The sequence below is a fragment of the Lactuca virosa genome, chromosome 7 (assembly GCF_052849685.1).
Source record: "Lactuca virosa cultivar CGN04683 chromosome 7, Lactuca_virosa_CGN04683_v6, whole genome shotgun sequence".
Taxonomy (NCBI): domain Eukaryota; kingdom Viridiplantae; phylum Streptophyta; class Magnoliopsida; order Asterales; family Asteraceae; genus Lactuca; species Lactuca virosa.
In genome coordinates, this window is record NC_136432.1 from 26,020,572 (window position 1) to 26,092,660 (window position 72,089).

Sequence of the window (72,089 nt, forward strand, 5' to 3'; positions counted from 1 at the left end):
AATCATAATATATTAATTCAATAAAGTTTATGCTCAATACAACATTTGAATCATTATATTTTTTTAATCATTTAATTTGAATCATAAAAAATATAATAACTAAGGATCATAAAATATTTGAATCAAAATATTTTTAGATCGACTAAACTGCACAAATGGTCCTTGTGGTTTGTTGAAAATTGCCAGTTTGGTCCAAAAAAAGTTTGGACTAGCACCAGAGGTCCAAACTTTTCATTTTGTTGCTTGTTTGGTCCAATTTGTTATGATTTTTTTCAAAATGACGGATTTGCCCTTATTAATATGATTTTCTCTTTTTTCTTAATTGTTTTCCTGATTTAAAAAAAATAAAAAATAAAATTAAATCTCTCTCTCTCTCTCTCGTCATCACCTAGAACATTACCCAAGAACATTACAATGGGAAATACCCTAAAAATCTGAATTATCAAAAGATAATAATACAGAAATTTTATTTGGATCTTGAATCGATCTAGATGGATAAACACCCATAAAGCAATAAGAAAAAAAATCCATGAAATCGATCTAGATGCAGATTCAGAAACCGAACCAAACAACAACAAACTCGAATCAGAAGCAGTTCCAACGAGCACCCGCTGTCAAAAACCCCCGTAATTGTTGTTGTACTGTCCCGATACCCCTTCACAGCCCTCTCAGCAACTGTCATCACATTCGTCTCCTTCCCCTGTCGAAGAACTAGAATCACCAGTGATGTTTTCCCGGTTCCCCATTGACGTTACCTCCATATCCCCTTCCCTTCCTCCTTCTGCCAAGAAACACCACCACAAGCACCCTCTCCGGCTGTTACTACCCTTCTCAACCCCCACAACCCCGATTTAAGGCTTGAACCATCGGAAAAATCGACTCCTCCTTCGTGCTTCATAGCAAATCAGGAAAAGAAGAAAGAAAGAAGACTGTTGTTGCTTTCGGTACCTTTTCGTCTCCGATCAGATGGGAATCGAAGACCCATTCCTTTTCGTTTGACGGACAGACCAAACACAAACACCCCCAGTCTCTTCTTCCTTGTCTCTTTTCATTTAATCTGCAACTTAAACAATAAACATAATCCACCCAATACACACTTCAATTAGAAAAGCATAGAGTGATCTAGATCAAGACTAGATCAAGACCGAGAAAGATCCCCAAATTAGGAATGATGTTTCAATAAAAACCAGAAAAAGAAAACGAGAGGGAGAGGGAGGCGGTGATGACAGCCGATGGTGATTGAACTCACGACGACAACATCGATTGGTGGCAGCTTTGCCTCATTCTTTCTCTTCTTCGGTTGTGAACAACGAATGAAGAGAGTGAGAGGTGACACTGGTGATGGACGGGCTATGGTATTCGAAGGAGGAGGTGGGTTAAGATGGTGGTGGCAGGCAGCGTTCCCAACTGCATGTTGTGTGTCGTTCTGATGCTCGTCGACGAGAAAGGAGGTGAAGGGAGATGGGAATGGTGGAGGGAGGAAGCTGCAGCTTTGATCGATGATGGGGTGTTTGGATTGTTGAGTATTAAGTATGTGTGTGAGAGAGAGAAAGAGAGAGAGAGAGAGAGAGAGAGAGAGAGAGAGAGAGAAATATTCTTTTTTATTTTTCTTTTAATCAGAATAAATATTTAAATAAATAAATAAATAGAAAAAGAAAGTACAAAGGGTAAAATAGTCAATATGAAAAAGTTTATAGAAAACTGGACCAAACTCACAAGAAAATGAAAAGTTTGGACCTCTGGTGCTAGTCCAAACCTTTTTGGACCAAAGTGGCAATTTTCAGCTAACCACAGAGATCATTTGTGCAGTTTTGTCTTTTAGATCTAACAAATTAAGGATCATAAACATGTTGAAGCATAAGTTTTTTCAATCATAAATATTTTGGATCATCTTATTTTTTATCATATTATGTTCAACATTTTTTTAAAACTTTTAATCTTTTAAAATCAAGTTTGGTAACTAAATTTTAATTTTTTTTATTACAAAGTCACTAGTATAGTGTGTAGAAGTATTCCTTAAATTTTTATAATTTTTGTTGGACTTTTTTTCTCAGTTTTTTCATAAATGTTAAAAATTAACAATACTTTTTTTCAAAGTTTTATGGTTGTACTCAGTTTGTAGAGCATTAAATTTTATAAAACTTTGGTTTTTTCAAAAAATTTCAAAGAAAAAAAAAGTTATTACCGAAAAATTAACTGGGTGAATAAAAAAAAGTCATCTCGCGACACATGACAATGAGAGAAAAAGAGAGGCGGATAGAGAAGGTTGAACACACACATATTAGGGAATATGACTTATTAAGGTAATTAACTTTTCGGTTTGTTCACATCTTTGTAACTATCTTTTTTTTGTACATATCTAGGTAACAAACTTGTTGGAAGTGTTCACATATGACCATTATGACCTGCTGTAGCAGGTTACATCCTAGATGTGAATACTTTTAACAAGTTCGCTACCTAGATGTGTACAAAAAAAAATAGTTACCCAAATATGAACAAAACAAAAAGTAAGAGTAAATTACACGAATGGTCCCTGTGGTTTGGGGGAATTTGTGTTTTTGGTCCCTAACTTATTTTTTTAACTCGGATGGTCCCTACTGTTTATTTTTGTTGCGTGTTTGGTCCCTGTCTTACCTAAAAAGACTATTGTGCCCTTATTAATTTATTTTTTAATTAATTTTTTTATTTATGTATTTATTTTTTATATATTTAAAAAACTTAAGAGACCCCACATATATGTATCTCCTCACCGTAAGCCTGAAACCACATTTGAGAAATTTAATTAAAAAAATAAATTAATAAGGGCACAATAGTCTTTTTAGGTAAGACAGAGACCAAACACGCAACAAAAATAAACAATAGGGACCATCCGAGTTAAAAAAATAAGTTAGAGACCAAAAACACAAATTCCCCTAAACCACAGGGACCATTCGTGTAATTTACTCTTACTTTTCGTTTTGTTCATATTTAGGTAACTATTTTTTTTGTACACATCTAGGTAACGAACTTGTTAAAAGTGTTCACATCTAGGATGTAACATGCTACAACAGGTCATAATGGTCATATGTGAACACCTCCAACAAGTTTGTTACCTAGATGTGTACAAAAAAAATAGTTACAAAGATGTGAACAAACCGAAAAGTTAATTACCTTAATAAGTCATATTCTCCACATATTATAGCTTTTTTACTTTTATCTTTCTTTTATTTTTCTTCATTCTTACCCTTAAAACAATTAACAAAAACATGATATCATCTCGCGAGATTTTGACGATAAATAAACTTAAATCTTAGCATTTTATTTTTTTCAATTCTACGGCAGGTATTTGTTATCGTGGTTCCTACCAATTTTGGAGTTCTATGTGGTCCTAATCTCTCTCTCTCTCTCTCTCTCTCTCTCTATAATATATATATATATATATATATATATATATATATATATATATATATGAAAAATATTAGTATTTTAGAAATGATATTTATAATTCTAAAAACATAAATATATTTATTTATTAAATATTTTGTTCATTTATAAATATATTCTTCTTTTTCTATATGAATACTACGAAGAAAAAGTATGTTTAGGTTAAAAACATACAAAAAAAAATTATAACTTTTAGGGTTTTTATTGCAAATTTTGTTTGATGATAATATGAAAAAATAGAAAAATAATATTGCAGCATTTTATATATATATATATATATATATATATATATATATATATATATATATATATATATATATATATATATATATATATATATGGAAAAGGATACTGATAATGTATGGTCTATTAGCATGGTCTAGACCACTCTAGCATGCCATCCCTGCCTGGTGCGCTCCCGTTAGCCTCGCTGGAGACTCCCTTGCCAGCCTTGTTGGGGACTCCCCCGCCGGCCCAGCCTGTCGCTCCCTGACCTAGCTCTCCCTTGCCAGTCTTGCTGGCGACTCCCTTGCCAGCATTGTCGGGGACTCTCCTGTCGGCCCGGCCTGACGCTCCCTTACCATCCTTTCCTAGTGCGTGCCCGCCAGCCTTGCCTGGTGCGCGCTTGCCAGCCCCGCCCGGCGCCCCCGGGCGGCCTCGCCTAGCTCCTTGCTAGCTGGGCCTGAATTGGGCTGGCCCAAGGCCTGACCTAATTCCCCTTGACCTAATTGTCCCCTATATAATGAACAGTACCTCCTCCATGGAGGGGAATCCTTCCCTTTGGCTCAGCCGCCACCCTAGACTCCGGTCGGGTGGCTCAGCCGCCACCCCCCCCCCCCCCCCCCCGCCGTCAACCACCATACACCACCAGCACCAAGATGGTTCTCTATAGCTAAGGAGAACCATATGAGATCTACCAGATGATCTAACTTGACCGTCGGAGTCCGCTCCCGGGGCACAGTCCCTGGGGCGGCTCTAACGGGCTTGTCTGTTGTGACCTCGCAGATCCGTCTCCGGCGTAGAAGCACATCTCCAGAGCAGGTGGTCGGAGTCGATGTCGCATCATTTGGCGCCATCCCGGACTTGAACGAGTAGCCACCATCTCAGTTGGTCTTAAGCTCGTTCTTGCCCAGATTTGTTCAGATCTGACGAGTTTTCTTCTAAGGTTTGTTCAGATCTGTTCATTTCTACATTCTTTAGTTCAGATCCATTTGGATATTGGCAAAAGTCTATCCAGATCTGATTAGTTATGTTTCATATCTTTCAATCTGAGGCACTTTTTGTTCAGATCTGTAGATCGACTTCATCTTTAGCTCAAATCTCTAGATCTGAATGTTTTGTTCACTTAATCACCTCTCAAGTTTAAAAACACCAACTGAGACCCATTTTTACTGATATTTTCGGGGAGAGAAGAGGTTTTTAGGAGCTCTTCTCCATCTTTGTTTATAATTTGGTGTTTTACCCAAGCAACTTGAGAGTTGAAGAACTTTTTTTTCGTAATTATTTACCTTATTTTCAGTCTATGATATAAAAAATCACTTTCAGTTTATGATTTTCTTTTCAAAACTCTTTTGAAGTTGTCTACTTAGTGTTTTATCTAAAAGCTTAGAGATAGAGACACGAAATTTTTTCCAGATCTGTTCTTGCTCACATCTTGATAGTTTGTTGAGCAAGCTGAAGAAGAAAAGAAAGTTTATGAGAAAAAACCCTTTTAGATTCGTTTTTGTTTATGTTTTGGTGTCTTTCCATAAAGTTGAGTAGAAAAGAAATTTTTGTGAGTTTTTACCACATTTTAGTCCATATATTATCAGAAAATCGTTTTTAGTAAAGATTTTCTGTGAGCATCTTCACTCCCACTGCAACAACTATTTGTACACACAGCCATATGGCTTGTACATTTTATAAAAACCTTCAAAAAACAGAAGGGAGGAGAAGCTTTGATGGGTCTTAACCCACTTTCAGTCCATGTATTCTTCAGTAATGAGTTTATGTGTACAAGTTTGTTTAAGTTGTACATTCAAAAACTTCTAAGCTAACACTGATAAAAATTGCATTTCACATCAGTGTACCATTTTAGTTAATGGTTTTCAAAAAAATATATGCATATAAAAAGTAAATGTATATGCACAATATAAAATTTTTACAGCTCTCATTTACACAACTTGCTGTCACCATCTCGAAATATAATAAAAAAAAGAGGGGGGGGGGGGGGGAAGGGTGCATAGTGCACCAAACAAATGACAGAGCTGTCAACAGTCAAAAACAAAGCTGGATCCATCTGGTCCAATCTCCTATGTACAGAAAAATATAAAAGCGTTGGGACCCACCTGATCCACTTTTCCATACACAAAAAACAAAGAAGGTGGGCCCCACCATCCTATTTCTTTTCCCGAGTAAGGCTTCCCGTGCACCCTCCGATCGCCGGTCACGACCCCCTCCATCACCGTCGGATCATCACTGACACCAAGATCGTCAATCAACGTGTAACCACCAAGAAACCAGCGTATTAGAAACCACCGGGAGTTGAAATCAGGCTATAGCCTGTCATCCTTTACCAACAATCGTCGACGGCGGATACCTCGTCGAGTACCAACCAAACGAAGCAGCGCCAGGCGCCGACCCCTGGTTCCTCGATCCACCACCGTCGCCGACACAACTTCTAGAGCGCCAGGCGCCTCTTGTTTCGACGGAGCAGTTCCGACCGCAATCTCCATTTTCGTCAGCAACAATCGCCGACCCTCTGCCTTCTCAGCTAGTCACAGCCTACAGGAGCCAAAAGACCCTCTGTCAGTCACCACCTCTAATTGATTGACTGCCTTCGATTGTCACCCGATGCTTCCTTCCTCCTCCTAATGTCGCCGCTAGTCACCGATAGCCTCCCCTTCACTGACCCGTTGACTCCCAGCGAAAACAGCTTCAATCGCCACAATTGCCAAGTTGACAAAGCAGCACCCCTAACTCAGGTGTAACTCCCACCTCCAACGAAGCATCTCCATCTGCAGCTGCTATCAACCGGAGCTACAGCAGCGTCCGCCGCCTCCGGATTTCTTAACTCGCCACCAGCCAGGGCAGCAGCGTCGCTAGTCGATCACCCACTCTCACAGATCGTCATCTGAACTCGATGTTCCGATCTCCCTCTATAGCCGACATTATCTTCTAGTCGTAGGCCTTTCTCCTTCTTCGGAATAGTCGTGGGATGGATCGTGAAAGTGAAAGGGAGGGGCGGCTGCAACATGAAAGAAAAATGAACACTTTGGCACCCATGGAAACGTCCAAACGGACGTTGTAGCACAAAAGGAGAATCTGGGCCTACATCTCCAAAACCCTAATGGGCTGTATTGGTGTACTTGGGCTAAGACATTCGACTTGGGCCTCTCACATATTTTGGTGTTTGGGTCATTTAAAAAAAACAATTTGGGCTATTACCACCTAGGCTCCTTTTATGCGAGAATGGGCTTCAATAACCTTGGGTTTTTTATTTTAGGCTAGTCCATTTTATTGGGCTGTCTTAATAGCAATGAATGCCCTACCCCTGCAAAACAATAATAAGCAATTTAACATTAACATGCTCAACCCAACATAATACGCTTTCAGAATATGCATTGCGGTCCGTACCACTCAGTTCTTTAAAAAAAGGAGGGAGAAGAGTAGTATGCTACTACTACTCGCGACACATTCCGAAATAACCCTCAGCAACTGCGCTTCCCGGCTATCAGTAGTCGTGTTGACCAGCTTCAGGTAGTCTCGCTACTCAGATATCGCCATTCACGTTGATCAGCCGCGCCAATCTCGTTGCTCAGCTCTCAACAGCCGCGCCGCCTGGATCTTAGCGGTCGCGCAGCTCAAACCTCAGCAGCCATGCGACCCAGCTCAGCAGCCGTGCTATCCAATCTTTGTTAGTACTTGGGTCGCCTAACTCTTTCCAGCTGCTATGTATCTCAGCTTTCAGCGGCTATGCGCCCATCTTTCGCTTTATTCGCCTCCTCTAAGGAAAAGAAGGGGGGAGTAGGGTTGCTACGACACTATGTAGAAGTGATTTTTATTCCGAAGGCGCAGAGTTAAAGTACATGAAGAGCTGACGCTATGCATGACAGTGCACTCCCGAGGTGACATTAATATTCTGGATCGAAAGAACAGCCTCTTGGTTCAACCCTCAGTAGTCTTGTTGCCCAGCTCTTAGTGGTCATACTGCCCGGCTATCGCTAGCAGCTCGATGGTCAGTTCTCAGCGGCCTTGTTGACCAGCTCTCGACAGCAGTATCGCTACGCACCACTTGACAGCAGTTACACTATCCAACTCTAAGTAGCATCGCCGCATAGCCCTTGGCAGACGGCTAAGACAGCGAGTCACCAGTTTTCACTACAACTAATGATGCAACAAAGCATCAGGTTCCATTACACTTCAACCCGGACTGGTCACCAGGTCTAGACACAAAAGATTGCATGTTGTTGCGCCTAATCGTGAAAGGTTCAACATCCTTGTATTGCATGAGCATGGCTTCCCAGCCCGACTCCATTATAGCGGCAAGCTCCGCATGCGAGGTTCAGTACCATCGCCTTGAGTACCCTGGCTTCCCAGCCCGACTCCATTATAGCGGCAAGCTCCGCATGCGAGGTTCAATACCATCGCCTTGAGTCGCCTGGCTTCTCAGCCCGACTCCATTGTAGCGGCAAGCTCCGCTTGCAAGGTTCACAACCCTCGCCTTGAGTCGCCTGGCTTCTCAGCCCGACTCCATTATAGCGGCAAGCTCCGCATGCGAGGTTCAGTACCCTCGCCTTGAGTCACCTGGATTCCAAACCCATCTCCATTATAGCGGCGAGCTCCGCATGCGAGGTTCAATACCATCGTCTTGAGTCGCCTGGCTTCCCATCCCGGCTCCATTATAGCGGCGAGCTCCGCATGCAAAGTCTAGTACCTTTGCCTTGAGTCACCTGGCCCTAGCCCGACTTCACTACAGCAGCATACTCCACCAACGAGGCTCAACGGCTTGCGACCTTTGCATATATGATTCCACGCGATGCTCTCCCGCGTGATGTATCTATGATCGTTGGCAGCCAAGCCCGATCCATTCAACCCGATGCTCTCCCGCGTGATTTATCTATGATCGCTGGCAGCTAAGCCCGATCCATTACACGCGATGCTCTCCCGCGTGACGTATCTACGATCGCTGGCAGCCAAGCCCGATCCATTCCACGCGATGCTCTCCAGCGTGATGTATTTACGATCGCTGGCAATCAAGCCCGATCCATTCCATGCAATGCTCTCTCGCATGATTTATCTACGATCGTTGGTAGCTAAGCCCGATCTGTTCCACGCGACACTCTCTCGCGTAACATCTCCATGATCGCCGACTGCTAAGCCTAAGCTATTCTTCTAAGTCGCACAACTCATCATGGTTCTCTTGTGCTTGGACGATCGATGAAGCGTTGTCTACATTGCATCCTGCTATAGTGAGGTTACTCTCCAGCAAGAAGGTTATCCCGACAGTGGCCATGCTACCTACTACCTTTCAGCATCTCTGTTTCCTGGCTCTCGGAAACGGTCTTGCTGTGCAACCCTACCTGTAGCCTCGCCGCGTATCCCACGACATCTCTGTTTCCTGGCTCTCGGAAACGGTCTTGCTGCGCAACACATACCTCTGGCCTCACAGCTTATCCCTCGGCACCTCTGATGCCTGGCCCTCAGCAGCGTTCTTTATGCGCAACCTCTACCTCCGGCCTCATCGCGTATCCCTCAACGTCGTTGCTGCCTGACTCTCAACAACAGTATCGCTGCATATATCCTACCAATAGCCTCACTGCCTACCCTCAACAATTCTATTGTCTGGTTATCGACAATAGTCTCACTGCGTGACCCTCGCTAGCAACCTAATCGCACAGCTCTCGGAATCTCTGCCACGTATATAATGGTCGACAACCTTACGGTTTATTAGTATGACAACATAGTCTGATGCGGCTACCTATGCTACCCACATCAGACTGGGGAGGGAATCCAGCTAGGTGTAGCCCAAGCAAGAAATACCTTCAAGACGGTTATTAATGCGAACTATGTAGATGGATATCGGTGACATTCCATATGCACATGACTACCAGAACAATCATGTCGAATAACAGTCTTAGAGACTGAATGGCGAGCTTACGCTCCTTAGCTACCCCGGCCCGACACTTTATCGACATCAGTGCCACGTAACACTCTTTAGCAGCCTCGGTCCGCATGATCACATCAACAATTACGTTGCATCGCGTCGATCAGCTCGCACTCCTATCAAAAAAAGGAGTATCAAGTCAGTTCAAGTTGCATAAGTAATGCTTGGCTCTTCGCACAACCCCACGACTCTCGTGGGCGAGGTTCGGTCATTTCTATTTATTATTTATTGTATTGGTGCTTTATCTAGTTTGAACCGATTGGCAGCAACCCAATCACATCAGACTAGGGGGGACTCTCCCGTTGGTTTATATGACTTAGTCCAATCCAATGTCATTGGCCGCGTACCAATAACATCAGACTGGGGGACTTGATGATGTATGGTCTATTAGCATGGCCTAGACCACTCTAGCGTGCCAGCCCTGCCTGGTGCGCTCCCGCTAGCATCGTTGGGGACTCCCTTGCCAGCCTTGCTGGGGACTCCCTTGCCAGCCTCGCTGGGGACTCTCCTGCCGGCCCGGCCTGACGCTCCCTTATCATCCTTTCCTGGTGTGTGCCCGCCAGCCTTGCCTGGTGCGCCCTCGCCAGCCCCGCCCGGCGCCCCCGGGCGGCCTCGCCTAACTCCTTGCTAGCTGGGCCTGAATTGGGCTGGCCCAAGGCCTGACCTAATTCCCCTTGACCTAATTGTCCCCCATATAATGAACAGTACCTCTTCCATGGAGGGGGATCCTTCCCTTTGGCTCAGCCGCCACCCTAGACTCCGGCCGGGTGGCTCAACCGCCACCCCCCCCCCCCCCCCGCCGTCAACCACCATACACCACCAGCACCAAGATGGTTCTCTATAGCTAAGGAGAACCATCTCAAATCTACCAGATGATCTAACTTGACCGTCGGAGTCCGCTCCCGGGGCACAGTCCCTGGGGTGGCTCTAACGGGCTTGTCTGTTGTGACCTCGCAGATCCGTCTCCGACGTAGAAGCATCTCCTCAGAGCAGGTGGTCGGAGCCGATGTCACATCAGATACCTTTAAGGGTATATAAGCTTAGGGAGTCAAACTCACTATACTACGTCGTTTTGTATCTTATATACATTATAATTGTCTAATGTTCTTATAATTCAACTTATAACTTGATTTACTTCCAAGATTTTTATAAATTTCACATTTATCTTGCTCTTATATAATTTTCATTTTCAACTATAATATATATAACCTAGTATGTGTTCGGTAAAAACATGTGATGTAAGAGGAAGATAATAGTGAAATTTCGAGAATCTTGAAAGTAAATCAAGTTAGGGGTTGAAGTTTAAGAGCATTATAATGAATATATGTAACGACCCAAAAATCAAGGGTAAAAATTTCATTTATAATATAACTAAAACATTGATACCATTTATTCCAAACATTCCAAATCATTGTTAAGTAAATCATTTATCAGAGTTTATTTTAAAATCATTCATTGCGGAAATCATAAGTGTGTGCACTGCGATCAATCCGAGCTCTCCCTCTTTAAATCGATGATACCTGAAACCAAAACTATAAACCGTAAGCACAAAGCTTAGTGAGTCCCCCAGAGCATACCCCACACACAATCCACATAACACATATCATATTAGCTATAAAAGCTATCTCTACCACATAAGCTCTGCATAGAATCATATAAGGAAGTCATGGAAACCCTCCAGGGTCTTACACCTAGTGCCACGGGAACCCCCACGTGGTCTTCCTGCCTTGGGAACCCCCACAAGGTCTTCCTGCCAAACAATACATAATGCAAACTATACATATAAACATATGAGCTAAACATACAAACATATAAGGATGACCTGGAAACCCTCCAAGGTCTTACACTGGGTGCCACGGGAACCCCCACATGGTCTTAGCCCACTGCCATGGGAACATCCACTTGGTCTTAGCCTGGAAAGCCATGGGAACCCCCACGTGGTCTTATGTCCAACTGCCTCGAGAACCCCCCGGGGTCTTCCATTCAAGTATCACAAAGAGAACTAGCATACCAAATACCCCACAATCAACTAGCATACTACATATATAACTGTTCGCCATGGGAACCCCCGCATGGTCTTCACATAATACATAATGTATCAATAGCACATTCGTAACAATCATCACAGCTAGATAAATGGGTCGGCCTTGGTGCCTTAGACCCATTGGTATGGTGAGAAGACTCACCTCGCACTGTCGAAATCCCACAGTCGAAACTCCAGTTGCTGGACTAACAGGGTAAGACCCAATAAGTCCCGACATACTACTCCCACATAATGTATCAATAGCACATTCGAAACAATCGAGTTACTTGATGTTCACGGCCGTAAACTCCCAACCGAAAACCCATGACCGTGAACCCTTGGCCATGAACACTTAACCGTGAATGAGAAAACCCTCTCGACTCGCTGAGTCACTTGCACGACTCGTCGAGTTCCCTTAGTCCATCATGTTTACGGCCCTTTCTAGTGGGACTCAAGGTCCCAAACTTCAGATCTATCCTCTACTAGTGTAGATAACACGTAAAGTTGCAAACTTTACGTACATGCAAGGCCTCAAATGGCCATAATCACCAAAACTAACCCTCAAATAAGGTTTCCATGCATGAAAAGGGAATAATGTTAATAAAAGATGCAACTTTATGATATTTGGGACCTAAGAAGGTCCAGATCTGGAACCATATCCTTGTGATAGGTCCAGATCTAAGCTTGCTTACATTTCCCTCAAGAATGGCCATAATCTTCCTCAAGAACTCTAAGGATCTAAGGCTGAAAGTAACAGATTAGTACCTCAATCTGCTGCCCAACACGAAATAGATGCTCAATCTAGTGCTTCTCCCTTGTTACTTCCTCTTAAGGCTTGGAAATCTCCCCAAAATCCTAAGGATAAGCTCCCAAATGCTCCCACTTCACACTCCAGCGAATTTGCGGCCGTAAACGGTCTTTTATGGTGTTAAGGGAGGCCACAAGGGTTTATAATGATGTTTATATAGGGAGCAAACTTCAAAATTAGGGTTTTCATTAAACAACTCAGACTCGCCGAGTCGAGCCTTCCGACTCGCCGAGTCACTTCCGACCCGCGTCCAAGATACACGACCCTACTCGACGAGTTGGACTCCCAACTCGCCGAGTCCATGCACAAAACCCTTATAAATTATAAATGACCTCAAAAACCAGGAACATGTGTTACAAGTCTCCCCCACTTGAACTAGACTTTGTCCTCGAAGTCTGCCGTCATAAAAGTCTGGGTATGCTTCCTCCTCAGACTTGCATGATGCACCGCTTGCCCTATCAGGGCCAAATCCGGACTGACTCACTATACCTGGCCTTCCGCCTTCTCCCTATATCGGGTGCCACTCCTATAAAGCGAAGCCTTGAGAGCACTTCAACCATGAAGAAGCTTAAGTATCCAACTCTTACCCACATCGGCAACCCTTTTTGAGCCCAACGAGTACCGACACTCATCGTCTCGAGGGACACAACTGTCACCCCTGCATTCCATGGCCGTCCACTACAGCAACAGGACTCAACCACTCCCAACTCTCTCCAATGCTTATCGAAACGGTGCCATCAACTGACTGGATTCACCCATCATGACCGAATACAATTCCTTTTGAAAAAGAACCGGTCTCCTGTCCGGTTGCTGAACCGACTAGCAACCTTACATTCGCCCCACGCGACCTCGGAAAGAGACCTCGTCTAATAGCAACTGTCCCGACCATACCACCACTCCTGGTTCTGTCCATCCTTCTAACACCTCAAATCATCGTAACCCAATAACCTGTCACCACTGAGTCCAATACAATAGGGCGCGCTACCCGAATACGGTAGTCTTTCGTCATTCCCATTCTCCTTCGTCCTGCCATTTTCTGATTCCGACATGTCATGGCCCTATTACTGCTGAAACCATCCCGAGACACATCATGATGGCTTATGCTACCATTGAACCAAACCCATTCATTACCCTGGTATCTTGAAGTTGATGCCCTTGGCATCCTTATCCTCCCAAATCTCATCCCACTGAAACAAATCCTACGCGAGAACATGCGCGAACTCCGATTCGGAATCCTTTCTGAAAACGAATCGATACCCAAATACTACCTCGAGATCTATAATGCACCATAACTTCCGACATCCCTTACCTGACCGGTAAATAGATACCCTTAGCCGATCCCCGAGACTACCAGTCTCGCACCCGGTCCAACCACCAGGTTCCCAAGAGATCAAATATCAGGACTTACCCATCCGTAGTCCTACTGCGTCACGTACCACATATCCACAAGATCCTGTAACTCGGGATCCAAACCCTTGACTCAACAGTCTCTACCAGTTCCATTTCGAATTCCCATAACCATCTGGGCTCGCCCACGGATAACTGGTCAAATAATCACCTCCGATCCAGATTCCATAAAGTTGTGGCTTTCCCACAATCTGGCGAACTGGTCTATCCTAGCCTCAATCACCTGAAAGAACTCATGAATGCTACGGCTACGCCGTAGTCTTACAACACTTCCCACGCTATCCGGCTGCTAGTGAATGCTAGGGCTCCCCCGTAGTCTTACAACACTTCCACGGCGAATGCTACGGCACCCCCGTAGTCTTACAACACTTTCACAGTGAATGCTACGGCTCCCCCGTATTATTACAACACTTTCACCCTACACGATCGCTGCCCATGACCCTATCGCTCATCTATCAATCCGAACATATCTCAACATTGAGCACCCACGCGGTCTGTCCTCCCAACCGAACTCAAATACTGACTGGGACCCAACCTGGTTCTCTCCCCCGAAACCTGATACTTGACGTCAAGAGGACGCGATCCAATGTTGGGGAGTTTCCCGAACTCCCATCCCACGATATCCTATATTCAATCGGCCCCTAAGGCCGCATTTCCTTCCCTAATGGGGATGTGAAACGCATCCTCGTCTCACACCCGCTTCCGCTTGGGTATCTGAATGGTTCTCCCCCACTTAGATTCAACTAAGTCCGCTCAGTATATGAGAATTGAAGGATTCCCAAACCCTCTCTCGTTCCAATGATCAATCTGCTGACGGTCGGTGCTTAGCAAAGCTTGAACACCATGAATAACTCTTCCCAAACAAAACGACTCTCAAAAACCAGCTAACACTTCTTGAATCCCAACAATGCCAATGACTCTAGCTGTCCAAACTGATATCCCACTCAGATCTCGAAAGTCCAAAAGTCGGATGCTCCAATCAAAACTTCAGCAACAACTCTCTCTTCCTTTGACAACCCCAAGAGCCTTTCCAACCATAATAGCTAAGGTTACTGAAATCTAGACATAATTCCCTCGTACCGACCCTTGAACCAAACCCGACCATTCCCAAAATGATACTCAAACACTGGACAATCTGCGATATACAAGGAGACGACTCCGTACTATTCCACCCAAAATCATGGCATGCAGATGGCATTTAACTCTTCTTGAAGGTGCATATAACTCAACCACAACCAGAGATAACAACCAACGATACGCCTACTCACGTTGGTTAAGAGGCAAAAGGGTATATACCTCGCACCCTTGCCTGTCGAAATTCCGATCTCTCCTGTCCGATCCTGCAAAGTGGGGGCCCTCTCTGCTGGACTCCGGCTCTACCCTCTCATCCATTGGTGATTCTCAAAATAGCCGGAGCGGATACACTCATCGCTCCTCTCTGATCGTCAGGTAGTCGACCTCCTTGACACCCTCCTGCCCACAATGACAATATGACGGACTCGCCCCCTATGGGCAGTGCCTACTGTCGTGGCCAAAGCTGCTACACCCGTAGCAATCCAGATCACCGAAAATATTCCGACAACGACTCGGAGTAATCACGGTATATGCGGAACCCGCTTCGCAAGATATGTCCGTCTGAAGATTCCTCAAAATTCCTCGGCATGCTGACTAGCATCTGACAACCCTTGCTAATCTTAGAAAATAGTAGAGAACCGACCCGAGATCTAACTTATCACAATTCCAAAGTGATGCAAATTCCTGATATCCACCGGAAATGGCCGAAGATAGCATATCCGCAAACATCTGGAGGAATCCTAACCACCTCCTCCTGAGTTACCCCGACCATCCTGAGAACACGATGTAATACTTTATTCCGATCCTAATGACAATCCAACCCTTGGAACGAAACTCCATCGTGCAGTTTCCGCAAACGTTGCATCGAATCCGGCCCCACTGGCCTCTTAAAAGCTGATCCAAATTCTTGGATCTCTTCCTGAGATCCTTCACTAAATTCACATAACCTAAACCTCTCTGCTCGAGGTACTCCTAATCAATCTTCTGCCCTCGGGCTCTGGAATCCATATCATTTTAGGGTCTCGCACCCTGACACACTCACTGGATCAATTGCCACGACTACACTGCAATAACTGGAGCAATATCTGCTCTAAACCGGGCTACAAACTATCCCTGAGACTTCGTCTCCAATCCCGAATGTGCACTAGATCGCACAATTCTTGCCGCCTGATCCTAGGCGAACTCAAAATCCTGGCAGTTCTTCCGCTAACTGGCTCACCATCGGAGCCGGGACCAAACCCTGGTCCTTCCCCTTGCGTGCTCACCCGCATTCTGCATAGCAGCTATCCCCACGGTCCAATCATAACCAAGAATTCTCCTTCCCAGGCTTCTTAGATTTTCCAAGACTTTCCCCGATTCAAGTATGGATCCTGTGCTTTCAGTAGTACGGGCCCAATACTACCTTCCACACTATCCATACTTTCCTCCGGAATCATCCCGAATCCTCTAATTCACTAACTCCCATGATGTGCTAAATGTCTGCTAAACAGCGACATAATATCCACCGAAGCACCTCCTAGGCTCCCCCCTAGGTTCCCAACCTCACTCTGCCATCAGCTGCTGAAGAACTCCCCGTGATGCCAGCCCTCCACCTCCTGGATATCGTCATATCCACTTAGTAGCTGACTCCCATCACTCAAGAGTTCCACAAAGCACAAAGCAAGCAGCATTTGTACAACGGACAACTAACCAACATACCCCAAACACGCAATTCTATCCGCACATACCATTCTCAATCCGGTGACTCTTGTCAGTAGTCTCATCCTAGGCTTACCCTAGGGTAATCTCCGACCCATAAACTATCATAGAACATTCAGCCCGCATACCACAACTCATGCTATCCACATCCATCCATCCTCACTGTCGGCTGCCTTATGCATGCAAATTATACACATAATAGGATATAATAGACTGTCTAATAATAGACTTTACCCTAAGACCATAGGAAATAAGGCCAAATACCATTTATCATTCTCATTTTAGCATGGCATCAAATATTCCCAAGGCTACAATCATCACATATCAGGCCAATCTATTACTGACTACTCAGCACTAGCATGCAAGTCTACCAGCTCATACAACATATACAGGCATCTCCCCTAGCCCTAACTAGCATGCGATTCTCAGATTCATAAATCAAATCATAATAGATAACAAATGTGGGTATTCTGGGGAAACTTACTTGAGCTCGGCTGATTGCATGCACCACACCCTTTCTTGTCTTAGACATTCTCTACTTAAAAACATTTTTCTTTTGAAAACTTTACCGATCCTCAGTTTGAGTTCAGACTCACCCGAAAGTATATCTGAATCCCTCAAACCAAGGCTTTGATACCAACTTGTAACGACCCAAAAATCAAGGGTAAAAATTTCATTTATAATATAACTAAAACATTGATACCATTTATTCCAAACATTCCAAATCATTGTTAAGTAAATCATTTATCAGAGTTTATTTTAAAATCATTCATTGCGGAAATCATAAGTGTGTGCACTGCGATCAATCTGATCTCTCCCTCTTTAAATCGATGATACCTGAAACCAAAACTATAAACCGTAAGCACAAAGCTTAGTGAGTCCCCCAGAGCATACCCCACACACAATCCACATAACACATATCATATTAGCTATAAAAGCTATCTCTACCACATAAGCTCTGCATAGAATCATATAAGGAAGTCATGGAAACCCTCTAGGGTCTTACACCTAGTGCCACGGGAACCCCCACGTGGTCTTCCTGGCTTGGGAACCCCCACAAGGTCTTCCTGCCAAACAATACATAATGCAAACTATACATATAAACATATGAGCTAAACATACAAACATATAAGGATGACCTGGAAACCCTCCAAGGTCTTACACTGGGTGCCACGGGAACCCCCACATGGTCTTAGCCCACTGCCATGGGAACATCCACTTGGTCTTAGCCTGGAAAGCCATGGGAACCCCCACGTGGTCTTATGTCCAACTGCCTCGAGAACCCCCCGGGGTCTTCCATTCAAGTATCACAAAGACAACTAGCATACCAAATACCCCACAATCAACTAACATACTACATATATAACTGTTTGCCATGGGAACCCCCGCATGGTCTTCACATAATACATAATGTATCAATAGCACATTTGCATCAATCATCACAACTAGATAAATGGGCCGACCTTGGTGCCTTAGACCCATTGGTATGGTGAGAAGACTCACCTCGCACTGTCGAAATCCCGCAGTCGAAACTCCAGCTGCTGGACTAACAGGGTAAGACCCAGTAAGTCCCGACGTACTACTCCCACTCAACTGCCTGCAATCATCATGTGCTTAACCTGTCATGACCTTGAAATATCACAATCGCCCTCCGGATCAACCCTGGTCAACCCTGGTCTGATTCAAGGTCCACAATAAAGGTCAACAGTCCATGTTGACCTCAACTCGTCGAGTCTAACCAGCCACTCGTCGAGTTCCTTGCTTATCTCGTCAACTCGCCGAGTCACTTGAGTGACTCGTCGAGTTACTTGATGTTCACGGCCGTAAACTCCCAACCGAAAACCCATGACCGTGAACCCTTGGCCATGAACACTTAATCGTGAATGAGAAAACCCTCTCGACTCGCTGAGTCACTTGCACGACTCGTCGAGTTCCCTTAGTCCATCATGTTTACGGCCCTTTCCAGTGGGACTCAAGGTCCCAAACTTCAGATCTATCCTCTACTAGTGTAGATAACACGTAAAGTTGCAAACTTTACGTACATGCAATGCCTCACATGGCCATAATCACCAAAACTAACCCTCAAATAAGGTTTCCATGCATGAAAAGGGAATAATATTAATAAAAGGTGCAACTTTATGATATTTGGGACCTAAGAAGGTCCAGATCTGGAACCATATCCTTGTGATAGGTCCAGATCTAAGCTTGCTTACATTTCCCTCAAGAATGGCCATAATCTTCCTCAAGAACTCTAAGGATCTAAGGCTGAAAGTAACAGATTAGTACCTCAATCTGCTGCCCAACACGAAATAGATGCTTAATCTAGTGCTTCTCCCTCTTTACTTCCTCTTAAGGCTTGGAAATCTCCCCAAAATCCCAAGGATAAGCCCCCAAATGCTCCCACTTCACACTCCAGCGAATTTGCGGCCGTAAACGGTCTTTTATGGTGTTAAGGGAGGCCACAAGGGTTTATAATGATGTTTATATAGGGAGCAAACTTCAAAATTAGGGTTTTCATTAAACAGCTCAGACTCGCCGAGTCGAGCCTTCCGACTCGCCGAGTCACTTCCAACCCGCGTCCAAGATACACGACCATACTCGACGAGTTGGACTCCCAACTCGCCGAGTCCATGCACAAAACCCTTATAAATTATAAATGACCTCAAAAACCAGGAACAGGTGTTACAATATATCAAATAAAACGACGTATTATGGTAAGTTTGGGTACGTAAGTTTATATACCTTTAAGGGTATATTCACTTTTCCCATATATATATATATATATATATATATATATATATATATATATATATATATATATATATATATATATATATATATATATATATATATATATATATATATATAGGGAAAAGTTTAATAGAGAACCATAATTATTGGTTCTCCAAGGAACCAAATTTTTTTTTTCAAGTTCTAGAGCTTATTCTTTATCGAAAAAAAAAACTAAAAATATCTAAATTCATAACATAACATTGTGAATGTTAAATATATTTTTCGGATTCGCCGTGTGAATTTAGATTCACATTGTGAATTTTCAAAGATTCACATTGTGAATTTGACGATTTTTTTTTTCGAATTTGATATCATTGGAAAAAGGATAAAAAGTTATGAATTTCTGTATTTTTAGTTTTTTTTTTTTGATAAAAAATAAGTTCTAAAAGTTGAAAAAAAGATTAGATCATTGGTTCCTTGGTTAATTATGGTTGTTTATTGAACCTCATGTCCTTATCATATATATATATATATATATATATATATATATATATATATATATATATATATATATATATATATATATATATATATATATATATATATATATATATATATATATATATATATATATCATTTTGGACTTGATATTTAAACTATCAGTGGTAAACTATTAAATTGGCCTCCGAATTCTGATGATCAAGTATTGGACCAACTGATTACGATTATAAATGAGTAAGTGGGCCAAAATTTCAGATAAGAGTTAATGGATTAACTCGTAAGTCCATCAATTTATTTATGACATGTATAATGTATTATACTAGAGATGCACAAACCGGTTTTTATCATAAACCGGATCAATTTTAAAATCGGTTCCGTTCGAATCAAAATAGTTAAAACCAGATTACCAAAAAAACTGTTCGGTTGCAAACAAGTTCGGACTGGATTAAGACCGGTTTAGGAGAAACCGATTTGGAAAGAAAATTCTTTTTTTGGTTTTGTGAAATAGCTTCTCGTTTTTTCGCCTTTGCCCACAATTAAACCATTTCGTTTTTCTTTTTTCTTTTTTCTTTTTTCTTTATTATTATTATTATTATTATTATTATTATTATTATTATTATTTTGTGTGTGTCTTAGCCCACACTTAAAAGCCAAGGAAGCAAAAAAAAAATGAAATTAAGATTGAAGGCAGTAGGCTGTAGGCATAAGTTTTGAAGGCATGAATATTGCAATTTTCTTCATTATTTCTGTTATTTATTTATTTATTTATTTATATTTTTTTATCATGGAATTACATAAAACTAATTAACTAATCCAATCTTCAAACATGAAAACATAAAATATAAACATAATCTACACGGTAGTTGTCTTTTTTTTTTTTTTGGTTTTTTGTGGTCTTCGTCATCATTATCGTTGCTGTTTGCATTTAGTCATAATCTGTCATGTTATGTAATTCTAATTCATATTCAAGTTCTTATATGCTGGTGATACGGACATTCTAATCGTTATTTCTTGTTCACCCTCAACAATTGTTCTTCAATTGGTGAAACATTTTATATTTGTCCCACGCCAAGCATATGCACACTTCAACCGACAAATGAGTGAGCTTTGTTCTTCTAGGTGATATAATCTTATCATTAACAACAAAAACAGATTCTGAAGCTAGCGTATAAGTTTGGATGGCCAGTACATTATAGGCCATAACAGCTAGAATCGGAAATTGGGATTCCATATCTTTCCACCAAACCAAAATATCAAATTTCTCAAACTCTTGTATTCTTATTGATGAGTTTTATAGGTTACAGAAACAATGTACATGCAAAAAAATCACTTAACACTTAAGGGTACATGCAACATATTGAATCTATGTCTTTTAACAACTAATAGCAACATACTTATAAGACTATAAGAAACCCTAGCTATAATCAAAATTTTCTAGTCAAGATTACATACCTTTGATATTGCACTAGTAAACAATATCCTTGAATCCCTTCTTGGTCTTCAGAAAGCTAGCACCAAAATTATGGTTGTCTGTAATGACTCACACCCAAACCCTAGAAACGAGAAGACAACTTTGAGAGAGAGGAGATAGGAGATTTTTGGCCAGAGGTTTTCGAAGATAAGAGATAATCGAAAATCATACCCTAAGGGTTCTATTTATACTTGTCAGGTAACTAGGATAAGCCCTAATTTGAATTCAAAATAATATTTATTTAATCCAAATGAAGTAGTTATCCTTATCAATACATCAAGGCTGTTAGAAGCTCCCAAAGGAGCCTCCAAAACCGTCCAAGCAAGGAAGGATCTAGAATCCTTCCTTTGCTCAACTATTAAGCAATTACAGATCAACCCTTATACATCTAATTAATTCCAGATGACCCAAAATCAATCTCGAATTAATTATGTTCAATTCTAAAATAATTTAATCAATTTCTAATTAATTTATTAATCACAAGAAATTAATAAATCATTCCCACTTTCTCCAAATGTCGTTCTAAATTATTTCTATTAATGAGGACAACTTAAAAAGGACGTTGCTTTTAATTACAAGAATATAGCAATTTAGTTATGAGTTTGGACACCTTAATCCAATAGTCTCCCACTTAGATAAGCCTATAACTACAATTGCAAGTATAACCTTGAACCAAACAGAAAACTATGATTTCTAAAGCTATTTGTAACATCCCAAAATTCAAGGCCAAAAATTTTGTTTTGATTAAGTTATAATATAGAACCATCAGTTATAAAACATTCATATTCATATCTCATGTCAAAACCAAAGTGTCAATAATCAAAGCATTTTATCATAAAACCATATCAGAGTGTAATCCTAAAGATCTCATGTGCGGAAAACATAGTGTGATGCGCTGCGATCCAGCCGGCTCCTTTCCTCTAAAAACGAGTTCCTGAAACCAAAATTGTAAACTGTAAGCACGAAGCTTAGTGAGTTCCCCCATCATACCACATACCATACAATCACATAGCATACATACTGCCAGGCAGTTCTGGGGTGCCCGACCTACCCGGTCCGGCCATTCTGGGGTGCCGACCTACCCATGTCAAGCCATTTTGGGGTGCTGACAAACCCATGTCAAGCCTTTCTGGGGTGCTGACCTACCCGTGTCAAGCCATTCTGGGGTGCTAACCTACCCGTATCAAGCCATTCTGGGGTGCTGACCTACCCGTGTCAAGCCGTTCTGGGGTGCTGACCTACCCATCGGTCCTAACAACCGAACCTCGGGGACTATTCCACCCCTACTGCTACTATCACATATATCATAACATAAACATACTATCAGACATATATGGGGTGTCCAAACTACCCTTCGGTCCTAACAACCGAACTTGGGGACTATTCCCCTCCTACTACCACTATCACATATAACATATCATGCCAGCATATAAACATATCATAACATACTGTCAGACATATCTGGGGTGCCCGACCTACCCTTCGGTCCTAACAACCGAACTTGCGGACTATTGTCCCCTACTACCACTATCACATATAACATATCATGCCAACATATAACATATCAGGTAGTAGCAAACCTAGATGAATATCACAAAGACAATCATCTAACATACAACTCCTACTGGTGGGCCGACATTGTGGCCGTAGACCCACCACTACTGGAATGTAACTCACCTCACACTGCTGAAGTCCCGTAGACACAATCCCATACTGCTGAAGTCCCGCAGACTCAACCCCAGCTGATGGCTGACAGATTCCCGTACTGTCAACACCAAAATAACACCCAATTAATAATTGGGTTCCACTACATAACCATGAGTACATACTTTGGATAATTACTACATTACCTCGAGCTTGGCTTTATGCAAGCCCAAGGCCCAATCCAAGGCCCAAAAGTCCAACTATGGCTCAAAGCCCAACATATGGCCTATTTTCCAAATTGGGCCCAAACCTCATATAATCATTAAGGACCAAACTATGGCCCAATTTTCCAAATTGGGCCCAACTCCTCATATGGGCCTTACCACAAAGCCCATTAATTATTCTAGTCCATTTGCTTGATCTTGGATGGCCCATTAATAACCCAATCATCAAGGCCCAATAGAAAGGCCCAACAATAAACCCAAGTGAAATTAGGGTTTCACATAAAATGACGATTAAGGTTAAGTGTTTCTCACTTAACCCATTAAGGACTTAATCCTCTAAGGACTTAATCCATTAAGTCTAATATTGCTTAGATTAATCTTTGCCAATGATTATTATTTAATATCTCAAGTTATTAAATAATTCCCGTGTGTGTGTCCCGATTAATTCTTAAAATTAGGGTTTTATTGGCATTAGGGTTTTCCAAATCCTAATTAGGGTTTCCAATCCAAATATTAGCCCATTTATCAATTTGTTGGGCTTTTATGTCAATTAGGGCTTTATTGGGCCTGTTAGGCCCACTAGAATATCGTTAAGTCCATTAGGGTTTTATTTGGGTCAATTAGGGTCCATTAGAGCTTACAAGGCCCATTAGGGTTTCAAGCACCCTAAACGAATCGAACTCGACGAGACAAGCACACCACCACCCGACACGGCGGCCGGTGGCGGCAGCCACCACCTCACGGTGGTGGTTTCGAGTTTCTTTCTCATTATTCCATTTTTTTTACAATTTACAATGGAAATACCAAAATAAACGCACACACACACTACACTAATTTAACACACACAAAAAGATAAATACACACACAACCACCTTATGGTGGCCGTCGGTGGCGCATGGCGGCAGCCACCACCTCACGGTGGTGGTGGGGGCCTTTCCTTCATTTTCCGGCCAAGTTACACACACATACATGCTTCTGATTCGCGAGGTGCACTCCAGCCATCGATCTAGCGGCGTACGGCAGCGGTAGAGTACTCACGAGTGACGGCAGCAGCCACAACGGTGGTTTAAGGCGGCGTTGTAGCAACGAACCGGAGAAGAGGAAGCTTTCGCGACGTCACAGGCACGTTCCAGCTCTTTCCGGCTTCTCCCAATGTCCTCAGCGTGCCTTCTGTCGCTTCACGTTCTTCACCGGTGGCAACGGTGGTCGTAGTTGCGACATTGTGAGCATGGGGTGGAGAAAGGATGGTGGTGGTGGGGAGACATAAGGTTGACGACTCTTCTTCTACAGCAATGGCAGTAGCATCGTGGTGGTGTCCGGTGGTTGAAGACCTCAACAGAGGTGGTGGTGCGACGCTGTAAGTCGAAGAAGGGTGAGAGCGGTTGCGGCGCCGACGAGGATGGAATAAGGGTGGAGGAAAAGTGGCGGCTGCACTATGGGTTAGGTCTAGGGTTTCATAGCGCATATATATATCCGACACACACCAACATATTTTCATAATGGCGGGATAGGTCCCTCCCATCCGATTTCCTTTCAAAATAAATCCAATAATTACCCTTTGAACCCTCACCATTAAAATCCCTTACAACTTAGGTACACAATTTACCAAACAGTCCCCCAATGTCTTAATTATAACCTATTCAGCCCCTCCACCTCATTTCTTTTTAAAATAATTCTCGATAATTACCACGGAGCCCCTGTCTTCATAAATATTTATAAAATGAGTCCCAAACTCACGCTTTTAACCCCCGACTTCTAAAAATGTGGCAATTAACTCCTCGAACCCAACACCCTGCATATATAATTATTTATTTTAGGCTACCATTCGTTCATTAATTTATTTATTTAACTAACAAATAAACGGGTGTTACACTATTGTCGAACTCTGACTCATAGCAAACATTGACCCTAAGATAAGTGATAAACTATCCCTTCATTCTTCATGATATTGTATGGACATGAGACATGGATTATAATCAATATCATGGTCCAAAATTATGTTTCCCAATTTCCTAATTTGTGATGAAGTTATTAGACTACTAATTGAACACATCAATTTAGTCATGGTTGGGCTCATCACTACAATGTCAACATTAAAATACCAAGGGACCCAAAGATATCGTTTTTCCTGTTAGGGAAAAAGGAAGAATTAAGCTTTGACTATATAACATACATTATACTAACCAAATTATGCATGTAATCACTCTTTAAAACATCCAGTTACACTACTAAAATTTATGGCTTTGGTTACTCAACGTCAGAATTGAATAGTCACTCATACGATATTTTAAGTAGTTGAAGGTCTCCATCGTGTGACTATTCGAAACCGTATTGCCACACCTTCTAACAATTAATTCGCTGAAGTGAACTGAAAGATTTTGGCGGAACGTTCATGTAAGGTCCCAAAAATTCATAGTAAAATTTTCACTTTTAAAACAATAAACCATACAAACGAGTTGTTCCAAAACGATCAATGTGAGTATATTATTTTAACATCAAAGTAAAGATCATAAATTGTCAATGCAGAAAACTCTGGGGGATGTTGTGCAGTCACGCCGAACTCTTCCCTTTCGCACTGGAAGTACCTGAAATCATAAACATAAAACCGTAAGCACAAAGCTTAGTGAGTTCCCCAAAATACCACATCGGGCCCTTCCTTTTCGCCTCGGAAGTACCTGAAACCATAAACATAAAACCGTAAGCACAAAGCTTAGTGAGTTCCCCAAAATACCACATACCATACATACATAACAGTTCAAAACTAAACTGGGTCTATTTCACCCCCCTTCAATATCTTTCAACCGGTACTAGGTCTATTTCACCCCCTTCGGTCTCTTTAAACCGATATTGGGTCTATTTCACCCCCTCATGTCTCTTTCAACTGGTACAGGGTCTATTTCACCCCCTTCGGTCTCTTTCAACCGGTACTGGGTCTATTTCACCCCCTTCTGTCTCTTTCAACCGGTACTGGGTCTATTTCACCCCTTCGGTCTTTTTCAACCGGTACTGGGTCTATTTCACCCCTACAGCTGAGCATACAATCATATCAACAAGAGTCATAAAGACAACAAGCACATACAAGCATAACAGTAAGTGTAACAAAGACAACTATCATCCTACAAACATAATCCAGTAGGCCGGCATTGGTGCCTTCGAACCACGAGTACAGTGAAGAAACTCACATGAATCATAATGTTGACTAAAACCTCGTGCAACGCCGCACCAATCACATCCAACAGCTCTCACCGTCAAAAGATGGGTACTAAACACCTCCTGACAATCCACACAAGGCAAACCCTAAGTATACCTTCTAAAAATAGAGATTGACCAAAAGTCAACCCATGCCAAAAGTCAATGATCAAAGTCAACAACCATAGTTGACTTTAGCCAACCGCCACGTCATGGCCTTCCTTGGCCATGTCGTGGCCTTCACCCAGCCAAACATACAGGAAATTCCCAATCACCACGTCGTGGGCACTGGGTTTCTAGCAGCTTAATGCATTAAGTTGCTTTCTTCGATTCCAAGAGCTCCAAAGCTCAGATCTGGTCCATACTATGGTTTAAATTGATAAAATTTCCAACTTTATCCATTAAGACACCCAAAGAGATTAAGATCTCAAACCCTAGGTCCAAAATCCATAATGTCTTAACCATTAAGTCCTCAATCTGAAAAATCCATTAACCCAACCACTCCAGAAGGGTTTATAACACCAGATCTATCAAAAAGGTGGAAGCTTTATAGACATGTTTGTCCAATACATGTTTAAGATCCATCTTAGGTCAAATATGAGTTCTAAAGGCCAAAACTTAGGTAAATGATAAGAACTTCCATCAAAGACTAGATCCATAACATATAATACTCTTGGGACTCAGGAGAGTCATAAAGTTGCCAACTTTATTTGTTCCTTCCTTCCAAACTTGCTCAAACATGAGGAACATGGATAATATTCAAGATCTAACCACCAAATGACATAAAGGAAGGAACTTAGACACTTAAAAAGGTCCAGAGATAATTTGGATGATGATAATGTTGACTCATTGCAAGCCCCACCAAAAGATGTAACGTCCCAAAAATTATAAGGTAAAGTTTTCATGTTTAAATTCAAACATAAACACCATTTATCCTTTTCAATCATTCAAAAGTATATCAGAGTAAAAATAGTTATCAGAATTGTAACGACGTAAATTTTCAAACCAAATTTTTCATTTTTAAAACACATAAAACTCATATATTATATTTCATAAAAACCACAAGTGTCTCAATGTCAACATAAATCCACAAACGAAAGTCAAATCCCAGAATCCTCAACATAGTCTTGAACAGGTGTGTACAATCATGTCGGTGCCTTCCCGCGGTCCTGAGAAGTACCTGAAACACATATCACACCACACGGTAAGCACAAAGCTTAGTGAGTTCCCTAAAATACCACATACACAGATAATAAGCCTCTCATGGCTATAACTCGGCATGGACCCTCCAGTCTCATGCGTCTCGGTGTGGACCCTCCGGTCATGTGTCTCAGTGAGAACCCTCCGGTCTCACATCTCGGTTTGGACCCTCCGGTCCTGTCTCAGTGGAAACCCTCCGATCCCACAACTCGGGTTGGACCCTCCGGTCCTGTCTCAGTAAAACACAGAATATAGCATATATATCACACATACAAAATGCATAATATCACATAACTCAAATAAGCACATAAGACCCTCCGGTCACACATAGATACCAATCATGGTAAGTATAGTGAGAAAACTCACCTCGTAAGAAATCGGATAACCTCAAACTCGAATCACCGGTCTAGCCTACACTTAACACATACGATAATTATCCCTAATTAATAGCGGCTCTTAAAGAAGCTAGACTAACCCTTCTACAAGCTCGCAGAAGGGTAAAATACCATTTTACCTTTCCATGGCCTTAATAGTCCACAAATTGACCAAACCCTAAAAGTCAACTAAAAGTCAACGCCAACGCGTATGCTGGGCGTACTCCAACGCCATACATGCATCGGGGATTCCCGACCCTACACTGCGCATACTGGGATTACGCTCAACGTACGTCCCGATTTTGCTCTTCCTACTCATTTGGTCTTAATCCGTTAAGACCTTAGCTTATATCACAGATCTGGACTCCCTAAGGATTCTTACTCCATAAAGTCTGTGACTTTAAGCCTTTGCATGGCTGATAAAGTCACAAACACCCAAAACTCTCATTCTCTTATCTTAAAATGCTCATATCTCATGCATGGGTTGATTCACACGTCCAAGTCTCAATTTTTATGACACTATATCACTAAAGACACTCAAAGGAGTTGATCATAGTCTCTGGAGCTTAATATCTCATAAAGCATCCAACTTTGGGACCAAAACCCTAAAATGGTCTAACATGATGCACAAAACAAAAGAGTGAGAAAGCTTTGAGCTTTATACCTCCAAATGAAGCTCCCAACACAGATTTGCTCAGATCTAAAGCCTGGAATCCCACTCCTTCTTCTTCAAGGCTCCTTCTTCACTCCAAAGAAACACAAAATCACTCAAATGCTCTCAAATGGACACACACAAAATCAAGAATGAGGATTAGGGTTTGAGAGGGTTGTTTGTATGAGAATGGTGGCCAGGAATGAGGCCATCATATCCTTTATATAGGGACACACCCCAAATTAGGGTTTTCACTCTAGGCCTAGTATGCCCAGCGTACTAGGTGGCTTCCGCGTCAAAAACACGCATATGAGTACGCTGAGCGTACACTCGCGTACTGTGACATCCCCAATTTCACGGCCAGAAAAGACCGATTTAATTTATGCTTTTAAAATATTTTCAGAGTAATCATTTGATTAAAAGTGTTGCGGAATTTGTTCCCAGATAAACATGATAACTATGTTATCAAATCATTTCCGAAGAAATGTATTTTATTCACTTAAACCATTGGGATGTCATTGTCAATACAAAAACATAAGCATAAACAAAACTTACATTCATTTACACTAGTGATCTACTTCTCTTTTAATCTCTCAGTGTAAAGCAACTTCGTATCGATACCTGCGATACAATTAAACTGAGTGGGTTAGGCTTGGGATCCTGGTGAGCATATAGGGTTTTCAACCCACAATAAATAATAAACTTATTAAGTTCTCAATCAATAAATTTATTAATTTCATCAACCAAAATAACCCTAATTACCCATTCCCATTATCCTCACTTTACGTCCCTAAAACAACTATCATAAGGGACCTAGCCTAAGGATTATCACTAGGGGTGACAACATTGCTTTCCCTCAGCAAGTTATGTCAAACAAGACATCCTAACATAAAACAACCTATAAAGTGACAACATTGCTTCCCTCTGCAATTTATGTCAAATAAGACATGAAGTCACATCGTTGCCATGTGCTAAGCCCATAGCTCTTATTTATCGACAGTATTTCCCACGGGAGTCCCCCCCCCCCCCCCCCCCCGCAATACATGTCAGTGGGTTTTCCATATGCTAAGTCCATAGCTCTTATTCATCGATGGTATTTCCCACGGGTGTTCCCCCCCCCCCCCCCGCAATACATGTCAATGGGTTTTCCATACAGCTGATGAACATACTAAGGGTTTCCCTAGCCATACATGCCCTAAAGGCACTCATGAGGGGAATAGAGTACAGCGAATGAACACTCTAGTCCATTAACACCTACATGTTACGAGCCTGCTAGTGTTCCACAGACCGTCTAAAATAGTCCATGGTTGTCATCCATACTCTGCTGAATAACGGGGGTCAACGTTTGGGTAAGGGCTTTTCTCATATTGCACCCCTCACGAAGGGGAATAGAGTACAACGAATGAACACTCAAGTCCATTAACACCTACAGGTTGCGAGCCTGCTAGTGTTCCGCAGACCGTCTAGAACAGTCCATGGTTGTCATCCATACTCTGCTGAATGACGGGGGTCAACGTTGGGTAAGGGCTTTTCTCATATTGCACCACTCACGCCAACGTTTGGGTAAAAGCTTTTCCCATATTTCACCACTCACTCTCAACTCATGATCTATATCACTGATCATCTCATCTATCCAACTCACCTTTCATCACACACCCACTATTTAACTCATGATCTATATCACTAACTCATGAAGCTCGTCCAATCACTTCATAAAAGAACAAAGACTCCAAAGCTCTTCCAAATAAAAGTATAGGGAAAATACTGATAAAGTACTCCCGTACGCTCCCGTACCCCGACACGTAATAGTGTCAAAAAGAAGAACTAACAGATGAACACATAGTTCAAAAACACCTAATGAACATATAGTTCAAGAACACTTTATGAACATATAGTTCAAACATACGTACCGATTACAAGTCTACTAACGTTCCACTGGACTATCTAAAATAGTCTGTGGCCGTTGTCTATACTCTGCTAGATGACTAGATCATCTTAAACATCGATACCTCTCATTACTTTAATTTCATCACACATCATCTAATTTATCTACCATGTTTTACCCAACATATTTGTAGATAAAAATATATATACAGTTTAAAACTTGTATAAAACATCAATTCAACAGTCACCTCAAATAAACAATTAATATATTTACACATAGCACGTATTTTAAGGTAAATACCTCATATCTATGTGTAAGGTGTAAGTGACTATACACTCACCTGATTTAATGAAAATCGGGCAGCAATTCGTTTCCTAAAACGATCGTTTCTAATAAAACCGGGAGTTTTATAGAGAAACCGGGCTCTGCGAGGGTCGGACTTCGAAACCGAAAAAATAAATTTTCCGGGCTTCTCGGGCACTTCGTGGCGTATTCCGGGCGTTGGAAATGATCTCGGGGCATCGGGGGATGTGAAAATAGCCAAAATATTGAAAAAGGGGCCAAAATTGCCAATTTTCCAAAAGTATCCGGGAAGGCTCGCAAGCCTTCTATATATAGGGCCAAGGTTCGGACCCGAAGTAGTGAGAAGAAGACACGCGTCGGAGTCTGCGAGGTTCGGAGGCTAAGGCGGTGCGAGGCTCGGACAGGTGTTGTCTTCGGATTGGTCCAGCTCCGGATGACTCACCTGCTTCGGATGACTCACCGAGCTCGGACACGGGGGTGCACACGCGTCGGATATGCGAGGGCCGAGACTTCGGTCGAATCAGGAAGCGACACGCCTCGCCATCTGGCCTCGGGTGACTCAGCAATTCGGACACGTGGCGCGCTACGAGCGAAGGTGACGTGGCATTTCCGGTGAAGCTCATCCATGCGAAATTTCTCGAATTTTGTGCCAAAATCTTCTAAAATTCATAAACTTCGCATACGAGCTCCGTTTTTGACGTTCTTTATATGAACGTGTAGATAAAATTACTCTCTACAACTTTCGTTTAGACTTCGTCGGCTAACTTTGACTTTAATTTTTATATTATTATTTTTAACAGACCGGGACAGGAAATCTGTTAAAAATTCATAACTTATTCATCCGACGTCCGTTTTTGTCTGTCTTTTTACCGTTGTGCTACAAATGACGAGACCTTCAATTCTCGTTTAGGTCGTGTCGGCTAAAAATCGCTCGATCTAAAATTCGAGTTTTTAGCTGTCTACTGCTAAGCTGAAACTTCAAAAAATCATAACTTCCTCATACGAAGTCAGATTTGGGCGTTCTTTTTATATCTACTCTCCGTTTAACGAACACTACGAGTTTCGTTTAGATCACTAAGGCTAAAAAGTAGTTTATCAAAAACTCACTTTTTACGACATTCGGCCCCGTGCCGGTTTTGTCGCGAAACTTCGACAGGTCATAACTTCTTCGTTATAACTCGGATTTCGGCATTCTTTATATATCCGTAATCCTTGTCACGCCCACTACAAGTTTCTTAATAGATATCAGCTTTATCTAATATTTAATTTTGACGCTCATTTTTTATTCTTAATTAATTAAACCCTAATAATTAAGCATAAAACACATAATTCAAATAAAATTCACATAATTCCTTTTCATTTCTTCTAAATGAGTTACAAAGGTTAACCTAGACCATTATGTCAATATTAATGCCTAGCCTAGAAACACGGGCGTTACACGTACGCCCCACACCTTTTCTCAATAAGGGCTAAAATTGACAATTTACCAAAAGAACAAGGGCTTATAAGGTATACCTGGTCTTGGGATGTTACAATTCTCCCCCCCCCCACTAGAATCCGACTTCGCCCTCGAAGTCAGGCTCCGAAAATAACTCTGGATACTGCTCGCGCATCTCGGACTCCGGCTCCCAAGTGCACTCGGACCCCTTCCGATGTTGCCACTGGACCTGAACCAAGAGCACCTCCTTGTTCCTCAGAACCTTCACTTTCTGATCCAAAATCACAATTGGCCTCTCAATATAATTCAGGCTCGCATCCACCTGAATGTCCTCTAATGGCACCACTGCCGTCTCATCGGCTACACACTTCCTCAAATGAGACACGTGGAAGGTGTTATGAATCTGGCTCAACTCTACAGGTAGCTCCAACCGGTAAGCTACCTTACCCACTCTGACGGTCACTCTGAAAGGACCGAGGTATCTAGGGCCCAACTTGCCCCGTTTCCTGAATCGGATACCCCTTTCCACGGGGATACCTTCAGGAGGACAAAATCTCCAACCTGGAACTTTAGCTCAGATCATCGTCGGTCTGCATAACTCTTCTAGCGACTCTAGGCTTTCAGCAACCTCTGTCTGACCTGCTGAATCTGCTCAGTCGTCTTCAGAACTATCTCAATGCCACCCATCACTCGATGCCCTACCTCTCCCCAAAAGATGGGAGTCCGACACCTCTTCCTGTATAGAAGCTCAAAGGGAGGCATGCCAATGCTAGAATGGTGGCTGTTGTTGTATGAATACTCAGCCAAAGGCAAATAGGTGTCCCAACTTCCTCCGAAGTCTATAACACATGCATGTAGCATGTCCTCAAGCATCTGAATCGTCCACTCACTCTGCCCGTCTGTCTGTGGGTGGTAAGTTGTACTGAAGTGCAGCCGGGTACCCAACTCCTCGTGGAACTTCTTCCAGAACTTGGAAGTAAAACGCACGTCCCGATCTGACATTATCGATGTCGGCACCCCATGCCGTGCCACCACCTCTCGAACGTAGATCTTGGCCAATTTTTCTACAGAAGAGCTCTCACTGATAGCAATGAAGTGAGCACTCTTCGTCAACCGGTCTACAATCACCCATATCGCATCGACCCCACGCGCGGTCCTTTGTAGCTTGGTGATAAAATCCATCAAAATTTGTTTCCACTTCCACTGGGGAATCTCTAGAGGCTGTAACGGGCCATGTGGATGCTGGTGCTTTGCCTTAACCCAACGACAGGTCAAGCACCTCTCAACTACCCATGCCACGTCCCTCTTCATAGAGGGCCACCAGTAATCTCTCTTCAGGTCCAAATACATCTTAGTGGCCCCCAGATGAATCAAGAATCTCGATCTATGTGCCTCCTCTATCTATACACAACAAGCTCCACATGTATAGGGCACCCAAATCCGCCCATAGAAAGTCATAAGCCCATAACTGTCTGACTCAAACTCGGAAACCTGTCCGATCACACGCTCTCTCTTGTGGTTCTCCGGTCTCACAGCCTCCACTTGAGCCTCTCGGATGGTATCTAAGACTGGAGTCATCACCTTCATCCTCATACACAAATCCCGGATCGGAGCGCTCTCGGCTTTGCGACTCAAGGCATCGACTACCACATTAGCCTTGCCTGGATGATATAAGATCTCACAGTCGTAGTCCTTCACTACATCCAACCATCTCCTCTGTCTCATATTCAGGTTGGACTGATCCATCAGGTACTTGAGGCTCTTATGGTCCGTATATATGGTACACCGGACACCATAAAGATAGTGGCGCCAAATCTTGAGGGCGAACACCACCGCCCCCAACTCCAGGTCGTGGGTGGGATACCTCGTCTCATGAGGTTTCAGCTACCTCGATGCATATGCTATCACGTGCCCTCTCTGCATCAACACCGCGCCCATCCCATATATAGAAGCATCAAAATAAACCACAAATTCCTCCACTCCCTCGGGAAGGGCTAACATCGGGGCTTCGCACAATCTCTGGCGAAGGGTTTCAAATGAGGCCTGCTGCTCGGGACCCCAAGTAAAAGTAACACCCTTCCGGGTCAGCGTGGTGAGAGGGACGACAATCTTGGAGAAATCTCTGATAAATCTCCAATAGTAGCCGGCTAAACCCAGAAAACTCCTGATCTCGATCGGGGATCTCGGCACCTCCCATCTCATAACTGCCTCAATCTTGGCTGGGTCGACTAATATCCCATTCTGATTAACGAGGTGTCCCAGGAACTGGACCTCTCGTAACCAGAAATCACACTTGGAAATTTTGGCATAAAGCCTCTCTGACCTCAAAACCCCAAGAATCTCTCTAAGATGCTCCTCATGCTGCTCTCTAGATCTCGAATATACCAGTATATCGTCGATGAGCACGATCACCGATCGATCCAACATAGGCCTGCACACCCAGTTCATGAGGCCCATGAACGCTGCCAGTGCGTTGGTGAGCCCGAAAGGCATCAAAACTAACTCGTAGTGCCCATAACGAGTCCTAAAGGCCGTCTTCTGGATATCCTCCTCGCACACCCTCATCTGATGATACCCAGATCCCAAATCTATCTTGGAAAACCAAGATACTCCCTACAACTGATCGAACAAATCGTCGATCCTCAGAAGTGGGTAACGGTTCTTGACCATCAGCTTGTTCAACTCCCGGTAATCTATACACATCCTGTGTGAACCATCCTTTTTCTTAACAAAAAGGATCGGAGCTCCCCACGGTGAGCTACTCGGTCTGATGAACCCCTTCCCCAGCAGCTCCTGGAGCTGTGAGGATAACTCCTGCATCTTTGGCGGCGCAGGGCGATAAGGTGCCTTGGCAATAGGCACCGCACCTGTAACCAATTCAATCCGGAACTCCACCTGCCTCTCGGGAGGCACACCCGGTAACTCCTCGGGGAAAACATCCAGAAAATCGCACACTATCGGAACCTCGGAGATAGAACTCGACCTCTCTGTAGCAACCCACGTATCCATCACGTACGCCAGAAAACCCATACAACCCTGTTGTAGACTCTGCCTCGCTCTGGTAGCAGAGCCAAAAGCTGATCCAGATCTAGTACCCTCGCCATACACTGTAAGCACTCCCCCACTAGGGTCTCGTATAGTCACCATCTGACGCTCACATTCGATCACATCTCCAAACCGACTCAACCAGTCCATGCCCACTATGACACATACATCACCCATCGCGATTGGTACCAGGTCTATCGGGAACTCAACACCAAAAATCTCTAGTACACACCCTCGAAATACATCAGTAGCAAAAACCGCATGCTCGTCGGCTATAGAAACTCTCAGAGGTCGACTCAACGCCTCACGTCGGATACTGATGTGGCGACTAAAAGCTAAGGACACGAAAGATCGACTCGCACCCGAGTCAAACAATACTAAAGCAGGTACAAAATTCAAATACCAACTCACACATGCCTTCTCAGTGGACACATGCTCATGGCAGAACAACGCCCTTTCATGGAACATCCTCGTAATCTCAGTCACTGTAGAAACTCCGGTGCCAAACGCTCCCTCTCCACCTGGGGAACATACTCATCTCGAAACAAATTGGTGAACCTCTCCCAAGTCACCGCAGCATGATCTGCAGGGGTGAAATCAGTCGTCACAAACTTCCACCAGTCCTTCGCTCCCAAGCGAAGCTGGTTCAGGGCGAACCGAACTCTCAGATGCTCTGGGCATGAACAAGTATAAAAGCATCCCTCAATATCAGCGATCCATCTCATGGAAGCAATCAGATCCTGTGTCCCATCGAACTCTGGTGGCTTCGTGTTGCTGAACTCCCGAAACAACAACGAGTCACCTCCATGTGGCCTAGCAGCAACAACAGCTGCAGTGACTGCAGCAACAACAACCTCAGTAACAGCAGCGTATCGCTCGTCAAACGTCTCGATCACGGTGGTCTTAATAGACCCAAACATCTCCGGTATCGCCTCTCGAATGGTTGCGGCCACCTCGTCGTGCATGATCCTACGGATCTCCTCATCATTGGTCGCACTGCTCTCGGGGTTGTGGCGTGTATCCACCATGATGTCTCTGAAACACAACATAAAAATCATCAGAAACTCGCTCGGGTTTACTCACACTCGCTTCCCGCCCCTACAGTCTCCTTAGTACCCTAAGAATTCTTACTTGGGTGGCATACAGATCCAGTGATTTCAGTAGTACGGGCCCAATACTACCTTCCACACCAACCTGTAGTCATCCCAAGTCCTCCTCCTAGGATTCTAATTCACAAGTACTCTATCTCTCACAAATATCATGCTACTCTCTCTGTAGGCTACTCATATGCTCATTTAGGTATATCTTCCTAGATTATCTACCGACTCAAAACTCAGCACATACTCAGAGCAAATAACAGATAACACTGATCAAAAGCATCTCCTAGGCCGAGGCATCACAAATCAGGCAACTCTAGCCCTAGAATATGAAATACCTAGCCTACTCTCTAGCATGCATTTCTAATATCTCATAAGAATCTCATAAATATCTCTGAAAATAAACAATTAAGGGTATTTTGGGAAACCACCGTTCGGGCTCGGGCTGATTGTACACACTGCTCCTTCTCGTTTTCTCTTAAAATCTCTTACTCGGTTTAGAAAAATCATTTCTTTTGAAAATCTTTCTCAAATCCTCAGTTTGAGTCCAGACATACCCGAAGGTGCATCCGAATCCCTCAAACCTAGGCTCTGATACCAACTTGTAACGACGTAAATTTTCAAATCAAAATTTTCATTTTTAAAACACATAAAACTCATATATTATATTTCATAAAAACCACAAGTGTCTCAATGTCAACATAAATCCACAAACGAAAGTCAAATCCCAGAATCCTCAACATAGTCTCGAACAAGTGTGTACAATCATGTCGGCGCCTTCCCGCGGTCCTGAGAGGTACTTGAAACACATCACACATAACACGGTAAGCACGAAGGTTAGTGAGTTCCCCACATACCACATACACAGATAATAAGCCTCTCATGGCTATAACTCGGCATGGACCCTCCGGTCTCATGCTTCTCAGTGTGGACCCTCCGGTCATGTGTCTCAGTGAGGACCCTCCGGTCTCACAACTCGGTTTGGACCCTCCGGTCTGTTGGATTAGTGTCTAAGTCCATAACTATAATTGGTATGTATTTGACCCGACTTGGCATGGTCCATTTGGGTTGCACTTCACCGGAACAATTATATATGGATAGTCTTTTGAGAATAGTATGTTTGTGATTTATATTAATATATTATAAGTTCTAATATATTAATATGGAATCATATTATTTAATTAGTATTGATCAAGAATTAATTTAGAATTGATTTAGTGATCAAAATGAACTAATTAAATATGGACTCTTATATATATATATATATATATATATATATATATATATATATATATATATATATATATGTATATATATGGAATGGGCCAAGTTCATTTAGGTTGGGCTAAGCTTTCCTAGATAGTCCATGGAGTGTTTAACCCATGGATCCTATGGAAATGAAAGGTCATGGGTATTAGGGTTTACATGAATGTAACCCTAATCCTCCATACTATATAAAGAGGTCCTTGGTTAGCTGGTGGAGGGTCGTTAGCCGAACGGGTAGGACAAGGACTATAATCTTCATTATAAGTATAATGATAAATATAAAGTAACTAAACCTTTTATAAATTCTCAATCTTAGTTACTTTAGGAAAATGTGAATTTGGTGCTAACCCATGAAATTACACTTTGCACTTTGCTTAAATCATTAGTGGAGCGTGTGTGGTTAACCGGCACACTAACCTGTATTTAACAAGGTAGGCAAAGGACAACTTAATGTTTATCATAGGATCGGTGGAGCGCATGTGGTTAACCGGCACATCGGTTAAGTGATAAATATTAAGGGTACCAAGTATATTTGCATGGTTATTCACACCTTGTTTTGTGATCCTCGGCATCCCAGTCATAAAACTTGAGAGGGCACAATCGAGATTGAAACATGTCATTGAAAAGTTCAATGAATCTCAAAAGATCTAGGAGTTTCAAATCCAATTAAAACCTAATATTTCTATTTCTTTTTCATGGTGGAAACTGGTGATTCGTCATTCGCCTACCTTCAAATATTTTATAGCTTGGATTACAGCATCCCTCTTCCAAGTTATAAAAGTATTGTGTTGGGTCCTAGCCTTAATATTTCATATTAGGTGTTATATTAAGGACTTTAAATCAACTAACTTGAATTTCTCCCATTGTAAATGTCTGGTTCAGACAACTATGATCTTCCCAAATCTCAAGGAACAAGATTTCCTAATGAAGATGATGTCCCGTGGTTGGCTCATGGAAATCATACTTCACTTCCTCTACCACCTCCAATTATTCTCCCTAACCACCAAGTTCTTGAATAGTTCAAGGTCACTCAAACCCTATTGGCAAGCAAGGTCTATGTGTGCTCACATCTTGGAGATGAAGTCACATATTGACAAGCCGGGAGAGTTGGGTGTCAAAGTCTTGAGAAAGTTGGTTGTTCAATCACTTTCTAAGTCACATAGTGAGTTTCCTTTGGGACTACTATGAAATAGACCATGAAATGACCCTTAATGATCTTATCTATTTGCTAGGTGCTACTGAATCAGCAATGATTTGGAACACTGGTAAAGCAAATTTGATTAAAAGATCAACTTCCCAAACTTCCATGGACATTGACAACGATAACATTGAAAATCCAGAAAAGCTTTCTCTTCCCAATTGAAAGGGATCGGCCATAGTCAACTCGGTTGACCAAATGGTAAAGAGAAAGGCTAAGTCTGAGACAGTCTCGTGTACCATTCCCAAAGAGTCCATATGCTTATATTGCCAAAAGGAAGGGGCATTGGTTGCAAAGCTGCCCTATTTACCTGAAAGATCATAAGGTTGGTCAAGTCAAAAAGTTTGACTCTACCTTAGGTAAGTCCACTATCTAACTCTATTAAGTTCCTATTTGGAGATTCTTATTACATGATGTGACTGGGTCACATGTTGAAGTTTTAAGAATCAAAGAAAGGAGATGAATCTTAAAGAAGAGTAAGCTGATTCTGATCGCGAAGATGGATTTCGATCGCATGGTTCGGTGATCAGAATTTTGAGCTGTTGCTTAAGAGTTGTGATAGATTGCTTAGGAATAGATAACAACATAGTTTTTCATATGCATTTGCATTGTAAGGATAAGTTTTTCTGCAAGTTTTAAAATAAAAGAAATTTTTTGATTTTATTTATTTTAAGTATCCTTACAATGGCATTTGTGAAAAATTGTTGTTTATATGATTCCATTGATAACAACATTGGAAAATGGATTTGATCCTGTCGTTTGTGGTAGTGTCATAATTTACCAAATAAGGAAAGATTATCATCAACCAAGTTTCAGTTGGATAGAAACTTGGAATTATGTAAGTTTCATTGTATGATGAATGAGAATTTTCTTCTTTGGAAAATTAAGACTAGTTCCTTGTTCACATGTATATGTGAGTCAAGTGAAGGACTAAGGGATCGAGTACACATTCTTGTGCACTGGTCAAGTCCACCACAAAATATCGATAAGACTATTCATCATGATTTACTAAACTTTAGTAAATATGGTTATACTTACAAGTTTAAGTGTAATTCTGAAGCATTGGAAAAGTTTCGATGTATGGCAGAACGAATAAGAAGAATCAAATTTGGCAGAAAGATAAAAGTTTCTCAAATCTGAAAAGATGGGAGAGTACTTTTGTATCATGTTTATGATCATCTTAATGATTGTGAGACCATATCACAATTCATCCTCTAGGGACATCTTAGTGCATTTGTTTGACTAAGAAGAGGAATCGTGAATTGTTGAATTGGTTAAATCAAAAGATGAATCATACTTAGTTCCAAAACAAGTCTTAGAGTCATACTCCAAGATTGTAATTTGAGTGACACATCTTCAAGAAGGTTTATTAATACTTGTCAAATGTAAGAGTAAAATGTGTTCTACTCTTGTACATTTTAAATTGGAAAGTTGTGATGTTTTGGATAAAACAAAGACCAACTAAGGCCAATTGTGTGAAGTGTTTGTCTTGATAAAAATCTGCACTATCTCTTGACTATTTGTTTTTATCAAGGAATGGGTCTTGGAAAGAGATTCTTATATGTCAAGAAGACAGTGGGAGTCTAAAAGATCTTGAAAGTGTCTAATCAAGATTAAAACATGTAGTTTATCACTAGCACACGACTTGAGGTTTATAACCTTTTGTGTTGACATATTCCTATTTATGTGCCCATTCTAGTTAAAGTTGGCTTTGCATATGAGTTCTGAGATTTCTCAATTGATTGCATAACAACTTGGAAGCAATGACAGGCCCTTGTGCTGCCAGGTGGCAAGAAGTTAAGACTGCACAAGTTCAGTCCATATGAATTTGTCACTAACCGTGTCTAGTGATTATGGTTTTGACAAATTCACATGGAAAGGAACACATACGCCATAAAATCTAAGTGTCATAAGGTTTCTCTCCGATTCATGAAAATGATGGTGAGGAAACGCTTTCACTAAATAAATTTTAAGTAGATAGCAATTGTGATATTTGCATTCTCAAAGTCGTTAGTGGAGCGTGTGTGGTTAACCGGCACACTAACATGGATTTGTGAGAAATGGCAAAGGTCTAAACAATTGAGACTATGATTACGGCATCCTTTTTCATAGTTCTAAAATTGTTTAGACACACATGTGAGCTATCTAAGTAAAAGGTGTATGATTTTGATAAAGTTTTATCAAAGCATCTCGTATCAGAAATCTGAACTTTGGTAAGAAAGTCAATAAAGTATTGATTTCTAGAAGTCCAGTTGATTTCTGAGTACATGTCAAAGCTAGTGGGAGCATAAGTGTTGCAAGTTAGCAATATTAATTATAGAAAACAAAAGTTTCAATTGGGAAAAGTTGTTTTGCTATAATTAAGGGAGAGGAAATTATACTTCATTTCAATTCTAAAAGCTTAGATTGAGATTTTAATCAAATTTAGTCAAGTATATATATATATATATATATATATATATATATATATATATATATATATATATATATATATATGAATGTTATGTTGAAATGGTTCAACATAAGGAAATTCTATATATAGGAACATTATTTGCGTTCTAAAATTCGATTATGATTACGACATCCCTTTTCATAATTTGAATTATGAGAACATGGCAAATAGAAATAGAGATATTATAGCAAAAGACTGGTCTAGTATCATGTCTTTATGTGAGACATCATGAATCGTGTCCCATATGCTTCGGAGATAGGGTCGATTGCATGTGCTATAATATTTATCTGTTCTATATTTTTCCAAATGCCTAGAGCATTAAGAGGGAAAAAGTACTAGAACTAGATATGACTAATTTGATTAAGCAATTGTCGAGGACAATCTAAGGTTTACCAAAGATTGGTTGCTCAGGGACAGTTGGAAGTATGGTGTAAATTTTTGGAGAGGAGCATATTGACATATTCTGAAAAGAGGCAACTCTTGTTCAGAAGTGATAGTCAAAATGAGAATATAAAAATATTCCCATAGGTGGAAGTTATTCATTAAATCTATGTAAGATTAGGAAACTTAATGCAAGAAGGATGTTCAAAGCAATGTACTTTGAATTTGAGACTTCGTTTCCATGGAATGATCTCCATTGGAATACTCTGTAATGACTGTTGACAAGTCTTTGTGACTTTGTGCATAATCATTACAAGAGGATCAGTGCATAATCATTACAAGAGGATCAGTGCATATAAGTTTAAAATCTAACAAGATTTTGGTAAATGGCAGGAATTTTGAATTCTTGCATTTGCGGTAAGGATTTGGGATTGTGAAATGAGAATCATTGGAATTATGTTCAATCGATCTATTCCACAAAGTAAAGATCATAGACAAACATAGTGTGCGTACTTTGTGTATGGCATGACTAGTGTTTAGAAAACATAGTGTACATGCTTGGAGCATGGGACAACTATTGTTTTAATTCAACTATAAAGTTGATAATTTGAAACAGTATGCAATGAATAATGTGTAATCAGTATGGTGATAAATAAAAGGTGTTCTATTTATATTCATAAGTTTTGAGACCATATTCGATTCGATTATTCTTGTGTTTCACTTTTCATGTTTTGACTTCCAGAATAACTAGGTTGTTCTTGTTGGGTTTTGAGCATTCTAACTGTCACACCCCGAAACCGAAGGCGGAAACGTTCCGGGGCGGAGGACGTCATGCGTAGTATCACAACAGTTGTATCATAGTAAGCATAGTAAACACAACCATTACATTAAAATAAGAATATTTACATTGTTCAAAAACATGGTTTATACATGTCAGTATATATAGAAAAAGTAAAAGATGTGACTTCAGGATGTTCCATCTTCTCCAAAAGTTGGCAAAAGTACCCGCCTATTGATTCCCTGAGAATACAAGCAGTTTTAAAATACCAGCATAAAGCTGGTGAGTTCATAAGCTGTTAATTCTGGTGAAAGGAATGTTTCCTTGATTCTTTGAAAAGTTGTTTCCCAAGAAAATCCCATATTTTCTTATGAAAGAGTTTTGATTATCCATTAGTTACACATTAAACAGACTATTTATGAAAGATTAAGTTATTCCAGAAAATCCCATATTTTCTTAAGGGTTGATAGTTGATTATCCATACGCGAGTATCTACCATACTCGGACAACAGTTTTCTTTTCGAAGCTCTGGTTACACCCAAAGGAGTATATTAGCCGTATTTTCAAAGCTCTGGTTACACCCAAAGGAGTATATTAGCCGTATTTTCGAAGCTCTGATTACACCCAGAGGAGTATATTGGAAAAGTAAATTCTCGTTACCTAAGTTGTGAGTGCCATAACCGTACTTTGACTGGATAAGGCACGAACGGGGGCCAATATCTTTTTAGGACTTTGTCACCCATGAACCTAACGGTTCCGCTGTAGCTATCAGCGAGGGTGCGGGATAGCCAGTCCCGTACAGATCTATACACAATAGTCACGCTCTCCCTCCAAGAGATTCTGGTTATAAGTCGTAGTCCTCCACTCACGAATCCGGGGGAGTGTTACCAAGGACATGTCTCAAACTTAGCCTTACGAATTTACAAGTAATAGTACGAAAATCCTGTTTATGATTTGTATGAATCCTTTATGAGACAATACATATTATGATAAGATTCACAAGTTCCTTGCTTTAGATTTGAAAACTGTTTCTACGAGTTGATTTCTTAATCGAGTGGTAAAACGGTTTTCTGTGTTAAAAGCATACTGAACATTTAATTATTTTAAACAAAATAATATATTTGAGCACAAGTTTCCTTGTACTTTTTGCTTGTATTCCCCCCCTTGAAAACATGAAAAATTTGTAAAAAGTATAGGGGTATGAACTCACAGATTGACGTGGGATCCGAGTGTAAATTGCTAGGAATTTTTGAGTGTCAATAAAAGCCCTAGACACAAACAGATCCTATTTAGCATGAAGAAGTTCATATATATACATTAGGTGAGGGCATAACACTATTCATTATGGAAGGAAACCACCTTAGGGACTAGGAAACACTTAAAACTAAGTGTTAGAATCACATGTGATTGAAAATGGGGAGTTTACGGTTCATGGGCTTACGGTCCATCAGTTTACGGTCGTAAAAGGGGTTTACGGTCCAGGTGTTTACGGTCGTAAAAGGTGTTTACGGTCCAAGTGTTTACGGTCGTAAAAGGTGTTTACGGTCCAAGTGTTTACGGCCATAAACACTTCGACGAGAAGTGCGATTTTCGGTGTTTCAAGGCCCTTTCTAGTCTTCTGGAAGTGTTCTAAGCTTAGTTTCTATGTTTAGGAGGGTGTTGTGGCAACTTCGTGCCACTTAAATAGAGTTTACGGTCAAGGGAGATTTCTAGATGATTCTAGTAAACACCCTTCTGGTCACGATTTCTAGATGTTAACAAGTGATTCTTGTATCCAACAAGCTAAGGGTAGAGTACTTACGAAATAGAAGCTTGAAAGGGTGGTTAGAATCCTAAAACACTAGTGTGTGTTCTTGGTGTTCTTGGTGAGAGAGAAAATCTAGAAAAATGATGAGATTTATGAGCTAAGAACATGGATTTGCCACTAGAAATGAGATAGAAACATAATCAAGGTGAAGAATCACTTACATTCTTGAGGATCTTTGAGAAAAATCGAAGTTTGTAGAGAGAGAGAGAGTAGAGAGAGAAAGCCTTCTGGAGTGTGTAAAGTGAGAAATGGAGGCCACTCATCCCTTATATAGGGGTGAGTTTACGGTCAGGAAGTGGGGGAGGGTTTACGGTCGTAAACCGGGTTTGCGGCCGTAAACTCCTTTTGAAGAGTCGTTTGGCCCGAATGCTATGTTTCGACTTAGAAAACTTCGTTTTCAAATACGGAAGTCGATCGAACTGAGTTTAGAATATTCCGTTAGACTAAAAATTATACTAACGTGAACGGAAATAAATTCGAAAAGATTTATTTAAACGTAAAGTCCTTCTCAAACTATCAAATTTGACGGAATTAGATAAGAATCCAAATTTGATTAACGGAAATTTAGTAAGGATAACAGAAAAGTTTCGGGTTGTCACATTATCCCCCCGTTAGGGGGAATTTCGTCCTGAAATTCGAACATAGAATACAAATCATGGATTTGAAAAGAGATGTGGATACTTCTGTTTCATCTGATCTTCGCGTTGCCAAGTGAATTCAGGTCCCCGCTTGGCATTCCAGCGAACCTTTACTATCGGGATGCGACTCTGTTTCGTTCGTTTGATCTCTCTATCCATGATTTCGACTGGTTCTTCCACGAAGTTCAGGTTCTCGTTGATTTCAATCTCATCGAGAGGAATCGTAAAGGTTTCGTCAGATACGCATTTCTTAAGATTCGAAACGTGGAATACAGGATGAATGTTGCTAAGTTCATGCGGTAAACGTAGTTTGTAGGCTACGGGACCAATCCTAGCGAGGATCTCGAATGGTCCTATGTACCTCGGGTTTAGCTTTCCACGCTTTCCGAAGCGTATCATGCCTTTCCAGGGCGAGACTTTTAGTAGGACACGGTCTCCAACCTGGAACTCCAAGGGTTTTCGTCGTTTATCGGCGTAGCTCTTCTGTCTATGTCGTGAGGCCTTAGTCGTTCTTGGATTGCACGATCTTTTCGGTGGTTTCACGGATGATTTCTGGACCTGTGAGAGTGCTGTCGGGGACTTGTCCCTTAGCTAGCTGCGTGTCGCCCACCTCAGCCCAGCACAGAGGGGATCTGCACTTGCGACCGTAGAGGGCTTCGAAAGGTGCAACCTTAATGCTGGTATGGTAACTGTTGTTGTAGGAAAATTCAACCAAAGGAAGATGAGTGTCCCATGACGCGCCGAAATCGATGATGCAGGCTCTCAACATATCTTCCAATGTCTGAATTGTTCTCTCACTCTGTATCAGTCTGAGGATGGTAAGCCGTGCTCATATCCAGTTTAGTTCCAAGAGCTTTCTGAAGTGACTGCCAGAACCTTGAAGTGAACCTGCTATCTCGATCGGAGATAATGGACACAGGCACACCATGCAGTTGAACTATCTCTTGGATGTAGATTCGCGTGAGCCTCTCCATTTTGAAGCTTTCCTTGATCGGTAGGAAGTGGGCGGATTTAGTCAGACGGTCGACAATTACCCAGATGGCGTCGTGCCCACTCGGAGACTTGGGTAATTTGGTGATAAAATCCATAGTAATTCTCTCCCACTTCCATTCAGGTATCTCCGGCTGGTGGAGTAAACCTGAGGGTTTCTGATATTCGACCTTCACCTTGGCGCAAGTCAGGCACTTGCCCACGAAGGTAGCGATCTCTGCTTTCATGTTCGGCCACCAATACAGTTTCTTGAGATCGAGGTACATCTTGTCCGAACCTGGATGAACGGAGTATTTAGTCTTGTGAGCTTCGTTCATTACAACCTCTCTGTACCCACCGAACTTTGGGGTCCAGATACGGTCCATGAAATAAAAGACTTCGTCTCCCTTGATCTCCAGGTTCTTTTCCATTCCTCTTAAGGCTTCACCCGGCATGTTCTCTGGTGTTAAGGCTTCCAACTGAGCCTCCTTGATTTGCTCGGATAAGTGGGAATGGATAGTCATAGTTAGTGCCTTCACTCTGCGACCTGAGTATTCTTTTCGGCTGAGGGCATCTGCCACCACATTGGCCTTGCCGGGATGGTAGCGGATTTCGCACTCGTAATCGCTGAGTAGCTCGACCCAACGCCGTTGTCGCATGTTCAGCTCCTTCTGATCGAAAATGTGTTGTAGGCTTTTATGGTCAGTGAAGATAGTGCACTTGGTTCCGTAGAGATAATGTCTCCATATCTTCAATGCGAAGACCACTGATCCCAACTCCAGGTCGTGCGTTGTGTAGTTGACTTCGTGTACTTTCAGCTGTCTTGAGGCATAAGCAATAACTTTTCCCCGTTGCATGAGTACGCAGCCCAAATCCTGATTGGATGCATCGCAGTAAACAACGAAATCCTCCGTCCCTTCGGACAGAGACAAGATAGGAGCGCTGCATAGGGCCTGCTTCAACGTCTGGAATGCAGTGTCTTGCTTTTCACTCCAACAAAAGGGAACGCCTTTCTGAGTCGGAGTGGTTAAAGGTTTGGCAATTCTGGAGAAATTCTGAATAAACCTGCGATAATAGCCAGCGAGACCCAAGAATTGGCGAATTTCTGTGGGTGTCTTCGGTGCTGACCAGTTCTCTATCGCTTTGATTTTGGAAGGGTCCACGTGTATGCCTTCCTTGCTTACCACGTGACCTAGGAAGGTTACTTTTCGAATCCAGAATTCGCACTTGGAGAATTTTGCGTAAAGCTTCTCTTTCCTTAGGGTTTCCAACACTGATTTCAAGTGCTGTCTGTGGTCCTCCTCACTTCTGGAATAGACAAGTATATCATCAATGGATACGATAACGGACTTGTCCAGGAAAGGACGGCACACCCGGTTCATCAGGTCCATGAACACTGCCGGTGCATTGGTTAGACCGAAGGGCATTACTACGAACTCGTAATGACCATATCGAGTCCGAAATGCTGTCTTAGGAACATCATTCTCATGGACTCTAAGCTAATGGTACCCTGATCTTAGGTCTATTTTCGAGAAGTAGTTGGCTCCTTGAAGTTGGTCGAAGAGATCGTCGATTCGAGGAAGAAGGTAACGGTTTTTGACTGTGAGTTTGTTCAGCTCTCGATAGTCAATGCACATCCGAAAGGATCCATCCTTCTTTTTCACAAATAAGATCGGGGCTCCCCAGGGTGAGGAACTCGGTCTGATGAATCCTTTGCTGAGCAGTTCATTGAGTTGACTAGATAACTCCTGCATTTCTGCCGGTGCTAATCGGTATGGGGATTTAGCTACGGGGGTAGCTCCGGGGACTAAGTCGATGCGAAACTCGACTTGGCGTTCGGGAGGGATTCCCGGGAGGTCTTCGGGGAAAACATCGGGAAAATCGCAGACTTCGGAGATGCTCTCGAGGTCTTTAACTTCCTGCTTCTCATTAATGACGTGGGCTAGGAATGCATAACACTCCTTCCGCAGGAGTTTCTGGGCTTTCATGCACGAAATGATGCGAAGGTTTGAACTGAGTTTATCGCCGTAGATTACAAGAGTTACATCCGAGGAAAGATTGAGACGGATAGCTTTTTCGTAACAAAGGATATCAGCATGATTGGGGCTCAACCAATCCATGCCGATGATGACATCGAAGCTTTTTATGGAAACTGGCTTAAGGTCGATAGGAAAAGAATGATCGTTTAAGGTAAGAGTACAGCCTACGTATATCTCATTAGTGCTCTCTTTCTGACCGTTAGCCATCTCGATGGTAAATGTCTTAGTTAATGGTTGAGGTTTATGCCTAAGAAGATGTTTGAATGCATGGCTAACAAAACTTCTCTCCACACCAGAATCGAAAAGAATGCATGCATAAGAATTGTCGAGGAGTAACGTACCCGTCACAATAGTGGGGTCTGCAACTGCCTCTTCTTGACCCATAGATAGAACTCTCCCGGTGTTGCCAGTTGTTGCTGCCTTGGGGCAGTTTCTCTTGTAGTGCCCGACCTCTCCACCGCCGTAACAGGCTTGACCAATGCCTGCTCCCGAGGCCTGATCGGTTGATCGGACTGATGTTCTGCAGTCTCGAGTCAGGTGACCCTTCTTGCCACAGTTGTTGCAGAGCATTTCACGACATGGGCCAGGTATGCGATGATGATAACTGCATTTACTGCACCAAGGGAGGGTGCTAGTATATCTATTGGTAGGTGCTTGAGTTGCAGGAGTAGCAGCAGGAGTAGTAGCAGCGTGGACTGCCACCGTTTGTTGTTTCTTTGAGGACTCCTGTGAAGACTGGCCCTTCCTCTGCTTCCAGAGCTTTCTTTTCTCACCACTCCCTTTAGCTGGCTCAGGAGTGGTTGACACTTTATCAAGATCAACTCCGTGATCTATGAGAGTTTGCGCCAGACACTTAGCGCTGTGAAAGGTGTTTGGCCTAGCAGCCAAGACGTTTCCTTTGGTGGGTTGTGTCAGTCCCCATATGTAACTTTCAATCTTTTTGCTTTCCGGGGTGACCATTCCCGGACAAAGAAGCGCTAGGTCTTCAAACCTAGAAGTGTAGGCAGCAATGTCGGATTCCTTCATCCTTAAGTTCCAGAGTTCGTGCTCTAGTTTCTGTATCTCGCCCCGTGGGCATTATTCAGCTATCATAAGTTCTTTTAAGCTGTCCCAACCCATAGCATTTGCCACTGGTAGGGTTAGGGATTTGACCCGACCATTCCACCAGGTCAGTGCCCTGTTGGCGAAAGTGCAAGCGGCGAATTTTGCTTTATTCACCTCAGAACAGGAACAGATTTCGAAAATGGACTCGATCTTTTCAAACCATTGAGTTAAGGCAATAACACCTCCTTTGCCGTCGAAGGATGTGGGTTTTGCGTTCATTAAGTTTTTATAGGAACACTCCTTCTGGTGTCCCTGACCACCTTCATGATGTTGGGGATGCATACCACCTCCCTGACCACCAGATCCGCCAGGGTTCATCTGTGACATCGCGGCTGCCACAACAGCAGTAACAGCTGCTTGGAACATAACGAGATCGAACTGAGGGGGCGGTGGTGGTGGTGGAGCGTCGTCATTCCTCCTGTTAAGTCTTTTTGGGGAGGCATCTTGTTCTAGAAGCAATCAGGAAGAAGAGGATGGTAAGTCCTCTGGAATCGAATCAAGAGATATAAAGCAAGATGTATCTCAATATGATGATTAGAGTGTTCTACTAAGCGATAAGCAAAGAAAGATTACTGATGCAAGTAAGTTATCGCTAAGAGGAATGAGTAGCAACACTTGGAATGAATTTCTACTAAGTATTCGGCTCTAACTTAAAATACTCCTATTGTAGTTTAAGTTATAGGGATACTGGGTAAGTTTTAGGCCTGTTGCAACACCAAAGTCACTCCCAAGCACATGTTGGTCATGTCTCGAATAAATATAGTTGATTAGGCTATATTGACCCTAGACATGATTACATAACTGCTCAGGTTTAACCGCAGTGTTCAACATCCAAAATACTTTTGTTTTGTTCTACTTATGGCACGGTTTCTAGAATACGGGTATACTTGTGTACTCTTTGTAAAAATACTTATATTTTAAAATTATACTTTTAGTTCAGAGCACTTAGGCCCCTTAGTGTTTATAGTTGTATACCATGTAAGGTTCGGTATACTTAGTTCACTATAAGCAATAGCTCTGATACCAATCTGTCACACCCCGAAACCGAAGGCGGAAACGTTCCGAGGCGGAGGACATCATGCGTAGTATCACAACAGTTGTATCATAGTAAGCATAGTAAACACAACCATTACATTAAAATAAGAATATTTACATTGTTCAAAAACATGGTTTATACATGTCAGTATATATAGAAAAAGTAAAAGATGTGACTTCAGGATGTTCCATCTTCTCCAAAAGTTGGCAAAAGTACCTGCCTATTGATGCCCTGAGAATACAAGCAGTTTTAAAATACCAGCATAAAGCTGGTGAGTTCATAAGCGGTTAATTCTGGTGAAAGGAATGTTTCCTTGATTCTTTGAAAAGTTGTTTCCCAAGAAAATCCCATATTTTCTTATGAAAGAGTTTTGATTATCCATTAGTTACACATTAAACAGACTATTTATGAAAGATTAAGTTATTCCAGAAAATCCCATATTTTCTTAAGGGTTGATAGTTGATTATCCATACGCGAGTATCTACCATACTCGGACAACAGTTTTCTTTTCGAAGCTCTGGTTACACCCAAAGGAGTATATTAGCCGTATTTTCAAAGCTCTGGTTACACCCAAAGGAGTATATTAGCCGTATTTTCGAAGCTCTGATTACACCCAGAGGAGTATATTGGAAAAGTAAATTCTCGTTACCTAAGTTGTGAGTGCCATAACCGTACTTTGACTGGATAAGGCACGAACGGGGGCCAATATCTTTTTAGGACTTTGTCACCCCTGAACCTAACGGTTCCGCTGTAGCTATCAGCGAGGGTGCGGGATAGTCAGTCCCGTACAGATCTATACACAATAGTCACGCTCTCCCTCCAAGAGATTCTGGTTATAAGTCGTAGTCCTCCACTCACGAATCCGGGGGAGTGTTACCAAGGACATGTCTCAAACTTAGCCTTACGAATTTACAAGTAATAGTACGAAAATCCTGTTTATGATTTGTATGAATCCTTTATGAGACAATACATATTATGATAAGATTCACAAGTTCCTTGCTTTAGATTTGAAAACTGTTTCTACGAGTTGATTTCTTAATCGAGTGGTAAAACGGTTTTCTGTCTTAAAAGCATACTGAACATATAATTATTTTAAACAAAATAATATATTTGAGCACAAGTTTCCTTGTACTTTTTGCTTGTATTCCCCCCTTTGAAAACATGAAAAATTCGGAAAAAGTATAGGGGTATGAACTCACAGATTGACGTGGGATCCGAATGTAAATTGCTAGGAATTTTTGAGTGTCAATAAAAGCCCTAGACACAAACGGATCCTATTTAGCATGAAGAAGTTCATATATATAGATTAGGTGAGGGCATAACACTATTCGTTATGGAAGGAAACCACCTTAGGGACTAGGAAACACTTAAAACTAAGTGTTAGAATCACATGTGATTGAAAATGGGGAGTTTACGGTCGAAAAAGGAGTTTACGGTTCATGGGCTTACGGTCCATGAGTTTACGTTCGTAAAAGGGGTTTACGGTCCATGGGTTTACGGTCCAGGTGTTTACGGTCGTAAAAGGTGTTTACGGTCGTAAAAGGTGTTTACGGTCCAAGTGTTTACGGCCGTAAACACTTCGACGAGAAGTGCGATTTTTGGTGTTTCAATGCCCCTTCTAGTCTTCTGGAAGTGTTCTAAGCTTAGTTTCTATGTTTAGGAGGGTGTTGTGGCAACTTCGTGCCACTTAAATAGAGTTTACGGTCAAGGGAGATTGCCTTGACCGTAAACACCCTTCTGGTCACGATTTCTAGATGTTAACAAGTGATTCTTGTATCCAACAAGCTAAGGGTAGAGTACTTACGAAATAGAAGCTTGAAAGGGTGGTTAGAATCCCAAAAACACTAGTGTGTGTTCTTGGTGAGAGAGAAAATCTAGAAAAATGATGAGATTTATGAGCTAAGAACATGGATTTGCCACTAGAAATGAGATAGAAACATAATCAAGGTGAAGAATCACTTACATTCTTGAGGATCTTTGAGAAAAATCGAAGTTTGTAGAGAGAGAGAGAGTAGAGAGAGAAAGCCTTCTGGAGTGTGTAAAGTGAGAAATGGAGGCCACTCATCCCTTATATAGGGGTGAGTTTACGGTCAGGAAGTGGGGGAGGGTTTACGGTCGTAAACCGGGTTTGCGGCCGTAAACTCCTTTTGAAGAGTCGTTTGGCCCGAATGCTATGTTTCGACTTAGAAAACTTCGTTTTCAAATACGGAAGTCGATCGAACTGAGTTTAGAATATTCGGTTAGACTAAAAATTATACTAACGTGAACGGAAATAAATTCGAAAAGATTTATTTAAACGTAAAGTCCTTCCCAAACTATCAAATTTGACGGAATTAGATAAGAATCCAAATTTGATTAACGGAAATTTAGTAAGGATAACGGAAAAGTTTTGGGTTGTCACACTAACACTCCTAAGTGTACATGCAACCCTAAATACCTTGGATCTATGTTTTCTCTATTATACATGCAAATATGAATATTCCAAGGTATTACCCTATCTAGCATACAATCTTTGATACTTGGGTAATAAAACAAGTTTGAAGACATACCTTTTTATGTAGCTTGATTCCTTGATGCTTAAGAGCCGAGTGCCCCAAGTGTGACACCTCAAATGGTTCACAAAAAATCAAATACACTAGGAATAACTTAGAGAGAAATGAACCACTTCATGAAATCGGCTAGCCCTCACCATACATACATAGTTCTCTCATGGTGGCCGATTTTTGACAAGAATAAGATGCTTATATAGTTTGTCACAATTAGGGTTACACCATGTAAACCCTAATTGTCATGGCCTTTCATTTCCATGATCCATGGGTACAAAAGCACCATGGAGCATCCATGGAGCATCCTATGGGTTTTAGCCCAACTTGATGATCCATGGAGCATTAGCTCACTATACAAGTATGGATGATTTACACAATCAACCCATATATTTAATTAGTCTCCTTTTGATCACTTAATTTATTCCAAATTAATTCTTGATCAATACTAATTAAATAATCTTATTAATATATTAGAACTTATAATATATTACCAAACCTTAAGTGTTATTTCTCTCATTTTAGTCTATCCAAATGCATGATGCCATGCAACCCAAATGGACCATGCCAATCGGGTCAAGTACATACCAAATATAGCTATGGACTTAGACACTAATCCAACAGTCTCCTACTTGGATAAGTCTAAAACTATTATTGAGTATGACTTCAAGAACCGACTGGCAATCGTAGCTCTTTAAGCCGTTGTCGAACTCTGACGTTGTAACTATACTCTGATCTCGTCAATGACTTGTCCATTAGATAAGTGATCATATATTCCTCCATTATAGATATCATATGGACTCAGACCTGGATTGAAAATCATTCTCTCTGTCCATTTGTTGTTTCCCAATTTCCGATTCATGACGACCGACTGATTGAACAGATCAAATAAGTCCTGGCTTGGCCAAGCACTCACATGTGTCATCACTAAATCATCGAGGGGCGCACATATATCGCTTTTATCCCGAAGGTAAAAGGAATGGATAAACTTCGACTCATATGGCTTGTTCTACTACTTGTTGAATCATACACAAAGGCACGTTTTATAACATCGAGTTACCAATGCGTTTTTCGCGCAATCAATGTACAACCAACTCATAGTAACAACTCATATCTCGAGGTTTGAAGAATATAAGATATTATCGTCTCATGATCACTCGTGATAAAATCCATGAAGTGATTCAAATGAGCGCGGGTTGAATCCAATACTCATAACTTATGAGCACCCATGAGTGTTGTAGCACCACTTTGTCCAACATCTTAGACCTCTACAGGCCAACCCATGACAGTCTTGATTCATATCTACTTCCAACATATGACCGACTGTGGATGGTTTGAATAACTTAGTCATTCAGGAAGAACGACCTAGTTATTCTGGAAGTCAAAACATGCAAAGTGAAACACAAGAATAATCGAATCCAATATGGTCCCAGAACTTATGAATATAAATAAACTCACATTTTATTTATCACCATATTGATTACACATTATTCATTGTATACTGTTTCAAACTATCAACTTTATTCTTGAATTAAAACAATAGTTGTCCCATGCTCCAAGCATGTACACTATGTTTTCTAAAGACTAGTCATGCCATACACCAAGTATGCATATTATGTTTGCCTAAACATTAGTTATGCCATACACCAAGTATGCACACTAAGTTTGTCTATGATCTTTACTTTGTGAAATAGATCGATTGAACATAATTCCAATGATTCTCATTTCACAGTCCCAAATCTTTACTGCAAATGCAAGAATTCCAAATCCTGCCATTTACCAAAATCTGTTAGATTATAAACTTATATGCATTGATCCTCTTGTAATGATTATGCACAAAGTCACAAAGACTTGTCAACAGACATTACAGAGTATTCCAATGGAGATCAACTCCATGGAAATATCCTTCTTGCATTAAGTTTTTCTAATCTTACATAGATTGAATAATTTCCACTTGTGGAAACATTTCCATATTCCTATTTTGACTATCACTTCTGAACAAGAGTTGCCTCTTTTCAGAATATGTCAATATGGTCCTTCTAGAAACACTATACTTCTAACCGTCCCTGAGCAACCAATCTTTGGTAAACCTTAGATTGTCCTCGACAATTGCTTAATCATTTTAGTCGTATCCAATTCTAGACTTTTCCCTTCTTAATGCCTTGAGCATTTGGAAAATTTAGAACATATGAATATTATCGCACATGCAATCGATCCTATATCCGAAGCATATGGGATACGATTCATGATGTCTCACATAAAGACATGATACTAGACCAGTCTTTTGCTATAATATTTCTGTATCTATTTGTCAAGTTCTCATAATTCAGATTATGAAAAGGGATGCCGTAATCATAATCGAATTTTAGAACGCAAATAATGGACCCATATATAGAATTTCCTTATGTTGAGCCATTCCAACACAAAATTCATATATATCCTTGACTAAATATGATTAAAACCTCAATCTAAGCTTTTAGAATTGAAATGAAGTATAATTTTCTCTCCCTTAATTATAACAAAACAACTTGTCAACCCCTGCAACTTCACGAATTGAAACTTTTGTTTTCTATAATTAACATTGATGTCTTGTAATACTAATCATAATTATCATGATCCCACTAACATGAGAATTATTAGCATAACACTTATGCTCCCACTAGCTTTGACATGTACTCAGAAATTAGCTGCACTTCTAGAAATCAATAGTGTATTGACTTTCTTACCAAAGTTCAAATTTCTGATACGAGATGCTTTGATAAAACTTTATCAGGATCATACACCTTTCCTTAGATAGCACACATGTGTGTCTAAACAATTTCAGAACTATGAAAAGGGATGTCGTAATCATAGTCTCAATTGTTTAGACCTTTTCCATTCCTAACAAGTCCATGTTAGTGTGCCGGTTAGCCACACACGCTCCACTAACGAGTTTGAGAATGCAAATATCACAACTGTTATCTACTTAAAATCTACTTAGTGAAAGTGTTTCCTCACCATCATTTTCATGAATCGGAGAGAAACCTTATGACACTTAGATTTTTATGGTGTAAGTGTTCTTATCCAAACTCATATGGACTGAACTCAATCTTACTTTCTTGCCACCTGGCAGCACAAGGGTTATAAACCTCAAATCGTGTGCTAGTGATGAACTACAGGTTTTATTCTTGATTGGATCTTGAAGTTTTTCCAAGATCTCTAAGACTCCCACTGTCCTCTTGACATATAAGACTCACTTGTCAAATATTCAAGAGATAGTGCAGACTCTTTATCAAGACAAAAACTTCACACAATTGGCCTAAGTTGGTCTTTGTTTTATCCAAAACATCACAACTTACCAATTTCAAATGTACAAGAGTAGGACACTTTTACTCTTACATTTGACAAGTGTTATAAACCTTTCTTTAAGATATGTCACTCAACTTATAGTCTTGGAGTATGACTCTAAGACTTGTTTTGGAACGAAGTATGAATCATCTTCTTGATTTAACCATTTCCACAATTATTGATTCCTCTTCTTAGCCATAGGAATGCATTAAGATGTCCTTAGAGGACTAATTGTGACATGATTTCTAAATCATTAAGATGATCACAAAACATGATACTAAAGTACTCTCCCATCTTTCAGATTTGAGAGACTTTTATCCTTCTGCCTAATTTGATTCTTCTCATTCGTTCTGCCATACATCGAAACTTTTCCAACGTTTCAGAATTATACTTAAACTAGTAAGTATAACCATATTTACTAAACTTTAGTAAATCATGACGAATAGTCTTATCGATCTTTTATGGTGGACTTGATTAGTGCACCAGAATGTGTACTCGATCCCTTAGTCCTTCACTTGACTCACATATACATGTGAACAAGGAATTAATCTTAATTTTCCAAAAATTCTCATTCATCATATTATACAACTTGCATGATTTCCAAGTTTCTATCCAACTGAAACCTTGGGTGATGAGAATCTTTCCTTATTTGGTAAATTATGACACTACCACAAACGAAAGAATCAAGTCCCATTTTCCAATATTGCTATCAATGGAATCTTATAAACAACCATTTTTCACAAATGCCACTGTAAGGATATTTAAAATAAATATAAAATTAAAACCTTTTTATTTTATTTCAAAACTTTGCGGGAAAAACTTATCCTTACAGTGCAAATGCATATGAAAAACTTGTTGTGATCTATTCCTAAGCAATATATCATAACTCCTAAGCAACAGCTCAAAAATTCTGATCACCGAACCATGCGATTGAAATCCATCTTAGCGATCAGAATCAACATATACTTCCTTTAAGTTTCTTCACTTTTCTTTGATTCTTAAAACAACAACATGTGACCCAGTCACATCATGTAATGAGAATCTCAGAATAGAAACTTAACAGAGTTAGATAGTGGACTTCACCTGAAGTAGAATCAAACATCTTGACTTGATCAACCCTATGATCCTTTAGGTAAATAGGCACTTTTGTAACCAATGCCCCTTCCTTTGGCAATATAAACATATGGACTCTATGGAAATGGTACACGGGACTATCACAGACTTAGTCTTTCTCTTTACCATTTGGTCAACCGAGTTGACTATGGCCGATCCCTTTCCATTGGGAAGAGAAAGTTTTTTTTCTGGATATCCAATGTTACCATTGTCAATGTCCATTTAAGGTTTGGGAAGTTGATCTTCTTAATCAAACTTGCTTTACTAGTCCTCCAAATCATTGTTGATTCAGCAGCACCAAGCAAATAGATAAGATCATTTAAGGGTCATGTCATAGTCTTTTTCATAGTAGTCCCAAATGAAATCACTATGTGACTTAGAAAGTGATTGAACATCCAACTTTCTTAAGACTTTGACGCCCAACTCTCCCGGCTTGTCAATATGTGACTTCATCTCCAAGATGTGAGCACACATAGACTTTGCTTGCCAATAGGGCTTGAGTGACCTTGAACTTGTGGGTTAGGGAGAATAATTTGGAGGAGGTGGAGGAAGAGAAGTTCCAAGAGATTTGGGAAGATCATATATGTCTGAACTAGACATCTTTTGGGAGATATTCAAGATAGTTGATTTAAAGTCCTTAATATAACACCCAATATGAAATATTAAGGCTAGGACCCAACACAATATTTTATAACTTGGAAGAGGGATGCCTTAATCCAAGCTATAGAATATTTGAAAGTAGGCGAATGACGATTCACCAATTTCCACCATAAAAACGAAATAAATTATTAGGTTTTTAATTGGATTTGAAACTCCTAGATCTTTTAAGATTCATTGAACTGTTCAATGGCATGTTTCAATCTCGAGTGTGCCCTTCAGATTTTGTGACTGGGATGCCGAGGATCACAAAACAAGGTGTGAAGTAACCATGCAAATTACTTGGTACTCTTAAATGTTTATCACCCAACCGATGTGACGGTTAACCACACACGCTCCACCGGCCTATGATAAACTTTAAGAAACCTTTGCCTACCTTGTTAAATCAAGCTAGTGTGTCGGTTAACCACACGCGCTCCACTAACCGACTTAAGCAAAGTGCAAAGTGTAATTTCATGGGTTAGCACCTTATTCACATTTTCCTAAGTAACTAAGATTGGGAATTTATAAGTGTTTAGTTACTTAGTATTTATCATTAATACTTTTAATGAAGGGAGAATTATAGTCCTTGTCCTACCCGTTCGGCTAACGACCCTCCACCAGTCAAGGAAGCGGTGGGTAATAGTGGACACCCATTAAACTGCCATTTTATAGGCAGTAACCTTATACCCCCTTATAGACCGGCTTCGTGAATGAGGCTTACTAACGGTAAGACTGACTTGCTCTTATACATATATATATTATTAACTTATAATACTATAAAGTATAAGGGTTGAATTTTAACTTTTAAAATTCTAAGGGTTTAACTTGGAATTAAAGTATTTATAAGGGAAAACTTTTCAAATTCCAAAACTTGAGGGAAAGTTTTGAAACTATTCAAAACTATTCAATTCCATAACTCATGTTGTCACACCCCAAAACCGGAACGGCGGAAACGTTCTGGGGTGGAGGACGTCATGTCAAGTATCACAACATATACAGTATAGTAATCAAAGTACAACAACCATTGAATTAATAGTAATAATTTTACATAGGTTACATTTAGCAACAACATCAAAAGTAAACATAGAGAATAACATAAAATGCAGCTCGGTACAAGGCTGTCTTCACAAAAGCTTCCGGAGTGTACCTGTCTACTGACGACCTGAGAATACAAGTTATTTTTGAAAGAGAGTATCAACATTTTAATGCTGGTGAGTTCATAAGTATTTAATGACATTGGTATAAATACATATTTTACTTCAAAATAACCTCACTAGATAATGGCGATTTGAGTTTACAGAGTATTAGAATTCTTTCCAGAAAATCCTATATTTTCTAATAAAAGCAGTCTTCTACCAAGACCCAATTGTTTTATGGTTAAGGAGTAATTTCCCCAAAGGTAACTATTATTATCAAAATATAGTTTATACTTTAAGAAATATGTGAGAAGATCACAAGCAAAAGTAATAGGGAAAATACTATTTTACTTCAGCAGTAACGTTGCTAACTAAAAGTGAATAAAACATAGACTCCAGGTGGTATCGAATGAACCATACGTCTCGGAGAGTCTAAAGGAATGAAGTATAGACTCCAGGCGGTATTAAGTGAACAATACGCCTCGGAGAGTCTAAGTGAATGAAATACAGACTCCAGGCGGTATTAAGTGAACAATACGCCTCGGAGAGCCTAAGGGAATGAAGTATAGACTCCAGGCGGTATTAAGTGAACAATACGCCTCGGAGAGTCTAAGTGAATGAAATACAGACTCCAGGCGGTATTAAGTGAACAATACGCCTCGGAGAGTCTAAGGGAATGAAGTATAGACTCCAGGCGGTATTAAGTGAACAATACGCCTCGGAGAGTCTAAGGGAATGAAGTATAGACTCCAGGCGGTATTAAGTGAACAATACGCCTCGGAGAGTCGAAGTGAATGAAATACAGACTCCAGGCGGTATTAAGTGAACAATACGCCTCGGAGAGTCTAAGGGAATGAAGTATAGACTCCAGGCGGTATTAAGTGAACAATACGCCTTGGAGAGTCTAAGTGAATGAAATATAGACTCCAGGCGGTATTAAGTGAACAATACGCCTCGGAGAGTCTAAGTTAACCTTTAATCCTAAGTAGGTCCGTTTAAAGGTTTAATATGAGGCCTAGTGTATAACTAGGAAAATATATTATGATGGTTTCATATGTAGAAAATACCGTGACGACACTTATTACCTTAAAGCCATGAATTATAAGGTAATTGTAAAGATACCCGTAACCATACTGATTGACGGATGTAACACGACGACCTGCTGGCGTCGAAATGAATGTGACATTTGTCACCCCTTGGCTTGGTCGGCTGGGACTGTAGCTAGCAATCAGGATGTGGGATGGTCTGTCCCGTATAGATCTATACACACAATGCCCGCTCTCCCTCCAGGAGACTCTGGTTACCACTCGACAACAGTGAAATCCGCGTCATGAGGATGTATCTCGTGTTTTGATTTCTATATACCCTTCTTTTCTACTAAAAGTACAAGTTTTTAGAATATAGATATAACTAAGTTCTTCTTCATGAAGGTTATGGTTGGTTTCTAAACTATACCTATTATAGTTTATTCGAGAGATTATCTAGATGCCTTTGCTACCCAAAGATGTTGAACTGGAATAAGGGTATTGACATCTAACCAGATATACGTAATATATAACTAGGACTTCAATGACACTCGGACAAATAACCGGATGCTCTAAGTCCACAACCAAACAAGGAACAGGAAATAAAGCGGGTTATCAGTCCTAAGTCCTTCAAACCCTACTTATATAACTATATCTATATAGACATGATTGTATCAAGAATATAAGTTTAAAAGACTTTGATAAAATCTTGGTAATTTAAAAGAGATTTTGGTACTTTAAAAGAGATTTGAAAACAAAATTTGGAAACCTTTAGCTGGATAAAACAGTTTAACATGCATAAATCTTTTTGCTATACAGTTATTAATCACATGTGATTGATATAATAACTTTATAGTTCAACTTGTATTCCCCCCCCCCATAAAAGCATTTAAAATCATTTAAAAAGGTTGATTAAGGGGTGTGAACTCACCTGAAGTGAGTAACTCGAAAGAAGGATTGATATAGGATCGTCGGGTGTCGAATGAAGTTGTGAGCACAAACGGATCCTAGTTTAGCATGTAACAACACATATATGAATATACTTAGGGTATATAACCACTAATAGACACATGGACACACTTTAGGGACATGAAAACACTTAGAAATAAGTGTTACAAACACCTATTGAAGTCCCTAAATGAGTGTAGGGCATTAGATTTGAGTGTAAGGCCACCAAACTCAACCTTTGTGAGTGTGCGGCCAGAGTGTGCGGCCAGGCCTGTGTGCGGCCGTACACCCCCACCTAAATGTGCCCAAATCGATTTTCCAAGGCTTGGGGATGATCCTAAGAAGGTGTTTTGGCCGTTGCTATGCTTAAAGGAGTGTTTAAGTCCATTTTAGGGCCAAAAGAGGTGTGTGCGGTCACACATGATGTGTGTGCGGCCGTACACACTTGAAGACCCTCTAGAATGATGATTTCATGGATCAAGTTCGAGGAAAAGGCCTTCTAATGTGTTGTATCAATGATCTAAGGATGAATACTCACTTGTTTTGCTGATTGGAGATGAAAACACGAAGGATTCTTTAGAGAGAATGTTCCAGCTTTGAAGGAGTGGGAGAAAGGGGTGTAAGGTTGGCTAAGTGTTCAATATATAGGGTCGAGTGTGAGGCTGGAGGGTGTGTGTGGCTGGGTGTGCGGCTGGCTGGCCGCACACGCGGGTGTGCGGCCGCACACACCTTCTTTGGTGTGTTTGGCCCGATTTTGTGATGCTACACACTTTCTAACCCTTCCTAAGGCTCATATCTAGGTTATACTAAGCCTAGGACACTCATATAGACCCACATTTTTGTTATAAGATAGCAAAACGAAGGCTGACACTCGGCTGAGTCGAATAGTTGAGCTTTACAAGATAAGGATTTTCGGGTTGTCACATATGTGTTTAAAGTAGTTTTAATACAAAAAACTCTTCAAGTTCCATAACTTGAGGACAAGTTATGGAAGACTTTAAACCATTAAAAGAATGTGACTCTTCCTTATTCATAACTTATGGAAAACTTTATGAGTTTTATGAATCTTAAATGTGACTTTTCATGTGACTTGAGGACAAGTTACAAAAACACATTTTAGAATCAACTCTTAGATTAATTTGGATTGAAAACAACAATTTCACATAACATTCCTATTAATCTAACCAACTCATAAGAACAAGATAATCCATTCAAACTTTTTTTCATGTAATTAGCCTAACCATTAAACTAATACAAAACATGAATCTATTGATAATTATCTTTGAAATTGGATTAGCATGAACATTACCACATCAAAAACAGGTTTATAGGTTCAAAAACAGCTTAGGGTAATGTTCCTAGTCCAATTCCAGCCAAAACAGTCGAAGATATGCTGTCTGGGGGTCCAACTCGTCGAGTGCATGAACCAACTCGGTGAGTTGGATGAATTTTGCCTTGGACTCGTCGAGTCCCTTCATGGACTCGGCGAGTCTGCTGTTCAGACAGCAAAAAACTTTGTTTTTTCAGCCAATTTTGCAAGTATAACAAGAAAACAAGCCTAGGCTTTGATACCACTGTTGGGTTTTGAGCATTCTAACACTCCTAAGTGTACATGCAACCCTAAATACCTTGGATCTATGTTTTCTCTATTATACATGCAAATATGAATATTCCAAGGTATTACCCTATCTCACATACAATCTTTGATACTTGGGTAATAAAACAAGTTTGAAGACATACCTTTTTATGTAGCTTGATTCCTTGATGCTTAAGAGCCGAGTGCCCCAAGTGTGACACCTCAAATGGTTCACACAACATCAAATACACTTGGAATAACTTAGAGAGAAATGAACCACTTCATGAAATTGGCTAGCCCTCACCATACATACATAATTCTCTCATGGTGGCCGATTTTTGACAAGAATAAGATGCTTATATAGTTTATCACAATTAGGGTTACACCATGTAAACCCTAATTGTCATGGCCTTTCATTTCCATAATCCATGGGTACAAAAGCACCATGGAGCATCCTATGGGTTTTAGCCCAACTTGATAATCCATGGAGCATTAGCCCACTATACAAGTATGGATGATTTACACAATCAACCTATATATTTAATTAGTCTCCTTTTGATCACTTAATTTATTCCAAATTAATTATTGATCAATACTAATTAAATAATCTTATTAATATATTAGAACTTATAATATATTACCAAACCTTAAGTGTTATTTCTCTCATTTTAGTCTATCCAAATGCATGATGCCATGCAACCCAAATGGACCATGCCAATCGGGTCAAGTACATACCAAATATAGTTATGGACTTAGACACTAATCCAACAATTCTTCCTGAATGACTAAGTTATTCAAACCATCCACAGTCGATAATACGTTGGAAGTAGGTATTAAGGCAAGACTTTCATGAAGTTGGTTTGTAGATGCCCAAGGTATTAGACATAGCAAGAGTTGCTACAACATTCATGAGTGCTCATAAGTTCTGAGTATTGGATTAAACCCACGCTCATTTGACTCACTTCATGGATTTTATCACGAGTAATCATGAGACGATAATATCTTATATTCTTCAAACCTATAGATATGAGTTGTTGCCTATGAGTTGGTTATACATTGATTGTACGAAAACGCATTGGTAACTCGATATTATAAAACGTGCCTTTGTGTATGATTCAACAAGTAGTAGAACAAGCATATGAGTCGAAGTTTATCCATTCCTTTTACCCTTAAAGGGATAAAAGTGATATCTGTGGTCCCCTCGATGATTTAGTGATGACACCCCGAAGTGCTTGGCCAAGCCTGGACTGATGTGATTTGTTCAATTAGTCAGTCGTCATAAATCGGAAATCGGGAAACAACAAATGGACAGAGAGAATGATTATAATCCATGTCTCAGTCCATATGATATCTAGAATGGAGGAATATATGATCCATTATTTAATCGACAAGTCATTGACTAAGGTTAGAGTTCGACAGCGGCTTTAAGAGCTACGATTGCTAGTCGGGTTTTGGAGTCATACACAATAATAGTTTTAGACTTATCCAAGTGGGAGACTGTTGGATTAGTGTCTAAGTCCATAACTATAATTGGTATGTATTCAACCCAACTTGGCATGGTCCATTTGGGTTGCACTTCACCGGAACAATTATATATGGATAGTCTTTTGAGAATAGTATGTTTGTGATTTATATTAATATATTATAAGTTCTAATATATTAATATGGAATCATATTATTTAATTACTATTGATCAAGAATTAATTTAGTGATCAAAAGGAACTAATTAAATATGGACTCTTATATACATATATATATATATATATATATATATATATATATATATATATATATATATATATATATATATGGAATGGGCCAAGTTCATTTAGGTTGGGCTAAGCTTTCATGGATAGTCCATGGAGTGTTTAACCCATGGATCCTATGGAAATGAAAGGTCATGGGTATTAGGGTTTACATGAATATAACCCTAATCCTCCATACTATATAAAGAAGTCCTTGGCACTTGAAATTGGCACTAGTGTGTGAGAACAAAGGGTGGGCCGATTTCTAGAAGTGCTAGCTATTATCTCAAGTTTTCCAAGGTGTTTTTGGTGATTTGTGATTCCACTTGAGGCTTCCACACTATTGGGGCTAAGCTCTTAAAGACCAAGACTTCAAGCTCCATCGAAAGGTATGTCATCTAACTAGGCTTTTGTAGTATAGTTGCTTCTTATCATGCTAGTTAGGATGAAACCTTGGAATATTGAATATTTGCATGTATAATAGAGAAAACATAGATCCAAGGTTTATAGGGTTGCATGTACACCATATGAGTGTTAGAATGCTCAAAACCCATCACTGTCCTGTCTCAGTGGAAACCTGTCACACCCCAAAACCGGAACGGCGGAATCATTCGGGGGTGGAGGACGTCATGTACAGTATCACAACAATGCAAAGTAGTAAACAAGCAACAACATCATTCATTGCGTTAATAATATAATTTCATACAAGTGTGTTCTGTCAAGTTAAATAGACACCAAAAATATGTATCAAAATAAAAGATGAGTCTTGAACGAGCTCCATCTTCTCAAAACCTGGCACCGGTACCTGTCTACTGGTGACCTGAGAATACAAGTTATTTTGAAAGAGTTTATCAGCTTTAAAGCTGGTGAGATCATAAGTATATTAGTGTCTGTATTTGTATGAAATCATTTGTAAGATGTTTGTAAGATGTTTGTATAAGTTTGTAAAAGTTTGAATTCTCCTAGAAAACCCTATGTTTCCTACTAAAAGTAGCCTTCTACCAAGGCATCTAGTGTCTGTGTGTGTGTCTCTTGTAAGAGTATGTATTTTCCCAAATCTGACTATCATTAACCAAAAATATAGTTTTTACATTACTGTTCATTATGTGAATGTTCACAAAGTGAATGTAATGGGAAAATGAAATAGTACTGTAGTGTTGTATTAAGTAACTACTGCTGTACTAACTACCTTAAACCAATCGTTATTTTAAAGTACCATGTGATCGGCCTGTACCCTGCTACCGACTCATAGAAAAACGACGATGTAAGACGTCGCAAGAAATGACGTTTGGCATCCGCAGACTTGCAAGTCCCACTGTAGCGAGCAGCAAGGTGTAGGATAGTCAATCCAGTATAGATCTATACACAAACTCATATGCTCCCCAATTAAGGAGATTCTGGATACAAAACGGTCATGTCAGGTGGTGCCATGCCCCGTTACGTGGCTCACATAACTGTAATAATGTATATGTAATGTATGTGCTAGCTGTATTGTGTGTTCTTCCTCTGTCTAGCCTGTATGTATGTTCTCTCTGTATGGTATTGTTTGTTTCTCTTCACTATGTATTATGTTTGTTTCTCATCACTATAAGTTATGTTTGTTTCTCATCACTATAAGTTATGTTTGTTTCTCATCACTATAAGTTATGTTTGTTTCTCATCACTATAAGTTATGACACATGTATGAACTGACTCATTGTATGTTTCATTGGTCTAGTAATAGATTTGTAACTTCCTAAACTATACCTGTTATAGTTTACTAGTAATGTTGTTTGTATGTATGAACATGTTTGTATACCCTTGCTACCCAAAGGTATTGAACTGGAAGGAAATAACCTTTTATATCTATATACATATACATAATATATAACTAGGATTCAAACGACCTTCGGACAAATAACCCTGATACCCTAAGTCCACAACCAAACAAGGAACAGGAAGTAAGGTGAGCTATCAGTCCTAAGTCCTTTCAATCCTACTTATATAACTATATCTATATAGATACACTTTTAACAGAATATAAGTTTAAAAGAGTTTAAGTAACAATATTTGACATGTAAAAGGGTTTGACAAAAGCATTTGATATGAAAAAGAGTTTGTAAAACAGTTTGAAGTAAAACAGTTTGGTAACACAGTTTGAAAAGTAAGAAATCCACTTGTTTGGTAGTTATTAATCACATGTGATTGATATAATAACTATAATTGTTCAACATGTATTCCCCCCCATAAAAGCATTTAAAACATTTAAAAAGGTAAATTAAGGGGTATGAACTCACCTGTAGTGAGTGGTTTGGATGAACGGAATGTATAGGATGCTAAGTGTCAAGTGAAGACTTGAACACACACAAGGATCCTAGTTAACATATAATTACACATATATGTATCCAATTAGTCATTAAACAACTAATTAACCAAGTTAAGACATCCTAAGACATGTAAAACACTTGATTTAAGTGCTTATAAGTGCTAAGGATTGCATCTAAGGGTGGTAGGACCTTGTAATTGAGTTTAGGGTTCAAGGGTAAACTCCTTTGGAGTTTACGGTTTTGTGACCATCACCCCTTGAGTTTACGGTCGTAAACCCATGCGTTTACGGCCGTAAACTCATGTTATTTTGACCATTTTGTGTTTTGAAGCCTTAAAGGTCATAAGAAGCATTCCTACTTCATGTTTAAGCCTTAGGAAGTGATTAGGGCACCATTTCACTCCTTTATGGAGTTTACGGTCCTTGGACCATTTGTCTTTGGGTTTACGGCTGTAAACCCAAATGGTTTATGGTCTTTTGATGTTTTCAAGTACTAAGCACATCAATGAAGGGTCTAGGCTAGTTTCCAAGGCTTGGTAAAGGACTAGGGGACACTTTGGCACCCTTTTTAGGGTTTACGGTCCAAGGTGTTCTTGGACCGTAAACACCTTTGATCCTTTGATTCTTGGGTGTTTTCTTGATGATTAGAAGTGTAACAAGTCTTATAATACACTAGGATAGAAGTACTTACTAGGTAGAAGCTTGAAAAGGTGCTAAAAGTCCAAGAACACTAGTGTGTGTTCTTGGTGTTCTTGGTGAAACTTGAAGATCTACACTTTTGGTATGATTTCACGGATGGAATCATGTAAGATCACTAGATTAAGTAAGATATCAACTTTTTAGGGATAGAAACACTTACAAAGTTGAAGATCTTGAAGAAAAGTCGGATGATACTTGAGAGAGAAATGGGTTTTGGATCTTGAAAATGTGAAAAGTGGTAAATAATGACTAAGTGTCATATTTATACCCCCTTTTAGGGTTTACGGCCGTAAACACCTTTGTTTAGGCCGTAAACTCCAAACTCTTGGAGTTTTGGGACTTTATTGTTGCACAATAAACCCTAGGGCATCCTCTCTCCTGATATCTCCTAAAGTACTAACTTTAAAACACTCAAACTTATTCCAAAAAGCTTGAAAATTAGCAGAAACAGTTCTGATTTCTATTGAATTGAATTGTTGTACAGAATAGAAATTTTGGGTTGTCACATCATCCCCCCGTTAGAAGGAATTTCGTCCCGAAATTAGACTTTAAGCAAATAAGTAGTTACAAATAAGTAAGTAAAAAGACGAGGATATTTCAGTTTCATCTGATCCTCTCGCTCCCAAGTGAATTCAGGTCCTCGCTTGGCGTTCTAGCGAACCTTCACTATCGGGATACGGCTTTGTTTCGTTTGCTTGACTTCCCGGTCCATGATCTCTACAGGTTCTTCCACGAATTTGAGGCTCTCGTTGATCTCGATCTCGTCGAGTGGGATTACAAGAGTCTCGTCGGACAGACACTTTTTCAAGTTCGAGACGTGGAAAGTAGAATGTACGTTACTGAGTTCGCGCGGTAAGTTAAGTTTGAAAGCTACAGGGCCGATTCTTGCGAGAATCTCGAAAGGCCCTATGTACCTTGGATTTAGCTTTCCACGCTTTCCAAAGCGTATCAAGCCTTTCCAGGGTGAGACCTTCAATAGAACACGGTCGCCCACCTGGAATTCCAATGGTTTCTTTCGTTTATCAGCGTAGCTTTTCTGTCGGTCTCTAGAGGCTTTCAATCGTTCACGAATCTGAACGATCTTCTCTGTCGTTTCCCGCATGATTTCCGGACCTGTGAGAGTGCTGTCAGGAACTCGTCCTTTAGCTAACTGGGTATCACCCACCTCAGCCCAACACAGAGGGGATCTGCACTTTCGGCCATAGAGGGCCTCGAATGGAGCAGCCTTTATGCTCGTATGATGACTGTTGTTGTAGGAAAATTCGACAAGGGGTAAATGAGTATCCCATGCTTTCCCAAAGTCGATCACACAGGCTCGCAACATATCTTCCAAGGTTTGGATAGTCCTCTCACTTTGCCCGTCGGTCTGTGGATGGTAGGCTGTACTCATGTCCAGCCTAGTTCCTAAAGAACTTTGTAGCGACTGCCAGAACCTCGAAGTGAACCTACTATCTCTGTCCGAGATAATGGATATGGGAACACCGTGAAGTCGTACAATCTCCATAATGTAAGTTCTTGTAAGCTTCTCCATCTTGTCTGATTCCTTGATAGGCAGGAAGTGTGCGGACTTGGTCAATCTATCGACGATGACCCATATGGTATCAAGTCCACCCATTGTCTTGGGCAACTTGGTTATGAAATCCATAGTGATCCGCTCCCACTTCCATTCCGGTATCTTCGGTTGTTGTAGAAGACCGGAGGGTTTCTGGTATTCGACCTTGAACTTGGCGCAAGTAAGGCATTTACTCACGAAGGTAGAAATCTCTGCTTTCATGTTAGGCCACCAGTATAACTTTTTAAGATCCAGATACATCTTATCTGAACCCGGGTGGACGGAATAACGAGTGTTGTGCGCCTCGTTTATGACCAAGTCTCTGAAACCACCGCGTTTCGGGGACCAGATCCGATCCATGAGAAAATAAGCTTCGCCACCCTTAACTTCCAAGTTCTTATCCATCCTTCTCAGGGATTCACCCGCCACATTTTCAGGTTTCAAAGCGTCGAGCTGAGCCTCCTTAATTTGCGTGGACAAGTGTGAATGGATAGTCATAGTCAATGACTTGACTCTACGACCATAATATTCTTTCCGACTTAGGGCGTCAGCTACTACATTGGCCTTGTCGGGATGATAACGAATTTCACATTCGTAATCACTGAGTAGCTCGACCCATCGTCATTGTCTCATGTTGAGCTCTTTCTGGTCGAATATATGTTGTAGGATTTTGTGGTCTGTAAAGATAGTGCTTTTTGTTCCGTACAGGTAGTGTCTCCAGATCTTCAGAGCAAACACAACTGCTCCTAGCTCAAGATCGTGTGTTGTGTAGTTGACCTCGTGTGTCTTCAGCTGTCTCGAGGCATAGGCGATGACCTTACCTCGCTGCATCAGAACACATCCGAGCCCTTGATTCGACGCATCGCAATAGACAACGAAGTCTTCTATCCCTTCGGGGAGGGATAGTATTGGTGCGATGCACAAGGCTCGCTTGAGCGTTTGGAACGCTCTCTCCTGCTTCTCTTCCCAGTCAAAGGCCACGCCCTTCTGGGTCAGTGTTGTAAGAGGTTTCGCAATGCGGGAGAAGTTCTGAATGAACCTGCGATATTAGCCAGCGAGGCCTAGAAATTGACGAATTTCTGTAGGCGTCTTCGGTGCTGACCAGCTCTCAATGGCTTGAATTTTGGAAGGTTCCACGTGTATTCCCTCTTCGCTAACCACGTGCCCTAAGAATTCGACTCGTCGGATCCAAAATTCGCATTTCGAGAACTTCGCATAGAGCTTCTCCGAACGAAGTTTTTCTAAGACCTGTCGCAGATGTTCACTATGTTCCTCCTTACTACGAGAGTAGATAAGTATGTCATAGATGAAGACGATGACGAACTGATCCAAGTAAGGACGACACACCCTATTCATTAAGTCCATGAATACAGCAGGCGTGTTTGTTAATCCGAACGGCATCACTACGAATTCGTAGTGCCCGTAACGAGTTCGGAAGGCTGTCTTCGGAACATCCTCCCCTAGCACTCGTAGTTGGTGATATCCGGATCTTAAGTCGATTTTTGAAAAGAAGTTCGCCCCTTGAAGTTGGTCAAATAAATCGTCGATACGAGGCAAAGGATAACGATTTTTGACGGTCAGTTTGTTGAGCTCCCTGTAGTCGATGCACATACGAAACGATCCGTCTTTCTTCTTGACGAACAAGACTGGAGCTCCCTAGGGTGAGAAGCTTGGTCTTATAAAGCCCTTGCTGAGCAGTTCGTTAAGTTGACAGGACAGTTCTTGCATCTCTGCAGGTGCTAGACGATAGTGCGATTTGGCTACAGGGGTAGCCCCTGGAACTAAGTCGATTCGGAACTCGACTTGACGTTGCGGAGGTAATCCTGGGAGTTCTTCTGGAAAGATGTCGGGAAAGTCGCGTACTACTGGAATGTTCTGAATGTCTTTCGTTTCTTGGCTCACATCGATCACATGAGCAAGGAATGCGTGACATTCCTTTCGTAAGAATTTTTTAGCTTGAATGCTCGAGATGATACGAAGGTTCGTGTCGGGTTTGTCGCCATAAACTACTAGGGTTTCGCCAGACGGCAGATTAAGGCGTACAACCTTTTCGTAACACATGATGTCGGCACGATGAAGACTCAACCAATCCATGCCGATAATGACGTCGAAACTTTTAATTGAGACCGGCATGAGATCGATCGAAAATGAATGGCTATCTAAAGTTAGGGTACACCCTATGTATATACTGCTAGTGCTCTCTGTCTTTCCATTAGCCATTTCTACAGTGAACGGTTCTTTAAGTGCTCGTGATTTTTGCTTAAGTAAATGAGCAAAGTTTTGGTTCACGAAACTCCTCTCCGCTCCACTATCAAACAGAATGCATGCATAAGAGTTATCGAGGAGAAACATACCAGCGACCACTGTGGGGTCGGCAACCGCTTCCTCGTGGCCTATGGCCAGAACTCTTGCCACTCCACCGGCATTCCCTGCCTTCGGGCAGTTTCTTTTGTAGTGGCCTACCTCGCCACAACCGTAGCAAGCTTGGCCCACTCCTGTGCCGGGGACTTGGTTGATTGGCCTCGCCGGAGCTTTACAGAAACGGGTTGTGTGCCCCTTCCTGTTGCAGTTCAAACACTGCATTTCCCGGCAGGCACCGACATGGTGGAAGTTGCATTTGTTGCACTTAGGCAAACTTCCAGCGTACTGCTTTACCGGAGCAGCAGCGGCAGGTGCTATCGCAGCATGAACTGCCACGACCTGCTGCTTTTTGGCAGCCTTTGTCTTTCTCTTGTCATCCCAAAACTTCCGCTTGGAATCAGTGGTTCTGGTGGGTTCTGAGATGGCCAGGGTTGTTTTCGCGGCGGGGGTACGAATCCCATGGTCTATAAGACGCTGTGCCAATCGCCTGGCACTATCGAATGTAGTGGGGTTGGAAGCTAAAACATTTCCCTGGAATGGAGGCACCAGCCCCCATATGTATCTTTCAATCTTCTTCCCCTCTGTAGGAACCATGTTGGGACAGAGGGCCACCAGTTCACAGAACCTGACGGTGTAGGAAACTATGTTGGAGCCCTTCATGGTTAGGCTCCACAGTTCTTCCTCCAGTTTTTGGATTTCGCCCCTCGGGCAGTACTCTTCAACCATTAGCTCTCTCAGAGCTTCCGAGCCCATAGAATTTGCCACTATAAGGGATAGTGACTTGACATGGCTATTCCACCATGTTAGGGCTTTTGACTCAAAGGTGCAAGCAGCAAACTTGACCTTGCTCCCTTATGGACAGGAGTAGATTTCGAAAACCGATTCGGTCTTCTCGAACCATTACGAGAGGGCAATGACTCCGCATGTCCCTTTGAAGGACAATGGCTTGCAGTTAGTGAAGTCCTTGTAGGAGCACTCTTTCAAGCGCACATGGATTTCACCATGAGTAGATAGGACAGGGGTTCCTCCTCCAGTGGAACCAGAAGAATGATATTATGCCATGGCTGTAGCCACAGCCGCAGCTACAACAGCATTTAGAGCTGCCGTATCGAATTGAG